The sequence below is a fragment of the Pezoporus flaviventris genome, unplaced genomic scaffold, assembly GCF_033815535.1.
Source record: "Pezoporus flaviventris isolate CSIRO_AGI_PZ_B2104156 unplaced genomic scaffold, CSIRO_AGI_Pfla_v1 ptg000063l, whole genome shotgun sequence".
Taxonomy (NCBI): domain Eukaryota; kingdom Metazoa; phylum Chordata; class Aves; order Psittaciformes; family Psittacidae; genus Pezoporus; species Pezoporus flaviventris.
In genome coordinates this window covers 140,581-209,865 of record NW_026892611.1, presented here as the reverse complement: position 1 = coordinate 209,865, position 69,285 = coordinate 140,581, and the positions used below count along the sequence as shown (strand labels likewise).

At 42.3% G+C, this 69,285-nt stretch overlaps 4 protein-coding genes and 1 long non-coding RNA gene across 13 annotated transcripts; 3 read left to right on the top strand and 2 right to left on the bottom strand.

Annotated features, from left to right (window-relative positions):
- Nucleotides 1–16,106: 16,106 nt before the first annotated feature.
- Nucleotides 16,107–18,015, bottom strand: LOC133277797 (uncharacterized). The gene is made up of 3 exons (XR_009746335.1): nt 17,914–18,015; nt 17,596–17,663; nt 16,107–16,689 (listed from the first exon to the last, which is right to left on the bottom strand). It is a non-coding gene; the product is annotated as an uncharacterized LOC133277797 (long non-coding RNA).
- A 2,057-nt stretch (nt 18,016–20,072) lies between these two features.
- Nucleotides 20,073–38,484, top strand: SLC13A5 (solute carrier family 13 member 5). Of its 6 annotated transcripts, XM_061469886.1 has the most exons (14): nt 20,073–20,248; nt 23,940–24,026; nt 25,326–25,433; nt 28,199–28,327; nt 29,183–29,319; nt 29,727–29,941; nt 31,845–32,013; nt 33,268–33,390; nt 33,934–34,146; nt 34,916–35,037; nt 35,320–35,438; nt 35,808–35,969; nt 37,161–37,298; nt 38,035–38,484. In XM_061469886.1, the coding sequence occupies exons 3-14, from the start codon at nt 25,329–25,331 to the stop codon at nt 38,161–38,163; spliced, it is 1,761 nt and encodes a 586-aa protein (XP_061325870.1). In that variant the 5' UTR covers nt 20,073–20,248; nt 23,940–24,026; nt 25,326–25,328; the 3' UTR covers nt 38,164–38,484. The 6 variants fall into 6 exon arrangements, with proteins under 6 accessions (XP_061325870.1, XP_061325867.1, XP_061325866.1 ...); XM_061469883.1 differs by lacking the exon at nt 23,940–24,026 and having other exon boundaries at nt 20,074–20,248; XM_061469882.1 differs by lacking the exons at nt 20,073–20,248; nt 23,940–24,026 and adding an exon at nt 24,354–24,461 and having other exon boundaries at nt 25,325–25,433.
- An 8,186-nt stretch (nt 38,485–46,670) lies between these two features.
- MED31 (mediator complex subunit 31) lies at nt 46,671–49,968 on the top strand. Its single transcript, XM_061469880.1, has 4 exons — nt 46,671–46,719; nt 47,373–47,450; nt 48,065–48,161; nt 48,875–49,968. Exons 1-4 carry the CDS (start codon nt 46,710–46,712, stop codon nt 49,065–49,067), a joined length of 378 nt encoding a protein of 125 aa, XP_061325864.1. The 5' UTR covers nt 46,671–46,709; the 3' UTR covers nt 49,068–49,968.
- A 170-nt stretch (nt 49,969–50,138) lies between these two features.
- Nucleotides 50,139–52,195, bottom strand: TXNDC17 (thioredoxin domain containing 17). Its single transcript, XM_061469881.1, has 4 exons — nt 51,995–52,195; nt 51,384–51,465; nt 51,057–51,132; nt 50,139–50,428 (listed from the first exon to the last, which is right to left on the bottom strand). Exons 1-4 carry the CDS (start codon nt 52,134–52,136, stop codon nt 50,360–50,362), a joined length of 369 nt encoding a protein of 122 aa, XP_061325865.1. The 5' UTR covers nt 52,137–52,195; the 3' UTR covers nt 50,139–50,359.
- Nucleotides 52,196–52,913: 718 nt separating this feature from the next.
- Nucleotides 52,914–69,044, top strand: KIAA0753 (KIAA0753 ortholog). 4 transcript variants are annotated; one of them, XM_061469877.1, is made up of 14 exons: nt 52,924–53,213; nt 53,641–54,244; nt 54,962–55,068; nt 55,363–55,425; nt 56,236–56,451; nt 57,386–57,596; nt 58,560–58,756; nt 61,100–61,269; nt 62,307–62,394; nt 63,684–63,854; nt 64,894–64,975; nt 66,896–67,016; nt 67,174–67,398; nt 68,532–69,044. In XM_061469877.1, the coding sequence occupies exons 1-14, from the start codon at nt 53,124–53,126 to the stop codon at nt 68,647–68,649; spliced, it is 2,463 nt and encodes an 820-aa protein (XP_061325861.1). In that variant the 5' UTR covers nt 52,924–53,123; the 3' UTR covers nt 68,650–69,044. The 4 variants fall into 4 exon arrangements, 3 of the variants coding, with proteins under 3 accessions (XP_061325863.1, XP_061325861.1, XP_061325860.1); XM_061469876.1 differs by having other exon boundaries at nt 52,925–53,213; nt 63,681–63,854; XR_009746330.1 differs by lacking the exon at nt 68,532–69,044 and having other exon boundaries at nt 52,914–53,213; nt 63,681–63,854; nt 66,901–67,016; nt 67,174–67,302.
- Nucleotides 69,045–69,285: the final 241 nt, after the last annotated feature.

Here is a 69,285-nt window from a genome sequence, read left to right as displayed (position 1 = left end):
CTGCTTATGATGTCAGTGCAGGGGTTATCTTAATGAAAATGCCAGGTGAGAAGATCACCAGAAAGACCACAGAGAGGCCGGACCCAGTGCTCGTGGCTGGTTTATGGGTGGGATGCTAATCCAATCTGTGAAGCTTTCAAGCCACTAAAACAATTAATTTTAAAAATGCATTTTAGTCAAGATGAAAAACTACTTTGTTGTGTGCTTGGTTTTTTAAGGTGTGGGATGAGTAAGCCACAGAAGACAACAGGAAAGCATTTACTTCTTATTCTCATTTATTAATGATACAAAAGCAGCAGTTACTCAAAAGTGAAATTCATTAGAAGTGTCCTGGTTGTTTATATACAACTTTAGCACTGGTTATTCAGATGGTTAGGTATGGGGCCACAATGCAAGTACCTAAACCATAACTACTTCACGTGGTGTATTTCACTGAGCTCAAAAGGGTAATTATTATGTTGGGGTATGGTACTATTAAAAGAAAAAAAGTAGGAAATAAAAGTGATGCAGCAAAAAAGCCCTTTCCATAACAGTATCAAGGGCAAGAACTGAAAATCACGACAGTGGGTAATTAGACATAAAGTGCATCCAAGCAGATGTTTACAGTCTTCAATAAGATGCGGGACAAGAAGTCACTGTCAAAAATATGCTCCAAATACAATAAAAGTCACCATCAATTTTGCATGCCAGAGGAACCTCTGAAATGAAGAGGAAAAGGTCATTTCTTTCTGCAAATAAACTTCACCAACAAGTGGCTCTTCCAATGGGATGTGTTCCATGTTTTTAAGCAACCTTCTCTCCAATTTTCAGTTTGCTTTTTGGCATGGGAAGAAAAAGAGGAGAAGGGAGGAAAATGGGAACGAAAAAATAATCTGTTTCACCCAGCATAAAATGTATTTCATTGAAAAAGCAACCAGGAACATGAGGAGGGAGAAAAAAGTGCCCTATTTTTATGCCAAAGCTACACCATAAAGAAATAGTTTAAGAACTCGCTGCATCCATAACCTCAGCTTCCATACAAATGCTGTATTCATTAAAAAGAAATACAGGGTGGCAGGGCTGGATTTATCACTGGAGTTTGCACACTGCTGTAAAGAATGTCCTCTATTAATGACAACAGCTGTTGGTTTAATAACCCTAGGAAAGATCATTAAATTCCTCCACGTTTCCCAGAAACAGATGGAAGAAATGCGAAAGTGTTAAAGCATATGGGAGAACATACTGAAACCCAAAAGCCTCCTCGGAGCGGTAGAAATCCTGCTGCCGCAGTCTCCCGGATTGCAGGGTCTCCTCACAGGTGCCAAAGGTGTGCGGGTTGTGGAGCCTGTGTGAATGCTGCAGGAGGGTAGAGGTGGCTCCAGGTGCTGCAGGCGCATTCGCTCTCATGGTTTACACCTCTCACACTGTGCTTGGAGGCACAGATCTCCTTTCCCCTCTATTCCCTTATTAGCTTCTCCGCACCTAGAACTTCAAGACATAAAAACCCTCCACACGCAAAGGAATCCTTCCATCACAAAACCGATAACGAGCCTGCGAATGCAGGGCACCTTCTGCACTTCCCAGAACAAGAAAAAGATTCATTTCAGAAAACACAAACTTCCCAACAGCTTGGATGGAAATCACAACAGATCCCAAACACAATTTATCCTGTGATCAGGGACGTTCCTACACTGGCATATAATTCAAGCCTTGAACACACCATCAATAAGACAGAGGGAGAGAATTCAGAAAGGCATTTTCCTCCCCCTGTGTTCCCCAGTCGGTCTAATACCTGTATTCCTCAGCCCTAGCAAATGATTCATTTAACCTTCACAGTTTAATCATAACAATAATATTTGTCCTTTTCTCACAGTACCTGATGATTGCTGTGTTCATTACACCAGAGGCATACGTCCTCTGAAAGGAAGCACTCAGATGCTACTCAACCACAAGGCATATATTTTCTCCCCTGGTGCTAGCCAAGTGTTTGGAAATAACCTTTGTAATATACAGTAACCACCAGACTGTAATAGCTTTTGTTCAGCCGCCAAGGAAGGTTATGAAGTTTTGCAGGGATTTGTTCTGAGCAGATTCCCCCCACCCAGTTTTAAAGGACATTTCCAAAGTCCTTTTGGCTGATTCTTCCCTCCCTGCTGATCCTCTGTGCAGCACCCAGTGCTGCTGACATGGGTCCCCTTCCTGCAGGGAGCATGCAGCTCCCCAGGCTCGTTCGGGTGTCAGACCCCGCGGTACCCCAGCCCATCGCTTGGGTCCTTGCAGTCTAGAAATGAAAGTCGCTTTTGGGCCATGACTCTGCTGCAGTGAAAATGCTGTGAGACCGGGCTGCAAGAAAAGTGCTGGCAGAGGAAGCCCGGCCCTGCGCCCATCCAGCAGACCCACAGGCTCCGGAGAGGAGCCCAGGTGCCTCGTGCCATGCTCCATCAACACCCCAGAGCAGCTTGTTCCTCCCCACAGGGACACAGAGGCTCCATTTCTCACATTCACAAAGTCCTCCCAAAACAGCACCAGCAACCTGCAAGGCCACTCAGACAACTTGTCCTCGATAAGATCCTTTTCTAAGGGGCCTCTCTCTTTCTGTGGGGCTTTGAGGAACAGCATGGAATCGAGCTCTAATACACAGCAGAAAATACCACATGTAGGCACCTGTGTACAAAGCATCCTTCATGTGATAACATAAGACTGCTCTGCAACATTACAAGTGTCTCAACTTCGCCTGACATCAGCAGTGATTTCAGGACCTTGGCACCCTTGAAACCCCATCTTTACAGTCTTACCCCGCCAGCTCCTGCACTCCCAGCAGCAGCCTGTGGTTAACAGGCTCCAGGGCTCCCCACGCCACCCATCCCTGCTGCCTCCACCCTAGAGTTGAGATGCAGCACAACTTGTCATTACTGCCACTTGCAGATTACCTGTTTGGATACACCACCCTTCCATGAAAGCCAGGGTAGGATTTTTATTACAAAGCACACATTTTACAGCAAATTATGCTCTTATTAAAATTCATACAGGATAAATTTAAAGGAGAAAGGCTCTACTTCATTCATCTAAATCAGAGATTACAGCCTATTTGTCAGATTCTTCCTTTCTTAGCTCCTCAGTAGTCTGTAATTGCACAGAAATCCATGAAGGAGGATTTAAAGGGATGTGACAGGGTAGTATGTAGTGTAGCCAAACTCATTCTGGTATGTTACAAAATACAGTCAAATTTTCAGTTCATGAAGATGAATTATACATACTGCTGAATTTAGGAAATAGAGTCCCCACAGCAGCACGCCTCATGGACCAACTGGTACCCATTCTGCTCCTGTAATCCCCCTAATAATACACATACTGAGCCAAATAGTTGTCCCATGTAAGGCAATAGAACCTTATTGTCTTCCTCTGAACATCCATTTGAATTAGCTCATGATCCAAACTATGAAGAGCTTAACTACAAAGCTTTTGCTTCAAGGTAATTTCAAAGAAGGTCCTCTTAAAAGTTGTTTTCATTTTCCCCTAACTGTATTCAAACAGTACCATCTGTTTCTCTAATACAGCCTTTTGAATGCATGCTCCAGTAGAGTGATAGATGTACTAGATTCATTAGATCATTAATCATTGATGAATTGCCTTTAAAAATATATATTAACCTTTGTTTGGGAATTTTATTTTTCTGCTCTGATAGTGGATTAAAAATCTGCCAAAATATTAATGTTCCAAATAATGTACATTTTGCTTTAGTGAAAAAATAATGCATTAGATTCAGAAGGACAGCCTGATAAAATGTTTTCATTATAAGATGCATATGCAATGATTTAAACCTTTAACTAAATATGTCTCTGCCAGTCCAAGAGATACCTTCCTTCTAGATACTCAAGACACCTTAATGGATAAAAAGTGGAATTTATTCAGCCATAATTGAGAAGATTAGTACCTTTTCCATGTAAAACCAACTCCCACCCAGGTACCCCAACTTTATGTCTCTTCTGCTGCCATCCCAACTGATTGGAAACCAGCAGTTCCACCAGCCTCAGCAAGGCCTTGCATGGCTGAACATCGCTCCCCCAGATAAGCACAAGCATCGAAGCTGGGGCCCCACAGGACAGGTAGCCCTTTGCCTGGCCACTTGCATTTAAAACAAGACAAAACCTTCTTCATCACCTGGACTGCAACCTGCTGCACACTGCCATGCTGGGAAAGCTCTGACTCCCAACACCTTGGCTCAGTGGGCGCCTGCATGGGCTACACACAGGAGCCTTTTACAGTGTTTTTACCTTGTGGTAGCATTTGCAATAGATTTTGTTAAGTTTTGTATCTCTCCAGGAAGCTTGGCACTGAATGCAATTCCCACGTAAATAGGCTGGCAGGCAATTTGTGCGCTGTCTACAATGGACTGCACCTTTCTAGTGTACACAAATAAGTTCACTCTTTCAAAAGACTGCTTTTTCCTCAGCAAAACCCAAGGATAATATTAAGCCGTAAATCTGGGTCTCCCCTCACTGTTTATTCATGGTAATTTTCATAAACAAATGGTTCCCGTCTTCTCTAAATTGATGGCACAAAACAAGCAACTTTATCAAAGTCATCCCAGACTGTGTATAAAGTAATGGTGTTTTGGTCGAGCTCAGGGATGTAACTATCACAAATAGTATTTCCTGCATTACCCACCGCAGCAGAATGGTGCTTCAGTGAATTTGGGGCTAGTAACTGATTGGTTTGGAAAAACACAATTTCAATTCAGAAGGGTATATGCAAGTTTATGAGCTTTATTTGTACACCCACTTCTTCACTACCTGCCCCTTCCCATACGCACCAACCACAGAGCATCATCACCAAGCCTGGAAATCTAACCTCCATGGCTCTCTATGCTGTCCCAGAGAAACAATATGTGTCGAAACTTCCAAACCAAAACCAAAGTTGTAACTTTGGTTTTGTTTTTGTTTTGCTAGGTCAGTAATAAACTGTGGGTCTTCTCTTACTAAGATAACTTCTTTTTTAATGTGTATATCAGCTGATTTCAGCATTAGATGAAAATCCCTTTTTTATTCACCATTCCCCTTGAGGAAAGCCTTGCACTTGTGCACATTCTTTGATCAAGTCTTGGGAGGGCATGTTAGCAAGGGAATATATATTAAATGGTCTTTCATTCCAGGGCTCTAGTAAACACTCTCAAGTACTTTGGTACACTATTCTCCTGTCATCACTATTATCCCCCTCCTAATCCAATTCTCTGCAGTCAGTGAGATGCCACAATAGCAGCTGTGGTGTTGAAGTTCTTGTTACACAGAGGAACTTTTACACAAGTGCAAGGACTGTAAGCTTCTGATAAGCATCCAGCTACATTTCCTCATCCCTCCCATGAACCACCCACCTTCAGAAGATGAGAAGACAGAACATATTCCTTCGTTCTCTGACAATGATATGCTGCAGCTCCATTGCATGCTGCATTTCAAAACATGGGACTCTTCACTGCCAACAAACTCTTAAGACTGATAGCACATTTAAGGTAGCACATATTAATCCCTGTTGCAAACAAATTGGCAAACTATAAAACAGCAACTCAAGCATTATTGTAAGATAACAATGAAAAACCAACCTAAACTGGATCACATTGTACAAGCCATAAGACACAGTTATCAGCTCCAAGAGCTACCAACCAGCACAGGCCTTGGTGAGAAAGGAAACAGAACTTCCAAGACTTACATGAAAAAATGCATCAGGTGGAGAAGTCCGGCCAGAAAGAGCCATTCTATTCTTTGAGACAAAGCCTTGTATACAATACAGCAGCCCATACTTCCTTGTCCTCCCTGCCTTTTGCATTCCTCTGAGCTCTTCAGCCCCATTTCCCTTTGTAGTGATGACTTAGGATTTGAAAACAGGTTTATCATCAAATAAATTGCCTATGCATTCTCGTAGAGCATGCTTTCAATGCAATGATAACGTGTACTGGTGAGTTATAGGCAGTTTTAAAAGAGAAAGGTTCCCTTAATTGTGAGAAATAGAATAGATTGTATATTGAAATGAGGAAGCACGACGTGTTATTATTGGCATCTAATAGCATAACAGATTATTTCCCTAGATATACATCTGATCTGTACTTATTAATGCCAATCTGCTATGGTGCATAATGTAGTTACTGATACAGACCAAGCTCTGCTCACTCTCACAGCTATCAGCTTCATGATATGCTTCTGTGTTTAAAACATTGCTCTGAAGCTACAATCACCAAATATTTATCAGTCAGCCTCTTCCAGAGCTCCATATCCCTTCTCCCCAGAGAGCCTGCTTTTTGCAAGCGGCTAGACTCACAAACAGCCCTAAGTGACAACCCTTTGGAGATAACAAACAATGAATTCGAGTCTTTGTGCATCACTAACACCTCAGTAAAAACTCTTTTTATTATTACTATTTTATTAGCCGGTGTTTTGAAGGTCAGAGAATCCCTCTTAACCCGATGGGTATTTTGCACTTCAATGGAAACGAAAGTAGACTTGCAAGCACCTAATGACCGTATGCAAATTGCCTCCCCTTCCCATCCAATATGTGCAAGTGACCCATCATTCCTACTGAATGGTAGCTGGAGACTGGGAAATTCAAAGCTTTGGCATCCTGCCTAGGAAATCTTGGTCCTGTCAAATCAACTCAAACCATGTGTAGGCGCCCTCCGAGAACTGCTCCTCAACAGCAATTTTTAGCAGCCTGGAGCTCAGGGATTTCAACTGCTCTCCTCCTTCCAGGTAAAAGAAAGAGCGAGCGCGTCCCTGACAAAGCCGGGCGCAGCAGCAGAAAGGCTCCTCTGTAAATCAAGGCGAGCTTCTTGAGGATGTGCCCCTCCTGCTCTGAGGTGACTCCCTGGCACGGCCGCCCCACGGGCAGCAGGGCTGGCTCTCAGCACTGCTCAGCTCCCACCAGAGCAGTCTCCGCCGTAGGGAGCCCTGTACTCACAGCTTCAAACAGGCGAAAAAGCTGATCAATTTGCAGGTTGCTCATTAGCATGAGTGACTCACTACTCATTTCTTTTAAGACAGCTGCAGCTCACTTGATGTGCCATTTCCAAGACCTCCTGTCTTCTGCGCACAGTGACAGCCTGTCCTCGCATTCACAAACTGGTGAAAGATCACAAATGTGCTAGCGAGAGCAAGGGAGGTCAGAGCACCTATGACAAATACTCCGTAATGGATCCAGCGTCTCAATCCCTGCTTACTGCTAGGCCAGATGAAAGGAAAAAATACAAAACCAAAACCCAAAAATCCCTACACAAAAATAGTCCTTTCTCCAGCAAAATCAGCTAATAAAGAGCATAAAGGCACTTGAGGCTTTACTGGGTCAGGCTTCAATCCTTATTGCAAGGTCTCTAAATTATTGAATAATATTTATTTGAATTATTCAGCAAGCTCCTTTTGTTTAAACAGGCATTTGGTAGCAGGGAAGCCAGAACAAACCATTTCAATCCACAGCTCTGTAATCGGAATACATGGGTTTAGCTGAAATAAAAGTCTCATTTCACAGTTAGAATTCATCTGCTGGACCCATTTCACCTTCTAACTGTGCTGCCACTCCTCAGGAAGGGCAGGGGTAGAATCAGAGAGCAGTCTGGTGCTCGGTGCTCCTGGGCCCCACAGCCCCGTGCCCAGCACACTGCACCCTGCGAGGCAGCACCGGCAGGAGCAGCCCCGGGCACCCAGCAGCGCTGCAGGGAAGGCAGCGGCTTCTGCCCCTCTGGGTCAGGGCTGAACGTGTGCACATCAGACCCTTGAGGAGGAGCTGCTCACCCGAGCTCACCCTCCTCAGTGGAGCCCGAGCCTGCAGAGCACAGTTCTGTTCTCACACAGAGGATGTGCTGTGCTACGGAACCGACTCTCTCTCTCACACACACACACACACACACACACACACACTTGTGCTTTTCAGCTTTGGGCAGCAGAGATTTTGGTGGCAGCATCTTTGATCTTGCAGATGCCTGATCCTCTGCAATAAGCACAGGACTCATCCCACTCACACTGAAGTCTGAAACTGAGGATGAACCTTTATAGGGTTGTGACCAAAGGCATTCTGTCTTCCTCATCAACACTTATACCTTCATTAGGAAAGGTGATACCAGAACTCCTGTTCCAGAGGCCAGTGCTGGTCCCACACCACATGCTCAGAGCATTGAAGAAGCCAGGGCTTGCTCCAGCTGCTGGGCTGCAGCACGGTGGGGTTTGAGCATCATCCTCAGGACGACACTGCAACACGTGTGTGTGTGTGTGTTTATGGCAAGTCTCACCTCACAAAGCAATCAAACCATTTTAATTACCTCAATACTGTTCATGTACAGCAATAAACTAGACCTACTGAAGCTGAATCATTAATCATTTGAGCTAAATCAATAAATAATTATATGTGCCATACCACTGCGCTCATAAACAGAACCTTCCAGACCTAGCCACACTGGAAACAAACAATAACCACACATCCATGTGCAAGAAAGAGGGAAAACAGGTGATCCTGAGAGAAACTGCTTTTTTGCCTAAGTGCGTCAGAGTGAGATTCGCAGTTCCTGGCCTGTAAATGGATAATTTATTTCTAGAACCACTGTAGGGTTTTGTGAATGTTATTACATCACCAGCAATTCATAATCACCCCATCTGGGATTGTTCCTGACCATAATTTCAAACAGTGACCGGACATGCCCAGAGGCACACAAGCATTAGCACAGTAATCACCATACACTGAATGGACAGAGCTGGGACAAATGCTTGTCTGAGCATGAGGCACACACTGCACATCAGACTCTTCAGAGTCTCAGGGGAGTGTCAAATGGTAGCACAAGTCACACTCCCATGGGCTCTACCCCCAAAGTAGATTAAAAAGCAGAGCAATAGTTTTGCATTATTCTTCATCCATTGATGAACGCTGAAAATGTTGTGGCTTTGAGACTTCCTTTAAACTACAAAGGCTTGAAACAGCATTAGGAAAAGGACTGAGGAGAGGCTCAGGTGACTTCAGGAGCTGGACCTTTAAGCAGAAACACTGTGAGATGTTTAATAAAAACTACCAGTCGTGGCAGCACGGCTGCTTTAACGTCTTCCTATTCCCAGAACTGAGCCCTGCATGCACCCTGCATCACGTGCTGACCCTGACACAGGGAGTTACAACCAGGCGCCAGCATCCCAGCTCTCGGGTATCACCTCTGCATTTTACCTGCTTCAGTCTCTCCAGAGACAGAAACCTTCCTTTCGGGAGGATCCTTGCTGTGTCCACCACATGCTTCCAGGACTGAAACTCTTGCACAGGACTGGGGAAATAAAACCAACCTGCAACAAATAATGTTCCTCCACTAAAACCTACGTAAGACCATACAGTTTTTATAGTGCATGAAAATAACAATAAAGAGTCAAGATTTTGCAGAAATCAATGAATCTCCTATTTCAAAAGCTTCTGTGCAAACAATATTTCTTTGAACTGATACAATACATTGAACTGAATATTTTAACTTTAATGTAATTGCATCAATAGAGCAGTCACATTCCTCCAAAGAGCTAGTCTGAAGATGAGATTTTAAAGCATGGTTCATAAATATAGGAACAGAGAACAAAATAGCTTCTTTTTTGATAATTAAACAGTTAGCAGCTAAATTGCATTGTAATTGATCAGTAAATTGCTTTTTTAATGAGATTTAGTCACTAGGAAATGGCTTTTTTCTTCAATATGCCCAATGTGCATTGGGTCATTTAAACAGCAAATTGCCTTCGCTGGCCTCCTATTTAGACCATCTAGATTCAACTTGCTGTAAGAAAAGATGCACAGGACAGATGAGCCTTGGCTTTCCGTGGCTACTCGCAGTGACTGCTGCACCCAGGGTGGGCAGGCACAGGATGAGCAATCCTCTGCCAGCTGAAAGCAACAGCAAAGGGAGCCTCGACCCCAGGAACGCAGGATTTCATGCTGCTGTGCTGCAGTAGAAGCTAAACTCCCTTCCAAAAAGCAGGTGCCCAAAATCAGCTCTGAGGTGGTGATGCTGACAAGCGAGCACAGGCAGACGGCATAACCAGCTCTGGCTGACCAGCACTGATCCCCCTAAGACAGGCCCATGTACCCACTTTGCCTCTCCTCTCTTGTTCTCAGCTTACTCAAAGCTCAGCAGGTGATGCTTAAATCAGAAATTGATATTACAGTGCATTAAGGTTGTAGCTCATAGAAGTTCCTTTTTACAAGCCTTTGCACAAAAGACAATCCTTCCTCAAAAAGCCCGTATAACCTAAGTAGACAAAAAAAGCAAGGGAGAAAGTCATGAACTGTCTTTTTTGAAAGCTGCATTATTTTAGACCTATGATGAGTACAAGGTAAAAAAACCCAAACAAACAATAAGTGGCCGTTCTTCAAAACTAGAAAGGCTATTAAAATAATTGTTTTCAAGGATATACTTAGGAAAAAGTGCAAAAAAAATATTGCCCAGCTGTGTGAAGAGCACTGGGTAAGTGTGTATTGAAATAAATTACCATTTCACAATCCTTTAGTTAAAGGAATTTTCCAAATCCTTCAGGAACAAAAGATTTTGATGAATCCTGATTATTGCGATCAATTTCTTACGTACAACAACAAATGCAGCACACAGTAAAGTCAGATTTTTATTGTTTAGTTTCCAAGATCTCTATTGATGTGACTTGGATTGCAATATAAACAGCAGTGATTGCAATCATTTGTTGCTACCATAGCAACAGACAAAATTAAAAGGGCAAACTACAAAGCTGAAGTGGCATCATAGTTGGAGCTTCCAATTGCGTGAGAGTAAACTGATGTGTACAGGACGGCAGCGGTCCTTGCAGATACCTGTGAAGGAGGTTTGCTTGCAGAGATCAAGTCATTCAGGTCAGGTCCTGGGATCAAGGGACTGCATCAGCTCTTGTGTTCTACCAGTTTTCTCTGTGTGTCTCTGTCTCTACAGTTTTAGATATCTGGGACATGGAGGTCAACTTAGAAACAAGACGTCAAAGCAATCTTGTGGAGACTTAGGCTATTCTCCATCTTCCATTTGGAACTCAACCATTGCTATTATTCACCAGTTCCGTTCTGGCAGCGAACAGATCCCCCCCACAACCACCCCAAAAACTGGAAAACCTATGCTGTCATGGGCTAACCTTGCAGCATAAGGTATAAACCCACAGGTAAAAGTCACTGCTCATCAAAAAGCATGAGAACAAGTTCTCATAAAACACTGATTAAGCACATGTTTTAGTTATGTTGTTATCCTGTTTTCTGGCTTTGGCCTAAAAGAGTCAAGCAGAAAGCCTGGATCTGCTGGTTCTCCAGCTGACCCCAGAAAACACGCATGAGTTTGGCGTCTCTCAGCCCCACGTCTCTGCAAGAGGTAAGGAAAAAACCAATCCCTTTTCCCTGAGTTGTGTATGTGGGTAAGATCTCCAGCGCATCCTTTTCCTCTGTGTTTACACACTGCTGAACAGATGGGGCCATCAGCACAGCTGGGGGAAGACACAACACTCATACAGGTAAAAAAAAGAAACAGACATTCACCATCTTCTATCAGGCTTCCACGAGAACAGAGTCGTGGCTTCCAGGAGCCAGTTACACCATTTATGTACACAGAGGTCAGGCATAACACTGGTAAGAAGTAAAAGGAGGGAGGCAGGCAGTGTGTGGAGATTACTTCACTGAAGCACTCAGTCAAACTAACTCAAGAGCTAGCCCATTCTGGTGGATCATCTGCTTTTGCAGAAAGACAAGGCACTTGACCACAGAAAGCTGAACTGGAGTCCGTAATTAATTTTCACACTCAAGAACTGTCCAGGAGACCTTCAGGGTTGTCACTTCAGCACCTTAAAGAAAATCTGACCTTTGAACACACCTTATGCAAACTTAGTAGGTAAATTCTTAGCTGACATGGGTAGATACAGCTTTACCTCAAAAGTAAATGGAAGTGCTCTCAAACGCTTAAAAACCAATTTCAAGTGGTCATAAAAAGTTCTGCTTTACCTGCACACCAAATGGTGTCTCTTTAATCCAAGGGACAGAAAGTGCCAAGGCAGCGACAGCAGCCCCATGGCCAGTGGGACACACTCCTGCCACTGCCCAGCACTCACCCAGGGCACAGTGCTCCTCTGCAAGAGCCTGGCACTGGTGGGCAGCAGGGCTTTATCCTGCTGGGCCCCTGCACACCATGTGTGGAGCTGGTGGGGCAGGACCCATCGCGCTGCCCACTCTGATCCGAGCGAGCAAATTGTGGTTCCTGAAATTAAACCCCAGCACCTCTAACTTCAGCCCTTTTCATTAGTCCTCTGTAGCAATGACAACGGGAGGAAAACAACACTGCCCGAAGGTACCCCAGCCATGAGTGACAGCAGACAGTAATGCACATAACTGCAATATTCATCAGTAAATTTTCATTAGAATTAACAAGGACAATTGTCTTCTTTTGTTCAGATTACCTTCAGATATGTTAAAAGTAGATTTGCGTAATTAATTACCAAACATAGGGATCCTTACAGTTCCTTGGAGGTTATTTCAGGGAGCTTGTTTGAGGAAGTCATCCCCATAACAAACATTATCTGCCACTTCTGAGCTTATAAATTAATTATGGTGATATAAAATGAAATACAGCTTGACCATCAAGTGGAAGGTAAAGCCCAGAAACTGTGATCAGCCATGAAAAAGCAAAATTACAGGAAGGTATAGATGCTTCTGTGAGGACTCCTGCGAGGCTAATATTAAATCAAATAGGTTATTCGACAAATAGAAAGTGCAAGATCCACCTAAGGCAAAATAGAAATGGGTGCAGAGCTTCTTTCCGGAAATGAGCTGACTGGAAAAAGCTAGCATTTCATACCTCTGTTACAGCTGGAAGTGGGGAGAGCTGTGAAATAATCCCCACCAAGAGTGTAAGAGGACAAACTAATTATTCTTACAGTTTAAATGGTAATTAATGGAAAAAAGCAGAAAAGATGGCCTCTTCCCTCTGCCTTAGTCCTGCATTGGCTCCTTCACAAAGCAGAAGAAGAGACTTCTGAATCAACATGTAAACTACAAATGTAAACAAACTCACTGGAACTAACTGCAAGTAGAATATTGAAAGCTTATAAACCAGCAAGCCACCCCCTCCATTTCGCTTCCAGCTGTGGAAGCTTGATACTGAAACATGATAAATTGGTGCTCTAAAAAGTAGCCACAGCACAGCATGAAGAACTCATCAGACAAAAGGAAGGAAATGCTCCTCCGCACCTTCGCTGTTCCTCACTGTTTGGGTGGCTGCCTGCATCCTCCCCATCCATTGCAGACCTGGCCCCAGCCACGGTGGCACTGCCCAGGTGGGGTCTATGGGGGTCACTGCTCCCTGGCCCCACAGACACCACAGCAGCTTCTAAAACTTCAGGCAGCAACTGGACAAGAGTCCTATTTCTTTAGCTAGAAGTAGTCCACAATAAAGACTTTAAACTCCTGCTGTAGACAATCACCCTTCAGTGAAGTCTAATACAAGGTTCTACTTATCACAGTTTACATTATTTCCTTGAATCTTTAAGTGAAACTTCAAAGAAAAATGTATAAAGATGATCCAATTACACAAAATATGCATGCATAAGGTATGTCATAAAAGCAACATAAAGCAGATTGATGCCAAAATTTAAAATGTTCAAGCTATCAATAGGGAAATATAGTGAAGGAGCAGGCGTTTGAAGAATTAAATCTATTTTCGGTGTTTCCACCAGCCCTGGTATATGTGCTTTAATAATGTCCATAATATTGAAGCACAAAATTTTCATGAAGGATGAGCAGCTTGATATTGTTCATTTTATTTTAATGTCCCTGTCGAATTATTTGCATACTTCCATATATTTTTCTATTTGTTAATGTCATAAATATAAACGCTTAAATAAAAATACATTTGTCATTCATCAATTTTTAGTGCAGTTTATTGTTTCTCCAACAAAGTGTTCGATATGGGATTCATTTTTATGTGTTACAATGGGTGTTTACATTTATCTCCTTGGTATTGCAAGTAAAAAATGTGTAGGTAACCCAGCTTAAAATCCTACTTTGGCACATCTCATTGCCCTCTCCAGACTGGAAGTACATGCCTACAGGTTTTGATATGTTTATATAGAGATATAATATACTTTCACCATGCATAAGTGATTGATAAAGTAATTTAAGGAAGTCTTATTGGTATTTAAAATAAAGTGTCATCTCTGCAACAGATTTTGGGAAAGCATTCTGCACAGCTTTCCTCAGTGAAGTCTGGGGAAATACTGCTCAAAGAGAACGATTTTTGCCCTTTGATTTACAGCTACCCAGTCTGAGAAACCTGAGATCAAACAATCCTCTCGATGTTCTGTCGTTGCCATCTTAGTGAACCAGCTTGGACAACTCTGATACATAAAGGAGCACATAGCGCAGCGTATGAAAACCCCGTCCGAGGACTCCAGCTGAGCACGGAACTGGCATCGCCCACAGGCCAGTGGAACGCTCCTCACCTGGAGCAGTGGAACCTCTCACCAGAACACGTTGGAGCCCTGCTGCCTGTTCCATAAGAAACGGCTGGTAGCAAACCAAATTGCCATCTCCTTCCCCTTCCCCAGGCAGGGTGGCTGCACCCTTACTGTCATGGGCTCTCTACCATCTTCCAGTTCTTTCTCCAAGGACAAATCTAGGCCAAGCTCTCGCAAACTTTCCCTGTCGAGCAGGGACGAGCACACCGATTCTTTATTGCCATCTAGTGACCAAAACTACTTCCACTGTTAACACCAAACAGGAGTACAACTCTGACGAATTCTGAAACCGACAAACACAAAAGAGAAACGAAGCTTGCTTTTCACCCTTAACTTTGTGCTGCCGTCTCCCTGTCCCTCAGACCTCAGATCTGCAGTAAGTGGAGACCACTGCTGCTTCCAGAGTCCTTTGTCTCTGACGTGAACGGGTCCTAGAGCTCAGCAATGTAGAAAGAGGTCACACCGCAGACATGAATGGCCTTGGTTTGTCTCCAGGGAGCTCCCAGAGCTGTGCAACAGGGGTTTCTTGCGGGTGAGGTGAGCACAGCACCCCAGCACCAGGGTGACGTTTCATGTAGCCACAACAGGCATTTCCTCACCCTGGGAGAAGGAAGGAGTCAGGTTGTTCCCAGCGGTATTTGAGGTCCTTCAGAGAGCTATTTTTATTTGGCTCATGTGTTCTGGGGGCTCACAAGTGGCTCTCTTCTTACCAAGACAAGTTCCTAGCAGCTTGCTCCCACATCTGCACACTGGGCAACAGAGCATGCCAGGGCACCAGGAAGAGTTGAGGAGTGCTGCAGCCCACCTGGCTGGCTCGTCTCTGTATGCAGGTGCTGTTGCCTATAACCTAGCTAGGAGCCTGACGTTATTGATTACTGAACGGCAGCGGTGCCAAAGGCTGTGTCACCTCAGACATGGTTGTGCCTGGCCCTCCTCCCTCCGGAGCCCGGGTATCCATGGCCTGGCCCAGCTCACGCCAGGACCACCAACAGCCACACGATGACACTGCTGCCTAAGCTTGTGAAATAAGCACCGTGTGCTTCGGAGAGAAGAAATGCCACTTGTGTCATGACCTTGGCCTCCTCCCTCTCCCCTCCACAAAGGGTTGTAAAGATAAAGCCGGCCTTGTGCGCTAATGTAGGATTTGCGACACTTCAGACTTTTTTTTCCCCATTTTGCCTCCTGTCTCGCAACACAAGGTGTTTCCCTATAGCTGCCCTGTGCTAACCCAGGATGGAGTGCAACCTGAGTCTGCAGCCGCATTGTGGTAACAGGGCTGGTGCGAGCACCATCCCCTCACCTGCCTGTTCCTGCCCATGTCTTGTCCTGCCTGGTAAACCAGGCTGTTTCTAGGTGCACAGCAACTTCCTTTGCATTCGGGCAGCAAAGCTTTCAGAGCTCCTTTTAAAAATGGATGAAACTATTTTCCTGTCTTTCTCTGTATAAATTATAGGCCAGCACGGGTACCTTAGTTCCAGCCATCAGCTTGTAAGACTGAGCACAGTTAAAGGCAGATAACAGAAAAATGGCACCTTGTAGTAAAACTGTTAACCCATTTTAGTGTTTATTGTTGTAAGATGCCAAGCAGCAAAGGCTGCTTCACAAACGTTCACAGACAGACATTACCATACAGCATCCACTCACTCTCTGTTTAACTTTTCCACCACTGGGCTCCATCAGTTGCCATTTGAATAAAAACGAACACTTTGGATGTGTCTGCAATCTCCCGAGACTAAGCTGTTTGTTTTGCAGTGGCTCACTTAAGTGAAGGAGAGCAGAATTTAATGGGCTTTAATTTCACCGGCTGTGCACTGAAAAACTCTTTAGTTTCAGCCCTCAGTGAGGGCAAGGGGAATTGGTGGAGCTCAGCACGACAAGGAATTCTGAATTCCCTATTTCCCCAAGACCAAACTTTTAAAGAAGCTGCACTCCCTGCTGAAGCAGGTGGCACAAGTACATTCCTAAGGGAATTTATACAGAAATACAACATGACAGCAGGTGTTGAGCCCCATCACTTCCACAGTTTTCTGGTGAAACTTTTATAAGGCCTTTTTTGGTAAGGAATAGAACTCTGACTCATTCTTTGCTCTTGATCCAGAGTAGCAAGTCACTTTTATTCATCTATAAAGCTGTCACATTTTGAGTGCCTTGGCCTAAATGAGCTGAAGCTTCAATCTGAAGATGTGCCTCTATTTCCAGATTTAATCACAAGTGCTCTAGAAAGAGTTTTCTGTAAAACAAAGACCAGTTATGAGTGGTTTTAAAGTTACAGTTTTACAGCCTTTTTATGTCACCACTCAGTTGAACAACATAAAACCCCCACAATGCAATTCAAATAATGTGTGTAATTAAAATGTACTTACTTTTACTTCAAGACTGGAGTCCTATAACTCAAAACTAGCCAAAACCCCTGTTTCTCACTTTGATTCTTTCTCTCTTTAATTTACCGGAGAGGAAAGTTTCACGGGGGAAGTAAGACCTCATTTACTGGCCCAAGTAGAAAAAGGGCAGATTCAGAACAAGTGTTTTCAGTTTCACTTAATTAATTGGACTGAGAGGAAACAATACTGCTTAGGAGCTGAAAAGCAGAAGGGATGTTAGTAAAGAGAGATGTGTTAGGATTCATAGCTTGTCTGGGACAGGGTGAGGGAAGAGACTTACAAGCCACCTATGGATCAGTGCAAATACAACTGGAGGTATTGTGTGGCATAATTATATCAGTACTTCTACTGAATATGCTATTTTGCTTCTTGTCTTCTGATACTATTCTTCAAGTCTCCATTTGGTGTTGAAGCAGACAGACTGGGGCAGAACATCTATTCTGTGAAATCTTTAGTCCTGGTCTCTGCTTACATTAGAGAAGGTGCTGCACTGTTCATAGTAGCATAATTTGAGAGGCACAATATGTATTAGTCTGAGTCAAGAGAGTGAAAACACTGGCTCTGAAGCAATGCTTGCTTAATGCAACCTCATGGGAAGCTACTGTGTGTTGGAATCTAAAGAGCTTTGTGATATTCTGAGTATTAGCATTTCTAGATGCACTTCCTCTGCAAAATACCCCATTGTTCCTCTCAACACAATGTAGAATAATCCTGAATGATTAATTCTGTTCTAAATTTCTGAAATTCTGCAGTACCTTTTTCTCCATGGCTTGATTCTTTTCACCCTGGCATTTTTCAATGATGTCAAAACCAGATATTTGGTCTAGAAAAATATGTAAGAGTCATATGAGGGGAGAATTTAACATTATATTTAACATGCAATCATATTCAGGAGGGAGAAAAATGGGTCCCCTCACAGTGATGCTTCAGCTGGACACGTTGTATTGAGAAACTATAGTCTGAAGAGCCAAGACACACTGTTCTTTCTTACCTCATATGTAGCTTTTCAGAGAAATAACCTGTCTGGTAATTAAACACAGACAATTCTCTTACACAGTTTCAAATGTGCTTACCAGATGTTGGCAGTAGTGGTCATCTGGGAAAGACTTACTGCACTTCCAACAAAGATTGCCACCAGTACCTTCAGAAGGAAAAAAAAATTGAGAGAAACACAGAATGTTGATTCCACTGGCCAAAGGGAATTAGACTATGACTACATTTTGCTCTTGGCACCACTCAAAACCAATCTGCTATCCCTTCTCTCAAACTTCAGGGTATTTGAAATTCTACTGCAGCTCCATGTTTTGTGGTTCAAAATGCTTCACTTCCCTGGCCTAGAGAATTCTGTTGCTATGGAGTTTTGCTTTCTACAGTTTATTTTGCCAACTCCTGCACCTTCTGATGCCTGTTCTTTTCTGGAATCATTGACAGGATTAAGGAATTTTTTTGTTTGACACAGTGCCCAATACCTTAGGCCTAATAAAGCTCCTCTCAACTTCAAGAAACCAAGGTATGCATCACTGGTTTTATATATGAAGTAGGAGGAAATTCTAAATCATTTTTTTCCTGTGAGACAAAGAGAAAGAGGAAGAAGTTCCATTTATTTCTGACAGGCAGAATTTCACTTCCAGGATGTGAGAGGCATAAAAGAACATGGCCAAAGACCTACCAGTCAGTGGAGCCACTTTGGCTTTACAATAACCAGCATAATAAAAAGCAACACTTGGCCCTTTCACTGTGGTTGGTTAAACAACAATCCCTTCTAGCTGAATTACTGAGAACTGTAGAGAAGGCAAGAGAAATTTCAGTGAGATTTAACAGAGTTGACCCAGTCCATGACAAGGAAGAATTTTGCAATGGCTGGTCTACACCCTCCTGCCATGTGGTTCTTCCTCTTCTCTTCATTACAGGAAAACTAGATAATGTTAAGGAAAATCCCAGAAAACTCTTCAAATGTCCACACTCTGTGGGGATGGAGAGGGAGCAAGATCTCTCCCCAGTGTTTGCAGAACCTGCTCTCTTCTGTCATTGTTTTTATTATTCTGGATAGCTTTGCCTCTAAGAGCAGAGAAAAAAAAAATGAAAAAAAGCCTCTGGTGCCATAACTCCTCCCTAAACAACTGCGTACCCATCCTTTAAAGGAGGAGCAGCAGCACTGCCAGACAAGTATTAGTTTTTAGTGGGAGTTTCACAAGCAGATTAGTTTGCTAGTCCTTAGAGAAACTATGGGGTGTCATCTTGCTTCCTTCCCAAATAAGTTCAATTCACAGCAGGACCTGAGCTGGCAGCCATACAGCTCCATATTTTTGCATAGGGAACTTCAGAAGAAATTTAAGTTAGAGAGAAAAGAACCAGAACTTCACATTTTCACTCAGTGCAAGTGATTTTCTGATGGAAGGCCTAGCATTTCTTGTACCAACTACTGCAACTGATCCCTTACAGCAGCATGACACAAACAGCTCTTCTCTGAGGTCATAGGTGCTGCCCAGTGTGGAACAATGAGATACAAGAGATGCAAAAAATAAGAACTGACCTTCTTAGTCTGTAAAATGAGAACAAGTATTAAGTCTTCTACTTTGCAGAGGGATTGGGAAGAGTCATTCACTAGTATTTGTATAATGTATTGTAATGCCATTCACAACACATGCCCCAGATGTTACTCGGAAACCAGTGTGGTTCATTTCCCATGCGAACAAGTCCTTTCTGTCCCTATTTTTCTCTGGGAAATATGAAAGAAGAAGCAAAAGGAAGCCCAATAAGCCATTATTTAGACTTGGGAATAATGAGTGTTTATCTGGATTTTGTAACACAAATTATGTAATGAGGCAGAGAAAAGGCTTTTGAACAAATATGTTAATGAGGTGGCAGCTAAGGGAAGGTTACAGAGCTGCCAATTCCAAATCACATTTTTTAAATATGATTTTCTTTTCTTTTTCTTTCTTTCTTTTGTAGTCATTACCCTGCAAGCATTCAAATGTGCTTTAGGGCTTCATGCAAATTATTCAGACATTACCAATTCTAGGTCAAGAAAGCCTGATCAGCAGCACACACTGACTGAGAAAACCCCACTGACTCAAAATTCATAATGAGGGCTTTTATGTTGGAAGTTGTTGGGCACAGGGATTGTACTGAAAGGACTGTTCGTTCAGAGCCTCAGAAGCTTTTCTTGGAAAAGTATCAGATGCTCCACTGGGAACTTAGTTGAAAGATACTCCTAAGGCAACACAGTGGACTTGCGGTGGCTGGAAAGTACTGATTGGAGGGAAAACGGAAAGTAATGAAACAGGGATTCTCTCTGAATGCTGGCAGTAACTCTTTCCATTTAAATTCCACGTAAACCTTTCAGCACATAACATTATTGTACAAGAGGTCCTCCAGGCACCTTTTTAAGTTGAGCATCACACAGAGGTAAGTTCTGAGCTGGTTATTTTTTTAGTGTGATTTCCAAAGCCTGGGCAGAAGACAGTTCTGCCGCTGCTAAGTCCTGGGATGTCTCAGGGTCAGGTTTTTTTCAGTTTTGTTTCTCAATCTCAAGTATGATACATCTTAAAGGCCTTGTTTAATATAATTTTGTTAACACTTTCGTACCTCTGGATGTTGCATGGAGCCTGCAACATAACTGTGTGGAGAGTTTTTGTCTTGAGAGGAAATAACAGTTATCTAGGTCAAACGAACTGCTTTAAAACAGGCAAACTGTACTTGTGTGCTTGAGCAGCATTTGAATTAGTGGTGGAAAATATGTGCATCTCTAATTAAATGAATCAACTGGTACCTGGAAAGCCTCCTTGCCACAGACTATTCCTATCCAACACTAACAGGAGTAACTGGGATGATTGGCTTGTAGTGAATAACAGAAAAGCAGCTTCTTGGGGAAAGGCCTAAACTACACTAAAACCTTTCTTTCCCAATTTTTCCACCTGGACTGATGACCCTGGAATGCTCATCTTCCAAGGGAACTTGATTTCTAACCCCTTTCTACTAGCCAAAACAATGCAGGTCAGCCTTTGTTAACTAGTCTTCAGCAGGGTCCCTCTTCTGAGTGGAACTCTTTACAGTGACTTACAACATTGAATCTGGTATCTTAAGTTCAAATGGGAAGATCACAAGACTGTGTGTGGTTTGATAACCAGGCTGTCAAGCTCATCTATGAATCTGCTATCTTGAAAGTTGCGGCTATTCCTGTCCCAGCTGTTCCAGTTCCCAGCCATAACTGGCCCAGTCTCTTGGGCTGGCTTTGGTGCTCACTGAACACCTCATTGAACTTATTCAGCTCACTAACTCAGCAAAAAAATGTTCTGCTTTCTTCGTCAAGTCAAACTCCAGTGAGCCCCAGAGCCACCAGCAGAGAAACGGATAGAGAGCTGGGACAGATCAGTGGCAGTGAGCCATGAGATGGGCTTGGGTCTGTTACTGCACCATACCCTTGGTCCTTCATATGCTTTAAAATGCCTGTGTTTATTAAGGCAGCATAGCAGCAAATGGGAAGTGGTATCTAGTAACCAAGAAAGAGGCTGAGGTACAAGAGACCTGATTCAGCTCCTGGTTGTACTTCATATTCCAACCCATATCTAAGTCTCTGTAACACAAAGATCTGAGTTCCTTTGTACACTGATTTGAAACTTAATACCAAGAACAAAAAGAGCAGCAAATTTATTATTCAGTGAGTATCAAAATTTAGCCCAAAGGCTGCTACAATATTCCAATTCTAAATGGTGTCTGCAACCAAAAGTTACACCATTTTACCTACCATTTACCATAATTTTACCTAGTGTCATTAAAGAAGTAGTAAAAGACCATGAAAGCACACATCTTGCATAGATATTTGTAAATACTGCTCTGGTCTCTGCTATGTGCAGAGCTGTACTAACTGGAGGAAAAGATTCCTTTTTCTTGAAGGCCTGCAGTTAGTGCTCAATTAGCACAAGCTAAATTTCAGGCTGTGAAAGGTTTTAGTTTGAATGCTCTCTGAACCATCTAAAACTCCTGCTGCTGGAGGTTTTGCAAGCACGATGGGTTCTCTGCAGCTTCCTTTTGCCTGGCTTTCAGACTAGCTCTGTAAAGTAAGCAGCCAAGGCTTTGTCTGCCTCCTCCTTGGCACAGTGAAGAGGAAGCTCGTGTGCAAATTATGTGAAAGAGCTGCCATTCCTGTAGCACTCTCATCCAGCCAGTGCCAAGTATATCTGAGTTGTAAGCATAGACTGAGGGAGGCAGGGAACAGCTGGAAGACTTCCAAACCAAACATGCTCCTCTGTGCTTCTCTCCATTGGTACATAGAGACCCCTTAGAGACCAGTGCCCAGCCTTGGCCTTCATTGTAAACTGCTCTCTTCCCCCGTTTCATCCAGTCCTGCTCTCCCCTTCCTGCATCTTTACTATGCATTGCACAGCCTTACCACCTCCTTGTCTGAATGTAGGCATCTTTTCTCTTGTCCTCACTCAGTATTCTTATTCCCACCCACATTCTGCTGTTTATGATAATACGTGAATATGTGGTTCTAATGTTTGGATTCAGGCAACTTCTCAGCCTCCTGGTTCTTACAGCAGAATATGAATTGACACATGAAAACCTTCAATGGTTTATAAAATTGTGATAGTGCTACCTTAAATATGAAGTGTGGGTGGCAGGATGGCTTGAGCAAGGGGGTAACAAGGTCAGAATTTACCTTCAAGATTACCGGTTCAGTTCAGTGCAGGACTTTGTCCCCGCTGTTCTGCAACAGCCAGTGGCTTTGCTTGGGTGTACCTGAATTCCTAGCAGACTCCACAGGAACTGAAGCTGGCACTAATTCAATTTCTCCTCAGCAGAGTCAGCACAGATATTTTTCATGAACACATATTTCACATGCACTCCAACAAACCAACCTACTCTCCTCCTGAAGCACGCCTCTAGAAAAGGAGCCTACTTTTGCAAAACAAGTAAAGAAATGAAAGCTACTTATTTCTCTGGTCATGCTTAAGATTTTTCCTAGCTTTTGCTTTAGTCAGACTGCTGGGAATGCCTCCACATTTAGGTTTCGAACCTCAGTTTATCAGTCTTGGCCTTGATTCATAGAAAGATTTCAATTGCTAAGTTTGGGACCCAGGTCTTAGATACAACCACGCTCAGATAAAGGTGATATAGACACACTTTCTTTCAAATCTGGACTCCATGTTGTTCCTGAATCTCCCTCTCTCATTCACCTGGTATTGTCCAGGCAGCTCCATGGGGAAGAAGTGGGTATTTATCTCTAAGGGTCAGGTCCTTGCTGATCTTGATTGGCAACTCCCTGTTTTCCTCCTTTCTGCTTTATAATCTCTTGGGAGGCCTGCACCATATTCTTATCCCTGTCCCAAGTCAGCTGTTCCTAAGAACCCTAGGGAACATCATGTTTCTCATGCCCCTTCCCTTCTCCTCCCGAAAGTACACCATTCTGATTGACAATTGCTATCTGAACAGCAGAAAATCAATCACTCTAATTTCCTATTATTCAAATATTTGTTCTTTTCTGTAAATCCTTTGTTTTGTTGCGTATCATAGACTGTACTTTGCATAACACACTGAAGGCAAGCTTGCAATAATTCTGCACAACAAGTAAATATGGATTCCCTTCTCTGTATCGGACACTGAGGCATGGGCTAGTTAATTGCCTGCAGGAGTCCCTGATCTCATTCCTAGCTACAAGGAGACTCCTTTCACCCCAAAACTAGTGTTTGTGGGTTTTCTTTTCATTTTTTCTTTACTGCACTGCATCTCGTAAGACAGACAATCATATTTACACTGGTCTACCAAAGTGTGCCTAGTACAGCTCTTTTACAGTTAACTCTGCATTTTCTTATTTAAGTGCTTGTAGTCTCTTTTCTTTGTTGACTACAGACCATTTTTTCATTGGAGACTGGCCACAGAAATGCAAGTTTTGGCCATTTCCCTGCTTTCTTCTATTGCACTGGTGTAAAGTTTCCTCTGTGTTAGTAAGATACCCAGAGGGACTGCTGCTAAAGGTTTGAAGATTTGGAGTCAGTCCAGATCCGGTTGGCTGCTGTTTTCCTTAGTGGACATTCACTGCTTTTACAAACAAGACAGTAACATTGGAGTGTCTTGTTTTGAACTTCTGTCACTCAAGTTCCTCTGGTCAGCAGAGGACAAATAGCACAAGCTGTAGTCCAAGCTCCCTCGTTACTTGTTGTGGAATCTGAAAAGCATTATTCCTGTGAGTAACTGCTTGGTAAGACTGTACTAAGAGACTGAAGGATCAAACAGTTAAGATATGATTTACACCGGCCTTCAATTTCAGGTGGCTGTTGACATCCTAAAAGCAGAACATAAAATATCAGTATCTGCCTTCAGTCTGATTTCCAGTAGCTTCAGTTGTGCCTTTCTGGCATCTTGATAGTGTTTGCGACCCTTTTAGCGGCACCATCACTTAGGATTCCCATTCTGTGGCTACACTCGGACCAAATCACTGAAATGAATGGCATCAAAAATAACCTTTCAAGTTAACCTTTCTGGGTTATTTTTAACCCAGGTCTCAGGCACACAATCCCTCACAAAACAGTAGGCAGTGAAGCATAGCCATGCATGCCTGCACAGACCTTTGTTTTGGGGAGACCACCGCTGTGGTTTTAACTCTCATTTCCCTAAAGGAACTAAGTCCTTCCTCACCACTGTGTAAATGAGTGACAGATGATCCCCCTTGGCATCATCAGCACCTCCTGAAAGCCCAGCACCCGCGAGAAGCCGTGTGTCACACTTTGGTCCCCACACAATACGTATGATGAGGATATGGGCTTACTCCTGACTTTCTGCAGGCACCGCGAGCAGGGCGAGTTTTAAGACCCGCTCCCAGCCGGTGCCGTAGCTTTACCCACAGCCATGAGGCAGCGTTCCCCGTTCTGGGCAGAGGGGGATCTCAGGAACCGGGAAATGCCCCCGCCGTGTCCCGGCTCCCGTGTGACGGAGCGGCCCGGCCCCACCTGACTCAGGAAAACCTCCCGGAGCCGGCGAGGGCCTGCGGGCACCGGGCTCGCGCCTGGACGGCGGCTCCGCTGCGGCGCGATCGCTCCGGACCCGCGTCTGCAGCGCTGCCAGCCCGGTGTCCGTGAGGGCGGGAGCCAGCCCGGTGTCAGTGAGGGAGGGCAGGAGCCAGCCCGGTGTCCCGTGAGGGCGGGAACGAGCCCGGTGTCCGTGAGGGCGGGAGCCAGCCCGGTGTCAGTGAGGGAGGGCAGGAGCCAGCCCGGTGTCCCGTGAGGGCGGGAACGAGCCCGGTGTCCGTGAGGGCGGGAGCCAGCCCGGTGTCAGTGAGGGAGGGCAGGAGCCAGCCCGGTGTCCCGTGAGGGCGGGAACGAGCCCGGTGTCCCGTGAGGGCGGCAAGGAGCCCCATGTCCCGTCAGGGCGGGAGCGGCCGGCCCCCGTCCGGCCGCGGGCGGGTCGCGTCGCCCCAGCCATGTCCCTCCGTACTTAAGGCGGCGGGCGCTGCTCCTGCGCGCGCCCTGACCGTTTGTCCCCACAGAAGATGGCCCCGACCTGCCTGCAGACCCTGCTGAGATGCCGGTCCTTCGCCATCCTCTTCCTCACGCCGCTGCTGCTTCTGCCGCTGCCGATCGCTGTGCCGACGCGGGTAAGTGCCTGCGGGGCCCCCTCGGAGAACAGAGACCCCCGCTCCGGCCCCCGCTACCTCAAGAGCCCCCCCGCTGCCCAGGAGCCCCTGCCCCAGCAGCCCCTGCCCCAGCCGGCCACCCCGGGCCCTGTCCAGGCTTGCTGTGCTCCCGCCTGCTTGCCCGCCTCGTGCAGGCCATGCCCTGGGCATGCTGTGCAGCACTGGCCATGTTCGCCACAGCATCTGCCTTGCACCAGAGCAAAGTACCTAATCCCTGCTAAGGTAACTTCGCTTCCCCGCAGGGCACTGGAGCAGCTCCTTCCTGCACCTCATCTCTGAAGCATTTCTGCCACTCGGTCCCAGGTCTCAGGAGCATTGTTGCAGGTGTCACTCCCAAATCTTCAGGCACTGGTGCTCAGCAGCCCAACTCGCAGAAGGAGCTCTGTGCCAATCTCTATTCACCCTAAGGGTTGTGCCACTGCCAGGACTCGGGGCTCCCATGGACCCAACCTGTCTTGCAAATTGGATGCAATTCTTTTTGAGTCAACAGTAAATATACACATAACTGGCCTGCACATTTAGAATTGTATCTTGCACTGTCTAGTAGTGGTGGCAGTGGACTGAAAGGTAGGACATCTGGGATCTCCAGCCCGCTCTGCTGCTGAGGCTCTGCTACGCTTCAGGGAGAGCTGCTGAGTGGCATTCTTCATCAGTGGTGCAGTTGGGAGCTGTGCATTGTGCGTTACGCAGTGATCACAACAGGTTTCAAATGCAATATTCTCCAGTTCACATCCGTCTTACTCTAGAGGTGGTGATGGCACAACTCCTGTGCTTTCAGTGGAGTTATACCAGCATAAAATTGGAATAACTCAGTGAAGAGCTTGGTCTCTAATGTCTAGTAGCATTCTTGGCAAAGTGTGAAAGCTCTGTTTATGATATTTTAGCCTACTAGAGCTATAGAGGCTATTCTAATGCTAAAAGCAGCCTTTCTTCTGAGAGATTTGTATTGCTCAATGTATTATAAAGTGCAGGAAAATGTCATGCATATTTATAAAGCCAAGATTGCCAGCCACTCTGGTTCACCTGTCTAAGTAATATCAGCACTGCCTTTCAGTTGAATGCTGGTGTTTTACAGAAAGAGGAATTCCTGACTGTTAGACAATGATTTAACCAACACTAAGACAATTTCCATAAAAAAATAAATATGGGTTAAGTTTTTTGGTATTTGTAGAAATATTGTGTCATCAGTCTAATCTGGGAAATTACAGTATTTCACAGTGGGAGAGGAATATTTCCACTAGTGATTGCTTTTTCAGCTCTCAGTGAGAAAGCATCTCACTGTCTCTGCTGTCAACTGACTAGACACCAAAGAAACATTCTGTGACTGTTCCCATAAATCACAGATTGATGTAGGTAGAGATACAGACATATATTTCATTCCAGATCCTTGGTTGTTCGAATTGGTTATGGTTGGTTAATTTATAAGCATGGTTGTATTTTTGAACTTCATATAAATTATTTACTCTCCACTCTATGAAACCAGAGTTCCTTCTGTATTGTGATTTTTAGTACTTTGGGTTGTTTATCTGTGTTTCATACTGGCAACAGATTAACTACAATCAGTTCTAGCACTTGGCTACTGTAGTGTAGCATAAATTCTGTCATGAGCTCACCTCATACTTGTTAAGGGAAGAGACCTATAGGATCTGTCTGAAGAAATTTTTTTTTCAGAACTTGTGCTATAATTTATTCCTGGAAACCTGGAAGAAAAAAAAACAAACCCTAATTACTGACAAAGGCTGTTTTCTGGTTCCTCAGCTTCTCAAAAAAATGAAGGAAAACACACCCCTATTTATAAATATCACCTTACAGCACTTTTTAAATGTCACTGTAACACCATTTATTTTTGCAATAGAGTCCCATTTGTTGTTTTAAAATAAAATCCTATAAACACATACTCTAAACATGAGCAAATTCTGAACTACCGAACACTAGCTTAAGCTTTAAAACCCTGTTTACCGTTGGCTAATGAATGCTTGCTTCTCTGAACAACTTTGAAAGTACAAACCAAGAAAGGCTGTGGTACAGGAATGCCTCATCAACAGTGTAAAAAGGTTGCAACATTTCTAACCTGGGGAATCTCCTTTCCCTGTCTTTGTAAGCACAGTCTGAATTGGGAAAGCAGTAAAATACCTCTTAGTCACCAAAAAAAAAAAGGGGGAAAAAAAAAAGTAAAAGGATTTTACTTTAAGAGTTACTTTAAAAAGTTAACTTTTAAATGACTTAGTGATAATAGTTTCTGGGTTCAGGTGTGCCAATGGACACACCTCAAAGACTTGTGATTTCATACAAGCTAATCACATGCACTGGGAAATCTGGCCATCCATTTCAAAATAATTAACTCAAAATAGAAATGCCCAAATCTACAAACACTGTTAACAATTCTTGGCTCCTAGATGTGAAATCTGCTCACCTCAGCTGTCAAAAGGCAATTGTACACTGCAAACTGTATGTACCTAGTTGTGAAAGGTTTGTTTTTCTCACACTGTACATTTTGGGAGCATGTATTAAATACTGTGGTCAAAAAGATCTTTTTATGCAAGTGACTTCAGAACAAGGTTTAAAAGTACAAGTTTAAATCCTCAGGTTTTCTGCTACCTATTTCAGCGTAACTGGTTAAGCTACAAACAATGGAGTATTTAGGCCTTTTATAAGAGCTACCAACATGTTTCTTATCTTTAAGAATTAATTTTCTGTGCTTAAACGTGTCTTCCATCATATTGCAGGAGGCCAAATGTGCGTATATGATCATCATCATGGCTGTGTACTGGTGCACTGAAGTGATCCCACTGGCTGTTACCTCCCTCATGCCTGTGGTATTTTTCCCTCTGCTTGGAGTTCTGAGCTCTAAATCAGTAAGAACCTTGCTCAATCCAGATCTGATACAGGGAAATCCATTGCTGTGCTCCCCCAAAAATATTTATCAAACAAGTCAGATAGGAAAGTGCTCCAGTTCTGTGGTGCTGTTTCTGACTCTGTTGAGCAGTGTTCAGGGCTCCTGTATGGGAAGATGCTGAACTAAATGTATATTTTCTCAAAATGTTATGGGTGTGGGGCTTAAGGTGGTAGAGGGAAAGGTCTGTTTCTAGGCATGGATCCTGCTGCACCTACTAGTTTGTGTGTTCATAACCCATCCCATGAGAGAGCAGTGTGACATATTCTCTGTGAGATTTCAAAACGCATGGAACAAACTTCTTCCAACAGGGTAGAGATCATGATGCCAGCAATTACACTATGTCCCTTCCAAAGCTCATTCTGGCTGTTTGTGCTAGTGCTTTAGCACAAGGCTATACTAGGTACTGTAGCTAAGGTTCACTTCTGGCCAACAAGCTGGAAAGGGTAGGTGTGATTACTAAAGGTGCTAAGAAAGCCATTTTGGGGCTCAGCATTTCTGGTACCTACACAATACTTTGAGCTCCTACCAATGTTTTAGGAAACTGCTTCATTTTGTACTTTATTAACTCCTGATAATCTAAAAAGAAGGTGCATGATGCAAAAAAAAGCCCCTGCACTGAACATTTCAGCACTTGAGCAGGAGATCAAGAGTTCAGGAAACTGAAGTAGCTCTAATGCTGGATCTTCCCCTTCTGCCAGTGTTGGGATGGGGTCTGGTGCAGAAAATGGCTTTGAGAGGACAGGAAGCAAAACATATTAGTGAAGCTAGCAGGAGGCAGCATTTTGGCACCTGACCTACCTTCTCTGTCTTTCAGGTGTGCTTTCAGTACCTAAATGACACAAGCATGCTCTTCGTTGGAGGGCTGATTGTTGCAATTTCTGTTGAACATTGGAATCTTCACAAAAGGATTGCGCTGAGGGTGCTGCTGATTCTTGGGGCGAAACCTGCACTGTAAGAGTATTGCATTACTTCTTCCTTGCCTCTGTCAATTTTGCAGAGGCCTAGGGATGGTGTTTAACAGTCAGCAAAGAAGGGAACCTTCAAGAACCTCTTTAGCTCTCTGCACTTGTACAGACTTTACAGAGGTGAAGTTTGACAGCAGCAGCAGCAGCAGTGTATTTGTCCTTCAGCCAAAACCAGCACCTGACTAAATTTAGGTGCTTGCCTTTGGAGGCAGAATGATGACGGACTTCATCATGTGTAGACTAAGGAGCTAACTGGCTTTCTGGGATTCCTTCAGTGAAGGTGGCAGAGCTGTCCTGGAAGGAAATCTCGACACTACACAGATCCCTGTGACTACAATGCCTAGAAAAGTCTGTTTTCTTTTTCTCCTTTCTCCTCTGTTTCTCTCTTTTCAGCCTCATGCTGGGATTTATGGTTGTCACTGCTTTCCTGTCCATGTGGATAAGTAACACAGCGACCACTGCTATGATGGTTCCCATTGTCCAGGCTGTCCTGGATCAAATGGACACCACAGAGTATGATATGACCACAGTGGAACAAGCAACTGGGCAAACAAACAAAGTGATCGAGCTGGAGGAAAAGAATGCATCAGATCCCACTTCAGCACATGGTAGGGGCCTCTGCAGTGAGTTGATTCTACTGAGCTTGCTATGCTCAGAGCTCCCTGACCTAGAAAGAGTTCTCTGTGCCTTTTCCAAAGAAAGAGAATGGTGACCTGACTGAAAGCACCCAAATGCATGACACCTAGGTTTTACAAATTGGTTTCCAATCTTCCTGGTTGCCGTTTTGTTCTGCTTAGTGCTAGGTCCCATGCAGATTGTTATGTTCTTTCCTTCAAGCTGTGGTCATTCTCCCATAGTTTCCCTAGACTTAACTGCCTTCTCAGGGAACTGAAAAGCATATCCTGTGGGAAGTATAATCTAACCCTGAGAATCCCAGTCTTGTGATTATCAGTGGGGGTTCAGCTTCTAAGCCACATAGGAATGCTTGAAAAACTTTGTGCAAACACAGCCTATTTTGGTTCTGGAGTAATAAATATCTCTTTTTGACCTAATTGTATGTGGAGCTAGGGAGAAGAAAGAGAAATGCCTTAAAAGCTACATGGACAAGAGGAGGTGGTGTCATTTGACTCACAGTAGACAAACTGCTGTTTGGAATGCTTTCAAGTGTGATCTTAACCCAATGCTTGACTCCACAAGGTCCTTCTGTCAGTGCTGTGGTTCTGCAGTAGGTTTCACTTGATTTGAACCACGTGCACAAACTCAGTCTCTCTGGTTTCGCTTCTCTGTAGTGGAGGTAAAGAAAGCTACATTACTAAATACAATTAAAGATCAGATTTGTGGTGCCTTTCTCTTTCAGAGGAGGAAGGGGTGTTCTGGGGATCTTAATGGAGATGTGATTTTACCAAATTAGCAAGTTGATCTGCCACAATTCCCTGTGTGACTGTGTGCAAGGACAAGTGCAAACGTTGGTAGCTCATTCTGTGTCTCACATTTCAAGCTTTCTGCCCAGGGCACATCTGGCCCATTTTCTGGCTGACATGTCCATGGGAGACACAATGTAATAAAGGGTGTTTATGTATGCCAGACATTGTTCTCTTATGAGATTGACTCATAACTGCTATATTTGTTTAGACCTTGGAGACATAGTTTAGATACAGCTGTGATCTCTGCTTTTTGTTTGCTTTATTTCTCATCTCACTTGTGAAGGGAGAATGCATTATGATTGTACAAAGCTCAGACACCACGTTTATGTAAGATGTGCAAACCCACAAGTATGTCACTTGGTCACACAGAGTGCTCTGTAAGGCTGCTCATTTCTAGCTTCCAAACAGTTATATTAAAGATAGATTTTCGTATTTGCAAATGCTCTTTTTAATGTTGGTTAGAAGGATCTGCATGGCTTTGCTGGCTAATTTATTGTAGCATGTAGTGAAGGTAGTAAATGGGTGCAAAAATACCTCTTGGTATTGTTGAGTTGGTTGTAATTGCTATAAATTCATTGTCCTGCTCCATTAGTCTAGTCAGACTTCAAAATTAGGTTGTTAACCTCAGAGAACAATGGACAAAGCAGCAAAATTTCATGGCTGATGTAAACTGACACAACATATTGATCTTAACAGTTACACCAGGCAATACTTTGGGGTTGGGGGGGGGGGGGGGGGGGGTCTGCCTATATTACAGCTAGTAAAGCTAGTTGGGTTCTTTCTGTGGTATTGGAATGGTTTCAATGACTTCAGTATGTGGCTGGTGGTAAGCCTCTCTGTGAAACAGGAAATTACTGCTGAGAAACTATGGCACCTATACGGACAGCAGCATCTTTGGATCATGTAGACCCAGATATTCAGTGTCTCTCTTTAGCTGCTCATGAACATGAGTCCAAAGTATTTGGAGACATATCTGTGTTTTTTTGAATTAAAATAAATGGCATACACAAAGTGTACTGAACCTACAGACCCTGTCCTGAACTTTCTGCAACGCTAACTTTCCCTTAGTTGTGTTCTTTGTGTTTAGCCACAGGCAGTGGACAAGACCCTGATGATGCCAGATCTGAGGAAAAGAAGAAGAGGAAGCGGATATGTAAGGGAATGACACTTTGCATATGCTATGCTGCCAGCATTGGGGGAACTGCAACACTCACTGGAACAGCACCAAACATGGTGTTGAAAGGCCAGATGAATCAGTAAGTAATTTTTGCTTTTTCTCTTACTTATACTGTTGTACTGTTTCTGTGACCAGCTGACTCATCTTAGATGACAGTTTCAGTTGCAGACCATAAGCAATAACCAGTTGGTGAACTAAGAGTGAGGAATGTGTATAAAGTGATGGGACTCATTGTTTTGCTTCAGCCTTTTTTAGGCAGCTATGTGTTGATGTCATAGGTCTCCTGAGAAACTTGGCAATACTTGCTGGCAATCAGCAGAGAGCTTGTTAATCAGAGATACTGGTTCTTCTGCCTCCACTTTTTCAACTGAAATGTAACACATCAGCAGAGGAACTGCAGTGAAGAGCATCAGAAGGATGTATGATTAACTCTTCTCATAAGTACACTGAAGAGAGCTAAAAATAGTTTAGCCTCCCTATAATATTATTCCTCCATGCTGTGGCTGTGGAAACTGTGCAGCCACTGTTGTAAAGAAAAGGAGTTATCCACAAAATACTCTCTTCACTAAGCTGAGTGTGGGAATTGATCTAAATGCAACATAATTTACAGTGGAAATTTTGCAGATTCCACAACAGTCCCTCCACAGTCTTTCCAAGTCCTGTAAGTGTAGATGAGGCCCTCAGAGACATGGTTTAGTGGTGGTCTTGGCAGTCCTGGGGTAATGGTTGGACTTGATGAAAAAGGTCTTTTCCAATCAAGTTTATTCTATGATTCTGTTGGGAGTACTTCAGCCTCAGCTGCCACATTACCCATTCGTTTTAACACCCAGATGGAAATTTGCTATTGAATAAAAATTGCAGTTCTTAAAATACTGACTTCATTTTTTGAAGCCAGCCAGCAACTTTGTCTTCTGTTGAAGCGATCTGAAGTACAGCTATTAATTTCAGGGAAGACAATTCCTGCTCTATTAGCATGAGTGGGGAGGAAGAAAGAATGTCCTGTCTTGGGATAAATGAACAGGCATGTTGGAAGTGAAAGCTACCTAGGATGTGTGTGGAATCTTTCAGCAGTGCTTGTCTTACTGAGATCTAAAAGATCAACATGAGCTTCTATATGCATTAAAATAAAATACAGGAAAAATCAAGGATTATATAGGTTTTCCCTGAAATCAAGGCTGCCTTCCTCTTGACTTCAGTTAGGCTATGGATGTTACCTATAATTACATAAATGTTTGTCCCAGATTTACATGTACATTTGTCATTTGCACATATTAAAGGAAGAGCAGATTACTAAACGTTTTGACATTCATATGGAAAACATTTATCTTTTCAGGTTATACCCCAACAATAACGATATTGTGAATTTTGCTTCCTGGTTTGGGTTTTCATTCCCAAACATGATTCTTATGTTGGTACTAGCTTGGCTTTGGTTACAGTGCTCCTTCATAGGACTCAAGTGAGTATTTAACTATACGATATTGTGGAAACCCCTCGGCTAATGTAGATCAGCTTATTGATAAATACGGGTCAGACGAATCCACTGACAAGTTACTAATTTTGTAGCAGAAACCAGTTCCATTTCACAGGAACTTCTGAGGTCTGGAAACCTTTTGTGTCCATGGGAGTTGCACTAAGGCAAAGCTTTATATATTCTTAATATTCAGACATAATTGCCTTCTTATATTTCAATTTCACATCTGTGAATGTCAGCCCTAAGAGAGCTAGCATATCTGGTTTGCTACCCTTGATTCAAAACTGTGGCTTTCATTCCAGGCTGCTCAAAATTGGACAGATACTTAGATCCATTCATAGACCCCATTCTTCTGTGAGAATTAGCATGTCCCCATGAAATACTTTGACACTCTTGTCATTTCTTTGTTCCTGGCCTCTGCTATAGTCTGTGTCTGTGCCCAGGAGTGACAGCTTCAGAATGGCAAGCATGTTAAATCCTTCTAGTATGTTAATACTTACAGTATTTTCTTCTCCTTTTTTCTTCAAGCTTTAAGGAAAGCTGGGGCTGTGGAGCAGAGAAAAGTGATAAAGAAAAAGCTGCGTACAATGTGCTGAAGACAGAAATGAAGAAGTTAGGCCCTATCTCTTATGCTGAATTCAATGTCCTCCTGATGTTTATTTCTCTGGTTCTCTTGTGGTTTTCCAGACACCCAGGCTTCGTAAAAGGCTGGGCTGCTGGGCTCTTCCCAGGAGGAGAAAAGTAAGTTTTAGGGGATTTTTGTCCTGCACCCTCTTGACTGTGAATCAGATTCCCTTGCTCTTGCATTCCATTTTGAGTGTGGAGTCATTAATTCCAACCTTATTGAAATTCACACGCTTCCTGGGCTTGATCCTATCGCTTGTGTGTGAGATCACCAGTTGAGATCTACTGTTTGACAGTTTGTACTGCAATGAAGGTTGGAGGCTGGGACATGGAGGAAGCTGAAACTCCTAAAAAAAAGAAACTTCTGCAATGGTGGTCTTAGTCACACTTGTATATGTGTTACTGTTTTGTTTTTATGAGCTCCAATAAGTTGCGGTATCATATGAATATTTGGTAATATCACCTCTGAACAATAGCTTAGAACTCACTGGGAAACTGATTTGGTGCTCTGAATGGCTTCTTTGCAGACTGTCTGTGGCATATTAAGGGGCATAAAATGCCCTTAATGCACAATGGGATTATTATTCAGGCCATTTCTTTACACATTGTTCTTTGAGATACAGCTGTTGAACGCTGGCTTCACCACAGAGCAGGAGCAGTTGTCATCTGTGACTCTCGTTATTGATGTGCATTGTAGCTAGTTTCTTTTACTACTGTCTCTGTTGTGGCAGGTCTGAGAGACCTCAGTCGTGACCTAATGACCCATATTGCTAATGTATAAGCCCCAAACAGGACACCAAAGAGAGTGACTAAGATGCTAGAAGCCAGCCATCTTCTAGGAGGAAAGATACCTATTTTCTAAGCTATATTCTCTTTTCTTCTTCAGGTATATCACTGATTCTGCTCCTGCTATGTTTATTGCCTTGCTACTCTTTATCCTTCCTGCTAACAAACCCAAATTCACAAGCTGGAATGCAAGCACATCTGACCCTGAAGAGACTAAAGAAGGTATTTAAAAGAGAAAGTGTAACACTGTGAAACAGCCAGCTCCAGCTAACATGACAGACACATATAGTGGATTCACATGCAGTTCTTCAGGGTAGCTCACCTCTCTCACTTCTTGGGCTAGGCTCGGGCACAGTCCCTGCCCATGTGTACTACCCTTACCCTATGCAGGTTTCTCAGTAACATGCATCTGCCTGTTGGGTCTTTTCCTGGTAGCTTATAGAACAGGAGACAAAATGTCTTCACTTTCTTAAAACATGTTCTGCTTTTCATTTCTCACTTCAGATACAAAAAAGCCATTTTTAACAGCCCCGCTGCTAGAGTGGAGTGTGGTTCAAAGGAAGATGCCCTGGAGTGTTGTGCTGCTGCTGGGAGGAGGTTTTGCATTGGCTGATGCAAGTGCAGTATGTCCTGACGTCTTGTTTTTCTCTGACTCAAAGGCAGACTTCTCTGGTTCATTATCTAGTCCTGTATTACTGGGCATGAACCCAAAACCACATCCAGTAGAGATGTTCAGATCTGGAGGCAGATCCAAAGTAGCAAAAACTGGGAGGACAGGTGAATATTTGTGGCTATTTTTCAGGAGTTTGTGTGCTCTGACCATGTTCTTCAATTTATCTGACCTCTTGGAGGCTGACACACTTTGCCGAATGGTGTTTATATAATTCAGGAGTCATTTGGCATCATGTGGCAGGAATGTTACACATAATGGGAGTTCCTGTTCACGAGCAAGGGGTTCTGAGCCTGACTGAAAAACACTTCTTTCTTGTCAGAAATCTGGGCTCTCAGTTTGGCTGGGTCGTCAAATGACTCCATTAGGATACATCCCACCATGGGCCACTGCAACGGTACTTTCGCTTACAGTAGCTGTCTTCACAGAATGCACCAGCAATGTCGCCACAGCCACCCTCTTCCTACCTATCTTTGCATCCATGGTAAGATTATTTCCAACCTGTTATCCTACCAACTGGGAGATCAGAGTTAAACTGGCAATCTCTAGTGGCAAAACAGTATCATATTTATTGTCTTAAATGTTGCTCCAATGTTAATCTGAAAGCCAGTAATGAAACAGTTCATCTGACAGTATACCATAATGGATAGTGATTTTAGCTGGTGTTCACTGCTATGTTTATAGCATCATATGTAGATAAAAAGTGGGAATGCAAACTTTCTCCAATCTGCCCTACCTATCCACCTGGAATCTGAGAACCAACAACCTGGAAGAAGCAGCTAATTCAGGATGCCTGTCTGATGGCACCCTCTCTGAAAAGGAAGCCAGTTCAAGCCTTCTGTAAGGTGTGTCCCTTAGACCTGGAGAAAGTGAAGTGTCATTTTGTATTTAAAACTTCTAGTCATTTTGTATTTAAACCATCAACTCAGAACTGGAAAAACAACCAAAAACATTAAATGAAACCAACATTCAGCATTTCCTATTCATCCCTTTGCGTGGTTCCTTCATCCTCATGGTTTTCTGCTAGACAACAGAAAGTGGTAGGCCCAATTATTAGAAATGTGTCATTTTCCATAGGAAGCTAGAGGAATTTTAAAACTTACAGACAAAAACCTGGTAACTTTTGCTGCCTTTTCTGAGCAGAATTGAAACTCTAACATAAAGGAAAAAATAGGTTATTTTTTTAATTTGTAAAATACAACCGCTTTATTCATAGACCATTTCATCAAAGTAAATCGATCCCAATCAAGGTGCTGAGCAATTAGTGACTTAAGTTGGCACTTAAGTTCTGAGTCCCACAGAGTTTATATAACATCTGAAAGTGGTACTCCACACGCCTGGTAATTATAATCCCACCCCTGTGTTACCCTGGCACAAGTGTGGTCTGAGGTCAAAGAAAAGACTGTTAGAGAAATTTGACCAGAACTCCAAATTATACCATAGAGCAAAACAAACAACAAGAAAGAATGAAGCTTTGTTTTTAAGTATTGTGGGACAGGAAACAAGAGCAAAGTTATCTTTAAGCATGTGTGGATTTCAGAATAAAATGCTTGCAAATTGGTGATATAATAGCAGGAAATGAAACGAGCACATGTGCCTCAATGGGCTGGAATATGTTCTTTATGTTTTTCTTTTGGAACACTTTCAGTGTGATATTCTCTCCATTTCATTGCAGGCTGCATCTGTCAAAATCAATCCTTTGTATCTTATGCTGCCTGGTACTCTCAGTACTTCCCTTGCCTTCATGCTACCTGTTGCAACACCACCAAATGCAATAGTGTTTTCCTATGGCCACATCCATGTTTTGGATATGGTAAGATGATAATTGCCTGTTCTCTTATCTGAAGCTCCCTACTGCCTTTGTCCTGAAATATGGTGAGAGTTTAATTTTCTTAGCCAAGTATTTACAAAGTACCAGGAAGATCTTGTGGGCTGTAACTATCACTGTATATCTCTCTCTTATGCAGTCTTAATATTGCAGTAAGGATTTGCATCTCTGAAGTAACAGTACCTTTCTCACAGGCTTTGGCAGATGTACAGCCCAGACCCATTGCAATTAAAAACTGACAAGTCATAAGTCTCATAAACACTGAAGGGTTAAAATGCAGCCAGTGCTTTCCAGTCTTGTGGGGCTTTGGCAAGTGTAGCTGAAGCCTGGTTTCCACTGGAGCTGAAAGCAGAAGGTAACAATCAGCTGCCCTAGGCTCTGGTCCTCTGATTGCCTGCCAGACCACACAGTGCAGGTTCTGTGCCCGGTACCCAAGCATTACCAGGTTTTGAAGTAGAGACTTGAAGGAGGCAGAACTGTTCTTTAACTAATAAGAGTAATTTGTACATGCCTTAAAGCTCCTAGATCAGTTATAAAGCAAAGCGTTCAAAGACTTTGCACAGTGTGTTCCACCTAAGCAAGAACACGGGACAGTGGGTACAAGGGCTATTTCTGTGATTTATTTGACCATGTGTCTTTCTTCTGTATGTATAAATGGGCTTTGCTGCAATTTGATGTGCTCATGTTTGGTTATTGTTGGTTTGGACTTGTGTCCTCACAGGTTAAAGCTGGAATAGTGATGAACATTATTGGAGTCTTCTGTGTCTCAGTGGCCATCAACACATGGGGAAGACCTATGTTTGGGCTGGACACATTCCCAGCATGGGCAAACACCACAGCTATCCCATGAACAGTGAAGAATTCATGTGTTCAAGAAGGAAAGGACCCTTAATACTCCTCTCTATTGCCCAAAGGCCTATACAGAGTCTCATCACCACTTCAGATCCAGTGTCAGGTGTTTGTTTCCTTCTGGGAGGCACACATCAGTTCAGGATGAACCAGCTGTTCTATCAAATGGTTTGAACTATCCTATCACCAGTATGGACTTGTAAATCATTAGTGTTGACCACTGCACTCAAGCAGGTGCTGAAAATTCATTACCTGTTACTTGCATCCGCAAGTCAGCAGCTATACAAAGATATTCTTGTTTCTTGTCTAGTGAAAGAAGGGGTATGCTTGTTATATATGTTACATTATGTTATGTTGTTATGCTATGCTATATTATGTTATGCTATGTTATGTTTCTGCCTCCTGAGGAACATTTAAGGAAAGGAAATACGAAGGGTAAGTGGTTTATTTGTTGTTTTTTTTTTCTGCTGTGGCTTGATGCCCCATAGCAGCAAGAGTCAAAAGCTCAGAGTAAGACCCTAATAAATACAGGAAGGTATGAATGCCTATAATTACCAGTGTTATGCAGATGAGAACTCCACTGTTCATACACTTTGTAAAGCATTTATAATGCCTGTGTAGTAGGGTCACTCTGTAAAGACTGTCTACTATTAAAACCTCTATCAGTGAGAGTACTGGAGCTATTGCAGTAAAGTTCCATTAGAAAAAGCCTGTAATGATAGTCGCTGGAAATGTTTTAACTAAGAGATTAACCAAAGATGTACATGATGTCTGGACAGCTGTGCTAATACTACTGCAATTCTTGCACTTAGAAGGTGGTGGCAAGCAATTTTAGGAATAAGGACTGTTTTGACTCTTGTTCCAGAAGTGGGAATACTGGATTCCAGGAATAGAGCTGTTCAAAGTGTAGGCAGGACCCATGTTCTTCTCCTTCCCTGTCACTTCTTAATATTCCTGATACAGGAGATGCCTGTTCTCTGACTGAAAAAAACTATATGTGAATAACATCCTCTCTTTACTAAACTGTCCTGCACAGGAGCTATTAAAGATTCAGTCAGACTGTTTGGTGGCACTTGAGATAACTGTAGATCAAAGAAAACAGGTGAAATTGTTGCTGAACAGCTAAGATACCATGCAAGAAAGTGGCAAAGCAGCTGCTGTGAGTATGCTGTGATTTAAGACAAAGCTTGGCAGCAATTTTTTCATCTTTGTCCTGGGTTCAGCAGTAGCAGTCATCTCTTTTCAGTCATCTCAGTAGCAGTCTCTCTCTTTTCCAAAGTACTAAAATGAGTCTTTCTGTGTGAGGAACAAAGGTGATGGCAAAAGAAAAGGGTATCCCTGAATGCTGTTCCTAGCCATGTGGTCTTATTCTGTACTGTTTAATGCTCATACTGCATCAACATAGCATCTCCCAGTAAGACCATGGTAATTTTTCACCTGCTTAGAGACTTAAAAGAGCAGCACTGAATGGATTCAGCTGAATGACGAATCTGCTGCATGGATTGAAAAAGGTGACTCTGAACCCCAGCTGGGTATTTATTCAACTTGTACCCCTTTTCCCTTTCTTACTTGAAATTACCTTCTGGTGAAAAAGGATGAAACTGATTGAATAAAATTCTGTCTGTTGGGACTTATTGAGCTGGATTTTCTTTCCAACACCACCAATCTTCATGTCTGAAACAGCACTGAAACCACTGGAGATACTGTTTAGCTAGCATATGCATATCTTTCTGTTTGGAAAGCTCCTGGTGAAGAAAAAGTGTATGAGATGATCACCGCAGGATGCTCAGCTTGCAGTAAAATGTTCAGCTTTTCCCTCTTGAATTTCTGACGCAAATCTTACAGTTGGGGTGAGGACTGACCCAAAGCCCAGTTAAGGAAATGCAAAGTATTATATTGCTCTTAATATGCTCATGGGGATCAGATTCTGAGACTATTTTTCTCCTTTTCTTTTTGCAGTGGTTAAACTGAAGGAATGCAAGATCAGGCACCTCAGCAATTATAATTACAGTGAGGGTTCTAGTTTCACATTTTTCTCAGTTGTGTTCTATGCACAACTGTACATTAAAAAAAAATCCTTGCATTTTTTTGGTTGTGTTGCTTTGGGGGTGGTTATTGGGTGCTCTAGGAAAAGGAATAGATTGAAAACCCAAAAGGCGGTTTTCACTGAGCTAGGAGAACAGCTAACAAAACAGATAGTATCAATTGTAAGATATGAGCAAGGATCCAAGAGAGCTTGAAGAAACTGCCACAGAGAAACTGTGGTTTTATGGAAGTTAATCTCCAAGTATTTTAATTAAAATTTTAACTGCGATACAGAAAATAAAAAAGTAATGCAAGTACCATGACAAGATGTGCGTCCTACCTTTGTGTGGCTCTTTGTAAGCTCCAGGTTAATTACTGCTACTCAAGTTACTGGCTAGATTTAATTCAAACGTACTCTACTGTAGGCCTGGCTTTCAAAGGTTATGGGCCTTGCCTCCCATCTAAATATACTCCAGGGTATATTTAGATTTGCTCCCTAAGGAATTCAGCACTTTTGTTTGCCTAAAGACTGTATAATCTTGACTATAAGCACTGACAGGTTGGCTAGCATGCAGCTCAAGAGAGGGTTTGTATTCTTGCCAAATATTGATGTAGCCATCCATGAAACTAACTATTTGTGCACCCCCTTTGCAATGACCAAGAATTAAAGTTATTTTCATCATGGATGGGTGAGGTTGTGGGTGAGTGCTTGCCAGCAGGAAGGAATCTCACTAATCATATTTTCATTATTGGAGACCATGCATTTCCAGCTCTCTATCTATAACAGTAACTGCAATGCTATTTCCAGGATAGTTACAATGTTCCTGTGCAAGAATAGGAGAATGTGATTTTTTAATTTTTTTCCCTGATTCTTTTAAGACAGGCAGTTGAGATGGCAAATAAATTGTGTGGGGTTTCTATTTTGCCCAATGATTTAAGTAACATTACTTATTTATTATCAGAACTTTAATTCGTGGCATTTCATAGCTGTGATCCTTAGCTGACAAGAACTGGCAGGTTTATACAAACTTCAGCTGCTCATCCCGCTTATACGTGGGGAAAGTGTCTTGAGTCTGAATCAGTATTGTACATCAGTACGTATTGTCATGCTCTGTTACCACTAGCTTTAAAGTAGCAGCTACAAGCCAAACATATCATGGTTTAAGTCCAGCCAGTAACTCAGAACCATGCAGCTGCTCGCTCACTCCCCACCTTCTTTCTCCTCCTGCTCCCCAAGGGATGGGGAGGAGAATGGAAAGAACATAACTCCGACGGGTTGAGATAAGAACAGTCCAGTAACTATAACACAAATCACTACTGCTACCACCAATAATAATAATGATAAGGGGATTAAGAAGGGGAGAGAATACAACTGCTCACCACCTGCACACTCATACCCAGGCCGACCCAAACAGCGATCTGGGCCTTCTGAGTGGTTCCCCCCAGTTTTTCTACCCTGGGCATGACGTGCTGCGGTATGAAATACCTCTTTGGGTAGTTTGGTCAGGTGTCCTGCCTCTGCTTCCTCCCAGCTTCCCATGCGCCTCTTCACTGGCAGAGCATGAGACTGAAAAGTCCTTGGTCAGAGTAAACATTACTGAGGAGCAACTAAAACCATCGGTGTTATCAGTGTTGTTCTCAGACTGAAGTTGAAAACACAGCACAGCACCAGCTACTAAGAAGGAAAAAAATGACTGCTACTGCTGAACCCAGGACAGTCTGGCACTCCACATGATCAGTATTACTTGGTTTTGAGAGCTCTGATCTGCCAGGGCCCCAGGTAAGTCTAAAGCTCCTTTGGATCTGAGCTTGTGACTCAAGTTGCTGCAGTTTGGCCCATTCAGCATTTTAGGGATGAGCAAGTTGAATGCTCTTGCTTGTCTGACACCAGCTTGCTTTCTCTAGACCACAATGCCAGCCCCATCTTTTGAACCTTCTGGAAAAGTCTGAGGCTTTCACCCTATTCCCTACAGAAGAACTCGGTGTCTGAGCTGTCAAAGCAGCTCTGTGCAACAGCCCACTACTCGGTTCTGTATTTCTGTTGTTCATGTGCAGGATTAACATTTGTGCCAGTTACAAGCTGCTCGTCTGGTGCAGGCAAATCCAAACAAACCAAACCTAAATATCCAAAATTTACATTCACCCGTAGTACCTCTGTGTGTGACTCACCTGGCTCTTGAGCTTTTAGGCTGTATTGGACAAAATGATCACATTCCCAAGCTTCTGTTCTCAGCTGTAGTGCCAGGAAATTTCCCTGTTTTTTTCTAAATAAGAACCCTCTCCCAATTCCGTAAGGAATATGTTGCCATGCCAGTTGGCAGAGATGCTGATCAGTTCTTGTGAGTCTTAAGAAAAATGCCCTCACCTGAGGTCTATGTGAGCCTACCTATTGGTTGCAGCACCAAATTACTTATCTCTTACTTGCTGAACACTATGTCAAAGCTATGCATTTGCTATTGTCAAAGCATATTATAAAGTGGATACGTTTTTCATTAATTCTAAATTGATGCCAATGATTTCCTTAGTTTTATACATCATTCTTCCTGGTGTTTTCCCTGCATCCTTCCACTCAGTGCCACAGTGGAAGATCCTAAAAATGAAATGGCATAGAAAGTACATCAAACTACATCATTATTGGAAAATTTAATAACTGCAATGGTAATCCAAAATATAATGGAAAATAACTGAAATTATTCATATATTTGAATGTTATCTAGTTTACAATAATTAGTTTATTGTTCTGCAAGTTTGTCTATGCATCTTTGACTTGAGAAGTTTTACATTCCTTCACTGCTGGGAAATGCATTTGTTTCCGGCCTGTTTGGCATCCAACAAGATAGAGTTCCTTCAGATGAGGCCCATATATCCTGGCTCACTGCAGAATTCTTTGATTAGAGTACCTTAAAAGGGGCTTTAAATGGCAAGCGATACCTTTGTGAGGATGTTCCTTGTGGACTGCTGTTCTCAAATTCTGTGTATATTGCTCCTAGCAAATGTCTGGCTTCAAATTCATCTGCCTTCTAGATGCCCTAAGAATGGAAGACTGATACATTTTTAAAGAACTTATTAAAGAAAACCATAAATTGGTTTCTGACACTTGACATTTAATCCTGAATTTATCTTTGCTTTCTAATGCTTGTTTAAAGCTAGAGGAGTACCTTAGTCACACACATACATGTTCCAGTGCCTGCAGTAAGCTACAATCTGTTAAGTCTTTTTACACCATTTCACCAAATTTACAGCTCTGCTGAATGGTGTTTAACAGTCTTCAGATGGAGATTGCTCTACCATGACTGTCATAGGCTGGCTTTGAAATGCACATTACCTGCCAGTTTCTTGACCTCAAAAAATAGAACTCTGTGAATGCTTAAGCCTTTCATTAAATATGTTCTGACAATTGTTTCAGTCACTGATAACTATGATCTTGTTTCTATTGAATTACAATTACAACATTGGAGTAAAAAAATTGCAGACTTTGTACTGGCTTGTTATAAATATAACATAATGCGTACTCTGTTCTCTGTTATTTAACCATATTTGAAGCAGGATACTCTCCAGTCTGCAGAATTTTGTCTTCCATTCTATGGGTAAAATCCTTTAAGATGTCATTATCCATGTCAATACTAGTTTGCACTCTATTGTAAAGCAGATGGGTGAATGCATGAATAAAAGGAGTTCCAAGGATTAAGTATAAAATACTTATTAGGTATAAAAAACTTGATTGGTTTTCAATCGTGAAGCCTTGTTGGATCTTCTTTTCTTTCTACTGCAAACGCAGTAGAAAGAAAACTTTCTACTGTGGTGCTGTAGATAAACCCTCTGTACCATCTCACTTCCTCAGTATCCACTTTCAAGATCCAACAACATATCAGACAAGACTTTATTTTCTCCTGTATCTAATAGAGTCTTAGTGCCTTCATATCCCGGAAGTGGTGTGAAAGTTTGACTCAACTGGTATTTAAAAGCAGAAAATAATACCAACTTTTCCTAGAGAATGTTCTCAGTTATTATACTACAATTCTGACTTTCACTTTTGTTCCTAGATTTGATGGCCAAGAATTGAGATGTTTGACTTAACTCTGGCAAACATACACGGTAATTTATTCCTGTGACCAATCCTTTTTTAGGATTCTCTCTTCTGAAGTCAGTCTTGGGAGAGAAGTCATATTTCAGAATAGCAATGCAGACACATGGGATCTGTTTGATCTCTGCTTTTAGCCCAAAGACTGTGTTTACTGGGGAGTGACTTGGTATGTTTTGATATAGTAATGGTAGTATTCCACAACCACTAAAACCTTGTCTTAAAAAAGCAACCATATTTTATTAAGAAAAACTATGCATAAATCCTTTTTAGATGGTTTTTGTAACCCAATTCCCAGAGGGAAGGGAAAAAAAAATCATACTGCATAGGAAAAGACAGTGTTCTAGAAAATTGCCAACTCAGATGCTGAAAATGGTTCTGCAAGTGAAAATAGCAAATAATTAAACAAGAAGTCATGTTTCCAGTAAGCCTGTATCCAGCGTGCTGCTGCACGAGAGCCCATCGCAGTGAAGCTCAGCCAGCTTGGCCTGCCGGGGCCTTTGCCTCAGCTGTGCTCTGACAATTCAGTGTGACACCGGGCACAGCAGCGACTTCTGGAACCAATGCAGCGCCTCAGGAGCAGGGCTCCTCTCCAGGGCGCTGGTGCTGCTGAGCAGCTCTGCCCCACGCTCGCAGAGTGTTTGTGCCTTGCAAACGGGTCTCAATCTGGCAAAGCTCTTTCTTGTTTCAAGGAATGATGAATTAAGTGAGAGCCTGAAGGGGATCTCCTTCTCTCACTGTGAAGTCACCGTGAAAATCAAGGGAAAGTCCAGGCTCAAACCTCCGCTCGATATGCAGAGAGACAAAAAAAAATCAAAGAGAGTCTAGTGTTTCAGGGCTGAATCCCTCCTTTTCCCTTTCTTTCTGCTCTGGAAGGGCTCAACAATGGTTTGCCCAGTACAAAGTTAAAATGAACATCTGGCAAACACAAACACAAATCGTCTGCTTTCCTTCCCGGCTCCAGAATTTATCTATCCTGGAAAAACAAACAAAACCCCCATTACTCCAAAGCTCCCTTTCAATGGAGTTGGAACTGTATGGTAAAAGCTCCCTTATATGACAGAAAAGAATCACTTCTCCAACGTTTTCTTCCAAAGGTTGTTTATTCATATGTTACATTATTAAATCTGTGACGTTTGAACATGAACAGCTCAGATCTGGAACATGAGGGCTTCCCGAGAAACCTGGAGGATTAATGACTCTCTAATGGCAGCAATGATAACACGAATGCAAGTATCCATGGCAAAAATGGGCACTTCAAGCCATGTCACTGCCTCCCAGAACAGCAACACCAGTGCCGGGTAAGTACAATGAGGAATTCTGGCCTTGAACACAGGCTGTGTGTTTAAGCAGACGGCTCTATAGGTAACAGCTGCCCAGAGACAAACACTCCAGCAGCTCCACAGAGAAGGGGCTCCGACGTGAGCTCAGCTTCAGTTTCAGACATTATAAAGCCTCCACAGAAAGAAGGTGCACAAAACCAGATTTTGTTAAATCCTGGTGTTCATGGATTTACTTGGATTATCTTCATTTCTGTTGGCACATCCTAGCTCTAGCAGCGATTTTTAGAAAGACTTATACTGAATTCTCACTTGAAATATTTTGTACAGTTAGAAAAGCAATAACCTCTTAACATAGGACATAAAGAGATCAAAATAATGGAATAGTAAATAACAATTTCTGGCTTGATTTTTAAGTGCAGGGCACTTTTTTCTGTAACGGAAGCACCAGACTGCTTACGTTTCAGTAGTCCTTAAGGCATTTCCTCCACCCGACTGCAATGCCTCAGTCCAAACCGATTCCCCACTTGGAAAGGACTTGTGTGCCCATCCTATGGCAAGTCCGTCGCTTCGGGAGATCAGTTACGTCTAACCTGCAGTCCCCTCCAGAATCCTGCTGCTGCTGCTCTGGGGCAGCGCAGAACACAGGAAACGTGCTCCTGAAACACCCCTTGCTCATCCTCCCGGAGGATCGGCCACGCCGCTGGGCAGGGACACCCGGCGAACACTGACCCAAGGCTCACCTTTCCAGCCACATTACTGTGAGGACGAATAGTCTCTGGTTAGGAAACAAGCCTATCAAGTGCAGCCATAGGATGTTATGCCTGCACTGGACCCCGTTCAAACTAGCATTGCATATGTGACCTTTTTTCTCCAGACAGTGATAGCTCCAGGTGTTTGGATGCCGCTACATAAAGGTGCTCGGTGAAGCGGTCAGAGATCCCTCTGGTTTTCTTGCAAGGTTTTCAGAGCGCAGAGCTCGCTGTAAAACTGACCTCTGCTCGTTAAAAACTCGGTGTTCGCACTTCGATGGGGACTCCTCCACCACCGCCGCCGCCGGGCTACCACCGCCTCCTTCCCGGCGTACCTCAGCGCTGCTCTCACGCGGCTTCCGCCCGCCGCCATCTTCTTCCTGGCGGGTGGCTCAGGCCGGCGGGTGCCATGGACGCAGGTGAGGAGCGCTCGGGGAGCTCGGTCCGGCGGGGCCGCACTGGAGCCGGGGCTGGCAGGCGCGGGGCGGGGTCTGAGCCCGAGCCCGAGCCCGAGCCCGAGCCCGAGCCCGAGCCCGAGCCCGAGCCCGAGCCCGCTTCACCGGAGAAGGGGGCTTGGGGCGCGCCCCGTCCCGTCCTGCTCTGTTTCGGCCGGGCGCGGCCCCTCTGGCTCCGCTGCCGCCGTCCGTGACCGGAGAGGGCGCAGTCGTGGCCGTGAGCCTGAATCCTTCCCGGAGCTCGGGCACCGCTTCCGCGGGTACCTCGACCCCGTTGTTGATAGGTGCTCATGTCAGGATTCAGCTGCGGATCTGAGAGCAAGAGGCCTCCAGGCTTCCTGCTGTTACCTTTTGCTTCACTCTAAGCCAAGTGTCCGTGGGCATTCCTTCGTTCTGTGCACGCACTTGGCTGTAAAAACAAACCAGCCTCAGCATCTCCTAATGCAGGCCAAACGCCGATTGATGTAATGAAGGCTTTGCTAAATTAATCCGTATTATTATGGAGAGTTACTGCTGCTTCTCGTGTTTAAACACGTTTTCTAGTTTTGTGTGGCTCAAACCGAGAAAGTTTATTTCAAATCTGTGGTGTGGGTGAAATTCTTACTGCTTTTTATCAGATGACACGGGGAATCGACTTCGGTTCCAGCTGGAGTTAGAGTTTGTTCAGTGTCTGGCGAATCCAAATTACCTCAACTGTGAGTACTGGACAGTAACTATTGGAATGAGTATAGTAACCTGAGGAATGAGTATAGTTTTAATGTTGTTTATTATTACTGGGAATGTTAAACAGGAGGGAGAGGGCTAAACAAAGAAAAAGGAGTGGGTCTTTCACAGCGTAAAGGTGGTCTGTCAGTAATTTAATTTGTATTTCTAACAGGTGAGTTTTAAAAAATGTAAAATGTTTCATTACTCGAAATAAAAAATAATGCATCTACCTGGGGGATCAAAAAAAAAAAAGTTGAGGTGTGTAGTTAAAAAGTAATGTCAAGTTAACAGTGTTCCTGATCTGAAAACACAATTTCAGACACAATACATAATGCCCTTCCAGTTTTTATGCCAAGTCAAAATTTTCTGTTTCAAAAAGCTGGTTTCTTCCTTGGTGTTTTATAAAAGATACATACTGTCAGGGTTGACATACAAATATATTTTTCCTGTTTCTTTCCTAATTTTTAATTATCAAAATTTGCTTGTAATCATGAAGTTCTGACCATTATGCTTCTCCGTAGTTTTGTGAATACTTATTCTTCAAGGCTGGCAGATTTTTTTTTAATGCATCTGTAACCAACAGTTCTTTGTCATTTTATTTCAGTTCTTGCACAAAGAGGCTATTTCAAAGACAAAGCTTTTGTAAATTATCTTAAATATTTACTTTATTGGAAAGAACCTGAATATGCAAAATACCTGAAGTAAGTGTTAAAGTCACTTTGGTTTCTGCATTTTAATGATTTTGTTTACTTTCTGTTATGTACTGTACAGCAGCATGTCAGTAATTGATTTCCACCTGTAACCTTACCTTTGTCTTCCCCGCTGTGTTTATATGCATCATAAATTTTCCTGTTTTCCAACAGTGCAGATGTAGCAATAGAAACGAATAGAAAACTTGTCTTTCAGGGGTTGTGCATGGAATCTTCCCTTTGCAGCCTTCATCTGCACTTTGGCATTTGTTGAACATAAAACTATTGACCATTATGGTAAAGAACTACTTCAGTTAGGCCCAGTAAATACATGTTGAGAGTAATTCTGCATTGTTGATGCTTACATGAAACAAATGATGTCTTTGCATTTTTGTGAGTATGCAAACTCCCTCTTGGTCGTGTTCTTTGAGTTCTGGAAATGGATATTGTAGTTGTTATGTATTTGCTTTAGTGAAATCTAGCCATTAGAAAAGCTACTCTGAGCAAGCATGTATATACATTTATAAGCTGTTAGTGGACTTCTTGTTTCCTAGCCTAATACTGAAACTACTGAGTTACAATGTGTAGCAGTGGAATATGTACAGTCTTTGGTGTTCATCACATACATAATAGAACTGAAATAAAGAACTGCAGAATTTCTGGAGACTCCAGTTTTAATGCATCTCGCAAAAAACTATATTAAAGGGCCTCTGTTTTTAATGCAGGTATCCTCAGTGTTTGCATATGTTAGAGCTGCTCCAGTATGAACATTTCCGCAAAGAACTGGTGAATGCTCAGTGTGCCAAGTTCATTGATGAGCAGCAGATTCTTCACTGGCAGCACTATTCCAGGAAAAGAATGCGCCTCCAGCAAGCACTTGCAGAGCAGCAGCAACAGAACAACACCTCTGTAAAATGAGACCATGTGGGAGCATGTTGATGAGGTGACTTTGTCAACTTGAGTGCTTAGGAGAGGAAGGAGCCCTTGTGTGGTTTGGCTCTCGGGGGTGTACATTTCATTGTTTTATTTATTGACTTTTTAAAAATTTCATCTTGTTTAAAAATCCAGGACTGATAAAAAACCTCTGCAGTTTATTTTGGAGCATGGACAATTTTGTAAGAGCATTACTGCAATTATTGATTCCTTTTGATTTTGAAAAAGAAATCTGACACTACTGACATTTAAATAACTAAAAGTGTAGCTCAGAAGTCTGTTCTTAGGCATTTTCCCTAGAGAATAATGATGTATTTTAAGTGTGACTAAGAACTCCGCCATGTACTACTTTCTGTAACTGCAGGATGAGCAAAGTTCAAGGAATGGTGTTCTACAAAATCAAAATTGTGGATTTTTGCCTTGAAACCAACCTGAGCTATTACTTGTTATTTTGGTTTACCTGGTAATCCTTGTTGCTGGGGGTCATATAGAAAACAAAGTGTGACAAGAGGACTGCAGGAGTGGAACAGAGATAAGTAATAATAAACTTTGCAGATACTCAGAAGGAAATAGGCTGTAGCTGTGTCTATTCCATTACAGTCAGCTTACTTTAATCTTGGCTTTCTGCCAGTGAAGTAGTGGCTGCTCCTGGTTTCTCTACAGGATGTGTAGTAAAAACAATTTGTGTTATAAAAAAGGTGTACATGCTCTAGCAGGATTCGAGAAGCATTTGTCATTTATTCCTGTGTAGTTTGTATTGTAAGAACACAGATATTAGCAGTTTCCAGGGGTTTATATTTCATAAATGACACCAAGACTTGTTGGCCTTCAGCTTATCATACTTAAGACTGAACAAATAAACCAGTAAACATTTTGACATTCAGTAGCTTCAGCAGCTATGTGAATTCAGATTTACGAAGAATAAGGATTTTTTTTGTTTTTCCAACCCCCTACCCTTTACTGTTAAAGGTATAATAGCAGTTAAGCCTTTCTCTTCAATAACTGTAGGCTGCACTCTCCATTTTTAACATGAGCACAGCTCCTTTGAAAGGAGACTGTTCTCAAACTCAAGTTTATTTTAACATGAAAAGAAAGATACAGGGTTTTTTTTTTTTTGCAAGAGTTCAGTGGAAGGTTGGGACCTAGAATTTAATTATATTTATCTTGACTAGTCAGAAGTAATTAACCATAAAAGTTTTAAGAAAGGTTAAGGATTCCTTGAAAGGACGCCACAACTTGAGATGAATGTCTTCAGAAATGATTGACTACTGGAGGACTTAGTCTTCAGTAAACAACATACGCACAAGCTCTGCTTTAAAACATTTTTCTTCAACCAGCTTCTGAGGCTGAAATAAAAGTTAAGATGCTTTAGGGGGAATTCAAAACCCCGTTCTAGACTACACCTATTTGTACTTACTAACATTAGCCATACTCCAGCGATTGTTTTTCTGGGGAGGGTGAGGTGGAACAAGCAAGGTAGGAATAACTGGAAAATGCCTGAGGGTTTTGCGGCCTTGGAAGAGGCATTTCTGAGAAAGTAATTGTTAATTTAAATAGATGGACAAGTTAAAACTTGAGCTGCACTCCATTTGAATCAAGAGTATACTGCAGATAGCTTCACTCCTGTAATTCAGCATTTGGATTGTTTTAAATTTGAGGAGCTGCAAGTCAGGAAACTAACAGTATATTGCTAACAATTTTCTCTACCTCTCAACCACTGCATGTTAAATTTACCTATTGCATTTTTGTTTATTATAGAAAATGTTATGCTGAAAGCACAGTGGCTTTCTCTTGAGGAACTATGTGAGGCAGAAAATGTGCACGGGGGGGAGCAGAATTGTTCCTAGTTGTCTGCTCTTTTTAAAGAAGAGAGGTATCAGACAACATACGTGACTAATTCATTTACAGTCGTAAGTTCCTGCCAGATTCCCATTTGAATGCCTGTAGATCCAGAACATACAGTATATCACTTACTGTTCCATATTTAAGTAGTGTAGGCACTCCTGTTAATTTCAGATTCTTCCTGAATTCATTGTTGGGGTCTTTCCAGCTGTTCAGGAAGAAAGGGTTAACAGCTTGTAGAGGTGCAGTTAAAATTCCTTCAAAAGGATGACTCATAACTACCTCACCCCCCTTCTCAGAGCAAACATGCAGATACATGACATTAGGGATGTGAACTCAAAACCAGTGCTTCATTCCTTGTGGAAGAGCACAGTTCAGTGACTTGTTCCAACAGGTTAGTTAACCTCTAGCCCAGAAACAGCAAAATTGTACTGGTTGTTGGTTTTAAAAGTTACTTACTAAGCTCTGTCTCCTACTAGGCAGTAGATGAATACAGACTCGTCAGGCATGTTATGAAGTTCTTTCCTCACAACTGGTTCAGCTGGAAAATAAAATTTTGAGAACTCAATATATTGATACTTTCATCATGCTACAGAATGGCACAGATCTGCCCTGACCAGCAAGCATGCTAACAAACACACAAAGATCTGCGTTTTGTTTCCTCTGGTTATCCGTGAGCTGTGCAGAACTCAGTTCAACCTTGAAGGGACTTGTCTTTACAGCATGTTACATCACTTACCATTCAGTGCAACGCGGCCAGCAAGGGCAGCGCAGGCTGCACCCATTACCTTTAGCTAGCCCCACACCTCGGTGGGACTCCCGGCCGCGGCAACTGCAGCGAGGGCTTCAAACCGGAACTCGGCCCAGGCCGCTCCGATCCCCGGTAACGGAGGCCGGGTGGCGTGAGGCCGTTTCGCGCCGGGCGCTGCGCGGGGCTAGGGCACAGACGGCACGGTCCCCGCGGCGAAGAGCGCGAGGCCGCCACAGCGGTGGCTTGGCTGCTGTCGGGGCCTCACGAGGGCGAAGGGCGCTTCCCCAGAACCGGGAGGGTGACGTCGCGCAGGCCTCACCCGTCACGCAGTCCGGGCACCAGCTCTTGCCCTCGGCATCCTTGTCGCCGCAGAAGAGTGCGAAGATGGGCCGGCCGTGGTAGCGCTGCGCCGTCTGCACGAACTCGGGGTACCCGCGGACCTGCTTCTCCTCCCAGCCCATGGTGCCCGAGGGACGCGGCGGGGCGGGGCGCGGGCTCCGCCTCGCCCCGGGCGGTGGTGGGGCGGGGCCCGGGCTCCGCCTCGCCCCTCGCCGGCCGCCGTACTTCCGCGCCCTTCCCGGCGTTCCCTGTGGCGGCGGTCGGCAGGAGCGGGTTTGAACAGCGTCGCGGTAGGTGTCACCGCGGGCCTAGGCCGCTCCACCGTCCGTCCGTCCGCCCGCCCGCCCGCCCGCTCGCTTTCCCGCAGCGCGGGGCGGGGCGGTCCCCGGTGCCAGTCTCGGCCGTCCGGATGCCGTGGGGGGAGGCGGAAAGTGGGGCGGGCCGGGTGTGGGCTGTGCGGCTGGAGCCCCCTCTCGAGGGGCGCGTCGTGCGAGGCCCGAGGACAGCTGCGGCGAGGTGAGGAGCAGAGGCAAAGCCTCAGTCGCTTTAAAGAGTTTTAACAGCGTTACGTGTCGGGTCCTGCTCGTTTTCAATTGCCAGAGCGGATGAAGGAGACGCGCACCTGGCTGCCGCCGCGCATCGCCCTTAGCTTAAACCTCTGCAAAACTTTAGGCACGAGCATGCCCTTGTTCTGCTTTCCTTTGACATTGATGGTTTTTGTACAGACCGTGTACCTGGAGCAGTGCCTTAAGCTGTCGTGCTGATCTGTTTTCTTAACTGTGCAGTATGCTATTTCCCTTTTAGGTGCATAATAGCTATAAAGTACTGCAGCAATCTTGTGGTTCACGATACGAGCCTCATTGTCTGTAGTGGTGCTCCTCAGCTCTCTGTGTTGGTATGTAAAAGAACGATATAAATTGTAAAATTTACTTTAAATGACAAGATTTGGTACCATCCATGTGAGTGCACGCTGTGCTTTTCATGCCTTGGGGGTGCATGACCTGGGATTGCTTTTGAAAGGCAGAAATAATGTTTGATTCTTCTTATGTTTGTAGTTGTCATTGTAAGGAAAAGACAGGTAATTGGAATTTCAGCATCAAGCCTGTGTGATGGGACCAAGCAAGGCAACTGTGTCTGATGCTACATTTGCATTTGCTACCCAGCTCTACAGGAATGAAGCAAAGGCTTTACAAACACAGGTATTATTTGACTTCTGCAGCGATGCTGAATTGGCTTTCATTTGCAATTGTTACAAAACGATGACTATGACTGAGATTGACACTCACTAGCAGGCTGTCTTCATACTTGCTTTCATGATGCTCTCATACATAATCTTCACACTACCTTTTTGTGAGAGTATAGACCAGTAACCACGTCTGTAAATATAATTTATAAGATGATCTAAATGCTTAATTCAAAATAATTTTGAATAATGGTATTTGTCCGAGTGGATGGAATACCTTGCGTGCATTGAAGAAGTACTGTCACAGCAGAATGCATTCTAGTATGAAAGAACATTTGTTTTCCTTACTTTTTGACACTATAGGCACATCCCCTGTGGAAAGTGTCCTGTGTAACATTAGATTTGTTTGTTGTGTTTTTTTTTTTTTTTACACTTTGGAACAGCTCCAGTTCAACAGAAATGTTCCTGCAGCTCCAGAGAACCTGGCTCTCCGATTCTCTAACCCCCGTCCAATTATAATAGAAAAACTGAAGGCATCCAATAATCAGAGAAATCTCAGTGGAAGTGAGGACCCCAGCATGAGAAGCTCTGGCATATTTTCAGTGGTATCTGAAGAGAGACTAAAATTGGCTATTCAGCTAGCAAAAAGGGACATAAAACGAAGACAACTTGAAGAGCAAGTGAAACAGCAAGTATTTGGAGATGCTGCCAGTAAACCTCTGTTGGCCCAACAGCAGAAGGCTGAAGTATTTGAAATCTCAGAAAATAAAAATGCACTCAAGCCTCAGACTTGCTTGAAATATCAGCAGAAGCTTGGTCAGGCATCCAAAGTGGAAACTACCACCTCTGGTGCTGAAGTTTATCTCTATACACCAAATAAGGGAATGCTAATACCAGCTGGTCTGGGCTCTCCACCCAGTCATGGCACAGGGCCAGACCCCAAGCCAAGCATCAACAAAAAAGAAGATAAAAGCATGCAGGAAGTCCGACGGCTGCACAAGGAGCTGAGGAACTATGTCCAGAAAATCGAAGGATTGACAAAAAAAGGTAAGACTCAACAACAGTCATGTGGTGAAAAGGCAATCGCTTACTACCTCCCACAAGTAGATGCAATGCCCAGCTAATCTGTGAGCAATGGCTACCTTCCTTCCCAAAAAAGTCCATTTTTGTTATTGCTGAGCATGGTCTGGAACATGCCTTTGGTCAGTTGGGGTCAGCTGTCCTGGTCATGTCCCCTCCCAGTTTCTTGCACACATCCAGGCTGTGCACTGATAGGACATAGTGCTGTGCAAGTACTGCTCAACGATAGCCAGAACACTGTGGGGCTATCAACACTTTTAGTCATAAATCCAAACCAGCAACATACTGGTGACCGTGACGAAGACCAATTCCATGGCAGCCAGCCCCAGTGTACACCACATTGGTTCTTTTGTAATAACTACTTGAAAGTTTTAACTATTCCTAACTTTGACTGCTTTACCTGCATTGCTGTCATAAAACTAAGAGGTTGTATTGCTTTGGAAGCTATAACTAATAGGCTATATTATATAAGAATGTTTTGTCAAATTCTAGATAGAAACGTGATGTAGAGTTAAAATAACTAGCTTGTATTACTGCTCAAGGGAGCCCTGCAAATATGATACCTTGTGTATTGGTTCTGCATGAAAGAGCCTTATTGCTAAACTTCGTTTGTTCTCATGTCTTAATCGGGATTTTTGCAGGTTAAATTAAGACATAAAACTTTTTCATTTCATGCTTTTTTAGGTGGAGAGAGAGAAATTTTAGATCCTGATAAAGAGCAGCGAGTTTGCGCTAGGAGACGGGAGCAAGCTGCACAGTCAGCTCGGGTGCTTTATGTACTCCAGCAACAGGTAAGAATCAGCATTTTGAATTGAGATGCATAGTAGTTAGCTTATTGTGATGAATTTGACAGAAATGAACTGAAACAAGAGAAATTTGATCTGCTTATCTCTGAACTTCCATAGCATTCTAGTTTAGATCTGAATGGTGTCGCTAATTTCTCTTATGACTGGACAGAGATGAGCATCGTTGCTGGAAAATTTAAACCTGGACTCGGACATTATAGTGAAGATTAATTGTTCATTTATGGACACGGAACTCATTCTGACTGACTTTCCCCTCTTCCCCTATTTCTTGATAAACAGGTAAAAGAAATTCAGGATGATTTAGAGAAACTGAGTCCTCATAAAGTCAAACATACGAAAAAGGTAAGATGTAATTATCCTTCAGGCTGTGAGTAATTGAGAGGAAGCTTTCTAGCTAATTGAATTTGTCTAGGGTACGCCTGAGCCCTCCCTAGAAGTGAGATTCTCTTTGTATCTTGCACCTTTCATCTCATTCTCACAGAACTATGTCTCACTTGGTCTGATACTGCCTTTGCTGCTTCCCTCTTCTCCTCAGTTCTTGTCCATCTACAGCAAACCAAAGAGGAAGGCTGTTGGTCTGCTTTTATGTGGCTCCTAATTCCTTCTTCATTCCAGTTCCTTTTCTGAATAACACTGGGCTCTACTCTTGCCTTTTTCTAACTTTCCATTGATGTCAGTCTTGTCAGCCCCTTTGTGCTTTTCTTCTCTGATCAGCATCTTTCAGAAAGATAGTACTGAGATTATGCCTGTTCTTTGGCCAGTACTGTCCTGTTGTTCTCTTGTGCTTTTCCAATACATGTATTTTATTCTGTAATAAAAGGCGGAGGAAGGAGAGTGTTCTATGTGCAGTTGTTGCACATCAGGATCAAGCCCATGACTATAGTACTCTGTTGGCATAGGTAGTGAAAACATCTGAATACATTATAACCAGGCTATTTTATCTGAATATGATACTTGATATGAGTACTCATATGTAGTACTTCAGTAGGTTACTTAAATGCCTGTTTTGTTTTGTCTCACAAATGCCCTCATATCCATCAGAGTTACTGCAAGCCTGAGTGTTTCTCCATGTAATATTGGTGACAGTTCTTCAAATAATATCAATATTCATAGAAACTGTAGCTATTAAAACGTTTATGTTTCATTTTCCAGTCTCGAGCAGTATCCAGGTTGGCGGCAGCACACAGAGGAGCTGTACGAGCCTTGCAGGCATTTGCCAATCAGTTTACAGATCAAACAGAGCAGCAGATTCCTACCCACTACAAGGAACTGGGCAATCTCATTCGACAGCTGTCCCTCTGTTCTGCCAAACTAGAAGTGGATTCTTCCATTTCTGATGTTATCCTAGATATTTTGCTGCAACTTGAAGTAAGAAAAAACTCTCTGTTTTTGTTAAGGTAGAAAAGACAGTGAAATACAAAACTGTAAATTGTGTTGTGTGTTCATGAATGTCAGAATATTGAACTGAGGTTTGGGGGGTTTTGCTGTTAGTTTTTGGGGGGGGTTTTGAGGCTGTATTTTCACATCTATAAATGTGTAAATGTGTTCCTAAGTAATGGTGGTGTAAAATAGACTTGCATCCTAAACATGGAAGCTACCTGATGCCGCCCTTGTTGATGCCCTTCAAATGCCTTTTGTTAGTGATATCTGATGTCTTAAAACATGTTGTTGGTATAATAGAAAAGTTCTGATTCACATTTCCTGCTGTAATTCCTACCTACAAGACTTACTCTTTTTTAAAGTAAGAGCCTATGGAACCTGAACTGTTATAAAACCAGTATTTTAATTAGCTTGAAAGCAACTGATACCATAATCATAAGATATTTTCCTTAAAATATTGTTCTAACTGTAAGAGCTGTGTTTTTATTTTTACTGTTCTGCACTGCTTATGAAAACAGTAACAGTGCTGACTGCCTGGGAATTGCAAAGGAGGTAGGATTGTTTGAGTTTGGACTTGGCATTGGAAGACATGTCTGTCTTCCCTGAGCTCTCTGGGCTTTTGTCGTTTTTCTTTGGTTTTGTCTGTAGCCTTTGTGTACGTTTCTTTTTGAACATGCGGTAAGCAGATAATTTGCTGGGGGTCAATTGTAAATACAAAACCACAAGTCTTTTCTGTAAGGTTTAAGTTCTTCCTTCTTAAGGAAGAAGCTTCTGCAGGAACAAGCTGTCAGGAATAATCGCTACCACAAAAAACAGAATCACACCAAAAAAGTTCCAGCTACTTAGAATCTCTGAATTTTCTGTCTCACTATTACATCAGTTTTACTGAGAGAGTAATTAACATTCTGAATATATGGTGCAGGATCTGGATTCACTGCTGGAAAAGAAACAAACGCCCCAAAAAATGAAGAGGTGTATTTCATCATCTCGGGGCAAATCTCCAAGGAACACTGAGACATTTCCATCCAGAAAGCAGCTTGTATCTCCAAAAGGGGAAAACAAACGTCTCGTTTTAAAGGGACAACGCAGCCAAGAACCTAGAAAACCTCCAGCTGCCAGGAGTCTCTCAACTGGTTTGTATTTTGAATTCTAAAATACATTTTTATCAGTTAAACTTGCCACCTCTGCTCAGTTTTGTAGTATGTTAGGTATTGTCAGTCAGAAGTGCATGACAGCTCATATGCAGTCCTCAGACTCACGCAGCCTTGTTAGGCATTTTTTCAGCTGTTCTCTGAGAACGTCAGCCTGCAGGTTTATAAGCCTCCTTATAACTGTGTTGTGATTATTATCATGTTCTGCCTGGTTTTCTCCATTTCTTTTACTGTGGGTTGAACTTGGATTGGCTTTCCACAGGTATACCTAAATTGCAGTTTACAAGCTGACATTAATGATGCATACAGAATATTTCCAAATACCTACCTAGATAGTACTGTGTCGATACATTATTCTGGAGTTGCTGACTGTTAGCAAGTCTCCAACAAAACTATTGTTGCTTAACTGTTTACAGTGAAAAGATTAACTTGAGTCTTGGTTCAGAATTTCCTTGATTTATGCAGTTTTTCTACTTTTGAGGGGGGTGGCTCTGTTTTATTTTTGCCAGTTCATATATGTTAATGTCTTCTGCCCAGTAATCACAGTTTCAGTACCTAGAGGCACATTAAGTGATTGTTAAGCTGAAGACACTGTTTTTTTTCCACTATTAGTTTGCCATGCAACCATTTCAATGATTTGTTTATTGAAAAATAAAATACTTTGTTTCTTTAACTTCATATGTGAAAGGACATGGGCTTTATTCTTTCTCGTGGTGTTAGAGATAAATTTACCACCTGAAGTATTTTGACACCTCATGTAAGCCATTGTAGCTTATTACATTGTTACATAACCTCTATTAATTGGTTTTCTTCTTTAGGGTGTCATTCTCATACCTCATACTGATTTTTTTACTAGAATAGTATTTCTTTCTACCCCTAGGAAAGGACAAGAAGTATGCTTAGTTGAAAACTTGTTTTTGATACATGTTGCAAATATTTCAGCAGTTCAGAAGCCAAGCAGTTGTGCTCGGATATTGCACAATAAATTCCAAGAAGACAGTAAACCACCTGCTCCAGAGAAAAATGCCACTTCACACGGAAGCACAGAGGCATTGCTGAGAGCTAGAGCTATGAAAAAAGATCCCATGCTTGAAGGTGTCCCATTGAAGAAGAAAGGTGTGTTATTACCTGCAAAATCACAGGTACCGAAGTCATGAAACAATTTATGCTTTTTCTACTTCTCTTCTGGGATTTGTTGTATAATGGAAGACACTGTCCAGCTTTGCACTTGCTCACAACCTTTTTATGCCGATCTAGGAGGCAGAGAGGGATAAACTGTGTCATCTGCCTACAGTATTTGTAGTAGCCATGACTATTTTATCAGATGTTTTATGAAAGTAGTGTTACTTTGCTTGGAAAGGCACTGTACAACGAGGACCAATGAGTAACTGTGTTAGCAAGGAAAACTGTTACCAAAACTATTTTCATGTTTGAAATTAGCATGGTTATTTTTCAGTTTAAAAGCTGGAATATTTTCCTCTTATTGTTCATTCTCTGTCATGAAAAATGCAATCAGTAGTAATGTTGTATTAATATTAATGTTGGTATGAGGAGATAAGTTGGGCAAATTTAGAATCGTAGAATCATACAATAGTTAGGGTTGGGAAGGACCTTAAGATCATCAAGTTCCAACCCCCCTAAACTCACACTCACACCTCACACTAAACCGTATCACCCTAGGCTCTGTCCAGCCTGGCTTTGGGCAACCCATTCCAGTGCCTAACCACCCTTACAGTAAAGAACTTCCTCCTTATATTCAGTCTAAACTTCTCCTGTTTGAGTTTTAACCCATTACCCCTTGTCCTATCACTACAGTCCCTAATGAAGAGTCCCTCCCCAGCATCCCTATAGGCCCCCTTCAGATACTGGAAGCTGCTATGAGGTCTCCACGCAGCCTTCTCTTCTCCAGGCTGAACAGCCCCAACTTTCTCAGCCCGTCTTCATACGGGAGGTGCTCCAGTCCCCTGATCATCCTTGTGGCCTCCTCTGGACTTGTTCCAACAGTTCCATGTCCTTTTTATGTTGGGGACACCAGAACTGCACACAATGCTCCAGGTGAGGTCTCACGAGAGCAGAGCAGAGGGGCAGGATCACCTCCTTCAACCTGCTGGTCACGCTCCTTTTGATGCAGCCCAGGATACGGTTGCTTTCTGGGCTGCAAGTGCACACAGTTCATGTTCAGTTTCTCATCGACCAACGCTCCCAAGTCCTTCTCCACAGGGCTGCTCTGAATCTCTTCTCTGCCCAACCTGTAGCTGTGCCTGGGATTGCTCTGACCCAGGTGTAGGACCTCGCACTTGTCATGGTTAAACTTCATAGGGTTGGCATCAGCCCACCTCACAAATGTGTCGAGGTCCCTCTGGATGGCATTCCTTCCCTCCAGGGTATCATATCAACCAAACCACACAGCTTGGTGTCATTGGCAAACTTGCTGAGGGCGCACTCAATCCCAATGTCCATGTCAGTGACAAAGATGTTGAACAAGACCGGTCCCAACATCGATCCCTGAGGGACATCACTGGTTACTGGTCTCCAGCTGGACATTGAGCTATTGACCACAACTGTTTGTGTGCGGCCATCCAGCCAGTTCTTTGTCCATCGAGTGGTCCACCTATCAAATTGACGTCTCTCCAATTTAGAGACAAGGATGTCATGTGGGACGTTTTACTTCATGGTTACAGAAATTATAAAACTTCAGTGCAAATTCTGGTTTCTTTTTAAGTCCTTGCAAGCAGCCAGGGGCTTCTGTAATAGAAACAAGTGAGTTCTTTACAGAATATTTCAGGGTCTTAAAAAAAAAAAAAAAAAAAAAAAAGAACTTTTGCAAGTAGTTTGTGAATTTGTGGGGCCTTTTCTGTTGGTTTTTTTTGTTTGTTTTTTTGTTTGTTTGTTTTTTTGGTTTTGGAGCATTTTTGAGTTGTTTTTTTTTTCATTATTATTAAAGGCCTACCCCCTTTTTTTTTTTTTTCCCCTTAGAGTATCGCCTTCAGCTTGAAAATCAGATTGCTACTGAAACATAGATGTATATGTATGTAACTTTTACTGCTTCCCTTATCTATCCATGCAGCTGCTGAGCAGGAAGGTTAAACATTGCAGTAATTCATACTGAGGGGATGAGTCTAAGAGTCCTTGTAGTAAATACAAATATGGTGATATTTTATTTTCATGGCTGAACAAAATCTTATTGTGGAAACCTGTTTGGAACTATTCCAAGTTAATGTCAAGTATAAGCGTGAAAATCTGAAAATAAGTTTTTTCCCATGAAGGGCAACATTGGAAATCTTGGAACTGTTTGCAAAGATAAGAGTTATAGGATTAAGCATATGTTCTCTTCAGGCACAGTTGTACTTCCCTTTAAGTCGTGTCAACTGTGCAACAAAGCAAGTAGGCAGGACTTCAAGACAAATTCTGAAGCAGAATGTAAAATACTTTAAAAATTCAACAACTGGAATATGTGTTTTTAATGTGCTTGTGTTTATTTTAAGGGAACACCAAAATCTCTAAAATCAAGAGAGATACAGCCTCAAGGAAAGCATGCCCGATTTCAAGAGACAACTATAGCTTTCCAGCTAAAAGAGAACAAACAACTTGCTAAGGGGAGTAGAATACCCTGCATGCCTCCAAACCCTGCACACCCACCTGTTACACCTAAGCGGTATGTTCACAGAGAAGTAGAACCTGTCTTTACCCTGCTTTCCTGTGGAAATGCTGCTGTATCTGTACTAGTAAGTGGGATGGATTTGGCCTGGCTGTCAGGCCATAAAGGCAGGCGGCACAGCACAGGCTTCTGCCTGCTAGTTGTATGCTTCCCCCAGTTGGCACAAAGTAGTCTTGTACATACAGCCTGGGAAGAGCCATTGCTTTATGATTTTTTTTTCTGGATCAGGTGCAAGTATTGTCTCAAAGTCACCTCCAAACTGTGCTAGGCAGGGCATTGACTGAAACACGCAGTATGCAGAATGGATATTCACAGCACCATGCTAAGAAGGGAAATATTTCCCTGTTCCAAAAAAGACAGAGTATATATCTTTGTCCTAGCCAGTAATAGAGTGCAGGCTTATTTATTTTAAGCTATGTTTGTCATACTGGACCAGGACTCCCCATACTAGTTTTGGAACTACTGTCTGTGGCAATTGGAGCAGGAGATCCACATGCTGATCTAGCTGCTGGATCTGTACTAAGAAGTGTGCACGGTAAGACAAGGAGCCTGTGTTCCAGGCAGTGTTTGTGAGTAGTCATGAAGTTGCCTGTTTGCCAGTAGCAGAAATGTAACTCACGATCCCTGGTTCTCAGTAGAATTTTCTGGTGTATATGGTGTTAAAGTCACCATTAATTTTGTCTCTAAAGTGTTTTGCAAGTTTTCTAAACTAATATTCAGAATCACATTATTTCATTCTTCAGTTGTTAAAATGTCCATTTTGTAATTCTCTACACTGCTGTTTTGTTTTTCAAGACTAGCATGACCTGAAGCAGAAACTTCAGGAAGAGTGAAGGTTCTCACTGGCCTTAGCAGTGGAGAACTGAAAAAAATACAAAAGTAGTTATTTGATTTGAAGAGCTAATAAATGATGTCAGATGTGACGTCATCTCCTCACCAGTCCCCAGAAAAGGACATTTATGTGGGTTTTTTTAAAGTTCCTGTTGTCATACCAAGTTTCAGAATGGCATTGTCATTTGTTCTTTTTTGCATAGGTCACGGAGTGCTTCTCCAACCCAGTACGCAAACAGAGCTGAGAAGGCAGTGCGGGAGCCCTTAGAACCTCTGTTAGATAGGACACAGGTAGTACAGTCAAGCTCATGCCACTGTTTGAAGGATGCCTTTAGAGCTGAAAAAAGATTTATATAGGGGCAGCACAGTATCTTTTCAACTTTTCAAATCATATTTATGTAGTCAACAGAGTTTTGGACATTTGGAGAGTGTATTTCCATTTCAGTGTGTGGGCCTTGAATGGAGTAATGGACTTCGGCAAAGCTGTGTTAAATTTTCTTTTTTTTTTTTTGTTAGTTTCTTATCAAGTAGATGCATTTTTAAATTGGTTTTGAGTGGTTGTAACAGTCCCATGCTGAACGTGACTGAACTTGATAAGATTGGCTCAGTAATTCTTATAATACCATATTTAATGACTAAATAAGTTTGGACTACTAATATTAATGACTAGTCTCTCCTTGGAAACAAACTGTCATTTGAAGGATTCTTCGTTTATAAACCACCTTTTAACTCGTACATATGAGAGGGTGTATTCTATCTGTATGTCATAGAGTAAAGCTGTTTGACATTTAAGATGACTTTTAATCTTTGCCATATCGCAGAATGCGTCTGGAAGTGTAGTACTGATTTGCCAGACTTAGCAATTTCAACTTACATAAGCCATATCTTTAAAAATGTGCCTTCTAAAGTATTGTTTGGTAACCACATACAATATGAAACAATGAAAAAGCTCTTTCTAACGTTATCTTCTTTTTTTTTTCCTTTTTTTTTTCCTTGATGTGACCTTGAATGAATGCAGTTGCTTAAGGGAAAATATGTTTTCTTTTAAAGTAATATAGGTAAATGAATAATGAAATTGCTAACTGGCAAAATTGGACATATCTGAAAGCTACAGCTGTAGCCTGGATCCTGTATGTTTACTTTTGACCATCTGGAGCTGCTCTGAGGCTGTTCCTGTATGAGGAGTTAAACGTGTGTGTAGTGTTTTGTAAGATGAGGGCCTTTGCTTCACTTTATTGAATTCCTGGGTGATCTCTGAACCTGTAATAGTTTTGTCTTCTATTTGGGAACAAAGTTGTGTAGCAAGCGTTTTCCATATTCATTGGTTTTATTGGTTTTATTGATTTGGCTTGTTGTATGGGTCGAAAATTTATTTGGATCTTCATTGAAAGGAAAAGTTGAATGGTAATTGGATTATTTCCATGAGCTTCTGAAAGAAATGTTCTTTCTCCTCAGTTGCTTGGGGCTTTTTTGTTTGGGTTTTTTCCTTTCTTTCTTGCATTGCAGGGGGAGATTGCTTTAGTTTTATTGGTTGGTTTGGTTTGGTGGTGGTTTGTTTTTTTGTTTTGTTTTAATAGCAGGTTGCAGCAAATGCAGATATTCTGAGTAAAAAGCTATTGGATGATCTTTTGGAAGATACTGCTCAGGAACTGCGGAGTATGGAGCAGCATGAGCGACTCCAGAGCAATGCTCTGCCTGTGGCTGACACTCACAGTCTAGAGTCAATGTTGGAAAGAATGGAAGAAATTGAAGTAAGATTTTCTCTCTTGGGTGGTCTCATTAGTGCTAATTTCTAGTTTACTACCCATAAGTTGTAATAACTGTAAATATCGACATTCTTAAATAAAGCAAGGTCTGACTGGGTCAGTGCCTCAAATGAAAGACTTGGAAGGAGTTTGGGCTTCCAGCAAAACACTGTGAGAATGGAAGAAGGTTTTCCCTAATGGTTTTATTGCTAGCTTTAGAGCCCTTAGACCTGAGTTTGCTTCCCAGCTCAAGACTTTATGGCTTGGGTAATATGTGAATGAGACAATCAGTATGGTGATTATGTTGATTGTCTCCCAGATTGGAAAGTATTTGAATATGATTTTTTTTGTGTGTGCTCTGGGATCCCAGTATTCCAGGAGCATGAGCATCTTGAGGAAATACGCTCTGACAATTCAGAATATTTCACAGGGCAGCATGGGGAAAGTTGGACAAATACATGGTTATCTATGCCCTTATTTATCCATCTTTCTGTGTAAATATAATGAGGTTATAATTTCCTTGACTTGAACTTTTTCATTTATTGCTTTATTAATTTTTTATCAGCTTTCCCACAGTTTCTGGTTCAAGTCCCATTTCAACCTTCCTGTTCAGTGAAATATATTGTAATGCAGATCTACAGAGCTTAGTGCCATTTGCTTCTAGAGATCTATTTGTAACTTGGAAGCATGGAGTTTACATTGTGTAGTGTCTTTATCATATAAGGCACTTAAGCACACATTTGATTTCTCTGTTGGTAGTAAGGCAGGAATGCCTGAGGGCTTTTCTGTTTTTTGGCTAGCTGCTGTTGAGCTGAAATGGGAACAGTTGTCATGCTACTGACTAGTTACATCTTCCAAGTATGGCATTTTGAATGAGAGGAGTATCTGTGATTTCACACCCCTACTGCTTTTGTGTGTTAACTAGGCAAAATAAGCCTACTTTGACCACAGAGGATCATGACCTGCTTTCTGATTGCGTCAAAACAATCAGTACAGCTGAACTGCTAACTGTGTTAATTGATGGAATTTGTATGTTCAAAACCAGAGATACCAGGAGGCTGTACGCAGGAGATTCACCCACATTGTCTACAGTGATTTGGAGTTCTGGGCCCAGGAAGACAAAATGGGTAAGTGTCTTTTTAGTACAACTTGTTTTTTCTGTAATCTGTATCTTTAAATTAATATATTGTGAAGTAAAAATAATTTGATTATGTATGGTCAAATAACACCATCCAGACACATTTTTTTACTATAGGTACTATACTATTAGTATTTCTAAAATCTAGTTCTAAAATCAGTATTGTAATGGGGAAGAATTTCTTCTGAGAACTGGCTGCCATTTTCTAATTGCCTTTCTTGGGGCTGCATTTAGGTGGAAAACGCTGCTAGTGCAATTTACCTGAAGGATAGGAATCTTTAACACATTCTTCCAATCATCAAGTAACTTTGAATGTTGTCCCTTTTCTAGGCTTTTGCATTCCTTAGCTTCTATGCTTTCTACTAAAATGTAATGATTTTCATGCAGTGAAGGTGATATTCCATAGGTACATACACTCCAATTCACTACTTGAATTTACTGCAGAGGACAGCTAGTTTACTGTCTAAATCTGAGGCCTAATCCTAAAGCCACTAAAGTCTAATCCTAAAGCCACTTTACTTGTTTTCTTGTTAAGCCCTGCATGATTTGTCTGTCTTCAGTTTTGAGATACTGGCAAATCTGTAAATCTTAATCTTGAGAAGAGTATTTAGTGTGTCCTCATTTGACTTGATTTCTTTGAAACACCATTAATTACTTAGCAGTAATCATTTTCATGCTAATGATTTCCAAACTAGAGTTCACAGGCTGAGGTGAGGTATGAAGTCTCTGTCTTGCTGTCAATTTGCTTAGGCAGGAGCAAATAGATACTTACCTTCTAGTTTGCTTCTCCTATTTCTTCCCTTTCCCCCCTTTATTTTAATAAACTATTGGTTTAAATGGTTTAGAGTTCAAGAGTAAATGTTAGGTAAATATTAAGATAGGAGTGAACCCATGACAGTTAAATGTTTTTCTGGGAATACATAATTGATAATATTAAATTACTTAAGCTTAGAAGATTTTTCTTGTTCCTTATTCCTTTCAAGTGATGATGATACTGGTTTTAGATCTTGTAGTGTACATGCAAGTTTAATTTTTACAGCCTCAGAACATCTGGTCTTTTCCTCTACAGAATTCACTCTCTAACATGCTTCAGCAAAAAAAATTTAATCCTTGAAAGAAAACTGTGATTTTGATGCTCCCAGTTCACATTAACCAAATTTTTCTTGCTTGTTTTTATTGGATAGAAAAATAAATGAACCAATGTAAAGTCCTTCAGATGAAAAACAACTAACTTTTCACATCATTTTTTAATTGAGAAGGACCAAAGTAATACTAGTTGGAAATTGTTCACCAGTGAAAGGTAGCATTCCAAACAATAGCTTGATGATTCCATACATAACTGTACATACTTTAATATTGTTTGCCACAGTGGCATGCTAATAAGAATGACTTATGCTGCTTGATTTTCCCCAGCCTTCTGCTCTGTTCTTTATCTTACTATTAGATTGAGTACAATAGTGAAGCTACACTGATATTTTTTTTTCAGCTGAGTATCTGATCACATACTGACTTTAATGGAATGGTGTTGTTTTATACCAGTTGGAAAATCTCAGAATAAGACTGGTGAAGGCTTAGCCCAAATCTTGTTGGATTTTTTTTCCCATGTCTTGGATTTACTGCCAAGCTCAATACATTACACTAGTTTTAGAGTGGTATTTTCACTCTTCAGTAGAAGTGCCCACTGACACAACAAACTGTACTAAAGGTAGGATTTCTAAAATGCTCAGCTTTAATACACTGAACTCTTGGAAATTCTACATTGAACATACATATTAGGAGGTTCAGTACTTTACTTATCTGAAAGACTTTCCCTTAAAAGAAACAAAAGTCTTTGTGAGGACTTACCTGCAGTAAATGTACTTTTTCTCTTCCAAAGAAACAATTTGAAATGTTATTTTCTTCCTTCTAGAACAGCAAATTGCATCAATTGCTGACAGACCTGCATCTCCTCCTCCAATTCAAATAACCACAGTAACCAGATGCACAGAGCCAGAAACCAACATTTTATTTGAAAAACCTTTTGATGGCAAGTAAGTAGAATACTTGGCCCTACACTAGGCTGTGGTGTATATCAGCTGTGTGTCTTCATTACTTTAAAGTTGTTGTTACTGTTTGAAGAGATTTTCTGGTCATACAAAAAGATACTAGAAATCTAGTTCTGGCTTAATAACTATTTCATTTTTCCAGTGGTACTGATGAAAACAAAGAAGCAGAGGAGAAACTGCAATCTGGAAATGACATTCTGCCACCCTTGACTTGTAATTCTCTACAGAAAGAGGGCTGTGTGTCTCTTTCTGTGCCAAAACATATGCTCCAGAGCATCTTGGATTATAACAGCAGATACACGCATCACTTAAAGCTTATTTCCCATGAGGCAGTGGGCAGTTTCAATCCATGGCAGATTGCTGAGAGGTATGTGAAGTATCTTTGTGTTTCTGATGTGAATGTATCAGCTGCTGGACAGGTTTTTCTGTCCTTCGGTAGCATTGAAATCAGTAATACAGCTCATTTGAGTGGCATTTGGCATCTGCATTAGTGTTTCCCAGAACAGGTCCTGCAATATTTGAGATTATTTGCCTGCGTGAAGTTGATCATGTGTGGTGATGGTTTGCCCAATTAGTCAGAGGTTTTAGTAACTGTGGTTAGACCACTCCATTTGAATCTCCCTGAAATATGCCTTGTCAGTTCTCAGTACTGTCATTCTGCCTTCTAAACTGTACTCCTGTTTGCAGTTGATGTGATGATGGGTAGTTCAAGGACTGGCACCTTCTTGGGATTGGCAGATGAATGAAATGGCAGTAATTTCTCCTGACAGCTGAATTCCACTGTTGCTATGTGATACGTGGTGTTCCTTGGAATTAAACTCCAATGCTGTACAGCATGCTTCATTGACTTATCCTTACCACCAGAGGGCATTACGAATCTTTTTCCGTAAAACACTCCTGTGCCACGGTCAGAAGATCTTAGGAAGACTAACAGACTAACTTACGATATTTTAGAATATATGCAAAACTGAAGAGCGGTTTTCAAGAGGCCAGTAAGCAATTGGGTTCTTACACTAAAATAGTTTTCCCTTCTGTAACATTTGTTACAGTGCTCCAGAGATCACTGGAAAGTGAAATTTCTCTGCTTGCTTTTTTCTTAAACTTTATTGCTTTCAGTAAGGCCTGATTCGGTGGCAGCTGAAATCAGTAAGAAGCTTCCTATTTGCTTCAGTGGCCTTTGGATGAGCACCACAGCATGTCAACTCTTATTCCTACAGCAGGATGAGTATCTAAGAGCTTGAAAAAACAAACCAACTGAGATCTCTTAACACTTTAACTCAAAGTGTGTCCTTTCCTATGACCCAGACTGAGGATAGAATTTCTGGCATCTTATGCAGCACACATCAGAACATGTATCACCTATTTTCTTGGGCTAAACAGTAGATAGCACGAAAAAACATGGATATTTGCCTTTTGAAATCGGAGCATTTGTAGCAGTGGAATGAATGCCTGGAATTTGGAAGTTTACTTTCTGAACCTTTTCCTTTTCCTCTCCCTCAGTCTTGCAGAGCAGTTAACAGAAGAAGCCCTGTGTGATGTGGCAGCAGAGCTGCAGGATGTCTGTGAGGATTATGCAGAAACTGTATTCACGTCCGAGTTTTTGCAGCCAGAGCAGTAAAGGCTTTCAGATCTGCCCCATTATCAAGTGTAATGTTAGCCTCGGTTGTAATGGTCTTATCAGATGATGTAATTTTTATGCTTTTTAGAAATCTGTGAGATTCTGTTCAACAAAGGAATTGAATCCGTAAAGGATTCACCTGAGGTTTTTATAAGACCATTATCATAATGTTTTCCTTTTCAGATTTTGTTATACTGCATTTGTCAGGACCTTTGTGTTTTTAGCCAGTGTTTCAACAGAATGAAGTAAACTGTGGTAGGTAAAGTTTATGTATTTTGATAAGAATACTGATCTGTTTGTATGCCTGTATTACTTCATTCATTTTGATGTACGATTTTCTTAATAGAATAAAATACTGGGAGAACGACTGGGTTCAAGCAATGTCATCGACTTAGCTGTACTGTGCCTCAGTTTTCTGCTTTAAAGTGGAGAGAATCTGCCTTATCTACCTCAGAAGGGAGCTGTGGGGTTGTTTAGTGTTCTTAGTTAAACTAGTTGAATATATCTGATAGTTGTGTTGGAAGAATGAAGCATCATTGGTATCTAAAGCCAAGATGGAACAGTCCAGAGTAAAAGCTCTTTAATTTGCTGTTTAGGGCTTTCAGAATCATGTGAGAAACATGTTGTCTGACCACC

What these genes read in the sequence shown, in the direction of transcription:
- SLC13A5 (XM_061469882.1), top strand. Translation starts at nt 24,391, where the DNA reads ATGCATGCCTGCACAGACCTTTGTTTTGGGGAGACCACCGCTGTGGTT. An exon ending in CTCTTCCCAGGAGGAGAAAA is followed by an intron (nt 34,147 to 34,915) that starts GTAAGTTTTAGG and finishes TTTCTTCTTCAG; the next exon opens with GTATATCACTGATTCTGCTC. An exon ending in CCCTGAAGAGACTAAAGAAG is followed by an intron (nt 35,038 to 35,319) that starts GTATTTAAAAGA and finishes TTCTCACTTCAG; the next exon opens with ATACAAAAAAGCCATTTTTA.
- TXNDC17 (XM_061469881.1), bottom strand. Translation starts at nt 52,136, where the DNA reads ATGGGCTGGGAGGAGAAGCAGGTCCGCGGGTACCCCGAGTTCGTGCAG. An exon ending in GTGCCCGGACTGCGTGACGG is followed by an intron (nt 51,466 to 51,994) that starts GTGAGGCCTGCG and finishes TTTATTTTCCAG; the next exon opens with CTGAACCAGTTGTGAGGAAA. An exon ending in CACTACTTAAATATGGAACA is followed by an intron (nt 50,429 to 51,056) that starts GTAAGTGATATA and finishes CTTTTATTTCAG; the next exon opens with CCTCAGAAGCTGGTTGAAGA.
- MED31 (XM_061469880.1), top strand. An exon ending in GAATCCAAATTACCTCAACT is followed by an intron (nt 47,451 to 48,064) that starts GTGAGTACTGGA and finishes ATTTTATTTCAG; the next exon opens with TTCTTGCACAAAGAGGCTAT. An exon ending in GAATATGCAAAATACCTGAA is followed by an intron (nt 48,162 to 48,874) that starts GTAAGTGTTAAA and finishes TTTTTAATGCAG; the next exon opens with GTATCCTCAGTGTTTGCATA.
- KIAA0753 (XM_061469876.1), top strand. Translation starts at nt 53,124, where the DNA reads ATGGGACCAAGCAAGGCAACTGTGTCTGATGCTACATTTGCATTTGCT. An exon ending in TTTATGTACTCCAGCAACAG is followed by an intron (nt 55,069 to 55,362) that starts GTAAGAATCAGC and finishes CTTGATAAACAG; the next exon opens with GTAAAAGAAATTCAGGATGA. An exon ending in ATATTTTGCTGCAACTTGAA is followed by an intron (nt 56,452 to 57,385) that starts GTAAGAAAAAAC and finishes TATATGGTGCAG; the next exon opens with GATCTGGATTCACTGCTGGA.